Source organism: Lissotriton vulgaris, unplaced genomic scaffold (genome assembly GCF_964263255.1).
Source record: "Lissotriton vulgaris unplaced genomic scaffold, aLisVul1.2 SCAFFOLD_555, whole genome shotgun sequence".
Lineage (NCBI taxonomy): Eukaryota > Metazoa > Chordata > Amphibia > Caudata > Salamandridae > Lissotriton > Lissotriton vulgaris.
Window position 1 is genome coordinate 744,804 of NW_028243517.1, and position 72,089 is coordinate 816,892.

Genomic DNA, 72,089 nt, shown 5'->3' on the forward strand with positions numbered 1-72,089 from the left:
TGACAAGACAAAATGGTCGCCCTACAGGTGTTCTATTTATACCCTTAGCTCCCAAGGTCCAGAACTAGCCAGAAGGTTCTGGATGCTTCCTATTCTATCCTATGGGCCCAGTCCCTGAGTTGGCAGTTGTGGCAGTTACTAGCCACCATTTTACATGGCCCAACCTTTCTAGTCAGAAAAGGGTACCTAGGCCTCAGGAAAAAAAACTATGAGGGCGAAAGAGCACCTATCCCCCAGGACAACACCATAAAAGTCCAGTGGACACAAAAAGATAAAAAGGGTATGAGGGGCGAAAAAGGGGACAAAATAATAATTAATAGGAGGGGCTACGCAAAAGGCCAGACAGGTCTAACACGCGTCCCCCCCAGCTGAAAGTGGGGAGAGCTACCCAACCCCTTGGGAGTCCTCATCACTAAGGCGGAAATACCACTCCAGGCCGATGTTCCACCCGGAAGTCCATTCCCTGTAGGGAGATGGACCATCTCAACAACTTGGGATTTTCCCCCTTCATTTGCATTAGCCAACGAAGGGGTTGGTGGTCAGTCTGAACCAGGAAGTGCGAGCCAAACAGTTATGGCCGCAACTTCTTCAGAGCCCACACCACCGCAAAAGTTTCCCTCTCAATTGCACTCCACTTCTGTTCCCGGGGAAGCAGTCTCCTGGACAGGAAGACTACAGGCTGATCCAGACCCTCTTTATTGAGTTGCGATAACACTGCCCCAATGCCATGTTCTGATGCGTCTGTCTGGACAATAAACTCCTTAGAGAAGTCTGGGGCCCTCAGGACCGGTGCCGCACACCTTGCCTGCTTCAATTTTTCAAAGGCTTGCTGACAAGCCTCTGTCCAAACTACCCGTTGAGGTTGTTTCTTGGATGTGAGCTCTGTGAGGGGCGCTACAATAGTGCCATACCTCTTCACAAAGCGACTGTAGTAACCTGTGAGGCCCAGGAAGGCTCGGACCTCAGTCTGGGTCTTGGGGGGTTCCCAGGCCATGATTGCCTCAATCTTTGCCTGGAGGGGCTGCACTGTTCCCCTACCCACCAAGTGGCCTATGCACACAACCGACCCCTGCCCAATCTGACATTTGCTGGCCTTGATTGTCAAGCCAGCTTGTTTCAGGGCCTGGAGAACTGCTTGCAAATGTTGCAAATGGTCCTCCCAACTGCTGCTGAAGACAGCAATGTCATCTAGGTAAGCAGCGGAGAAACCCTCCATTCCGGAGAGGACCTGATTCACCAGCCGCTGAAAAGTGGCAGGGGCATTCTTGAGCCCAAAGGGCATCACACAGAATTGGAAGTGTCCTTCAGGCGTGGAGAAGGTTGACCTTTCCTTTGCTCCATCTGTCAGGGAGATCTGCCAGTACCCTGAAGTGAGGTCAAAGGTACTCAAGTATTGGGCAGTTAATTAATTCATCCGCCCCAGGGATTGGATGAGCATCAGTTTTGGTAACTGAGTTCAGTCCCCGGTAATCCACACAGAACCTCAGTTCTGGAGTGGTGCCTGGTGGAGCTGCTTTTGGCACTAGAACCACCGGACTGGACCAGGGGCTACTGGAAGGTTCTATAACTCCTAGCTCCAGCATCTTGGTAACCTCACCATGGATGCTAGCCTTCACCTTGTCTGACAGCCGGTAGGTCTTTGACTTCACTGGTGGGCTGTCTCCTGTGTCCACATCATGGGTACACAGCTGGGTCCTACCCGGGACAAGGGAGAACAACGCAGAGTACTGCTCCAGGATCTGGCGGCAGTCCTCTCGCTGTTCAGGAGTTAGGGATGGGGAGAGAATCACTCCCTCCACCGACCCATCCTTTTCCTGAGACGAAAACAAGTCTGGGAGAGGTTCGCTTTCCGCTTCCTCTCCTCCATCAGTCACCATCATCAAGATGACCTCGGGCCTCTCATGGTGGGGTTTGAGGCAGTTAGCATGTAGCACCCGTAGGGGCTGTCGAGGGGTCTTAAGGTCCACCAGGTATGTAGCCTTACCCTTCTTCTCTAACACCTCAAAGGGGCCTGTCCAGGGATCCTGGAGGGCACTTAGCTCTTCAGGCTCCATCACCCACACTTTCTGGCCAGGCTCCAACTCCACCGGGTGAGCGTTGTGGTCATACCACTCCTTCATTACTGCCTGGCTGGCCTCCAAGTTGTCAGAAGCTTGCTTCCACAACTTCGCCATTTGGCTCCTGAAGGCCAGCATGTAGCTCACCACATCCTGGGGAGGTTTCCTGGGAGACTTTTCCCATCCATCCTTCACCAGGCTGAGAGGACCGCGTACAGGGTGCCCATACAGAAGCTCAAAGGGGCTGAAGCCCACTCCCTTCTGTGGCACTTCCCTGTAGGAGAATAGCAAACAGGGTAGGAGGACGTCCCATTTCCTCCGCAGGCTTTCAGGAAGACTTCTGATCATGCCCTTCAAGGTCTTGTTGAACCTTTCTACCAGTGCATTTGACTGGGGGTGATAAGGAGTGGTGAACCGGTAGGTCACTCCACACTCCTTCCACATTGCCCGCATTTATGCTGACATGAAGTTGGTCCCCCTGTCGGACACAACTTCTTTGGGGAAACCCACCCGGGTGAAGATCCCCATCAGGGCCCTAGCCACTACAGGTGCAGTAACAGTCCTCAGTGGAATGGCCTCTGGGTACCGTGTGGTGTGATCCACCAGTACCAGGATAAACCTGTGAACAGCCGTTGTTGGTGGATCCAATGGCCCTACAATGTCGATGCCCACCCTTTCAAAGGGGGTGCTAACGACAGGAAGTGGTTCCAGGGGAGCTTTCAGCTTCACCCCTGTTTTCCCACCGGCTTGGCAGGATACACACGTCCGACAGTAGGTATCAGAAGCCACTTTCATCTGAGGCCAGTAAAAGTGGGGGACAAGCCGAGCAAAGGTCTTGTCCTGACCTAAGTGTCCTGCCAAGGGTATTTCATGAGCCAATTCCAACAGAAAGGCTCTGTACCGTTGCGGGACTACCAAGGCCCTTGATGAACCAGGTAAGGGTACCTTGGGTTCACTTTAGAGGAGTCCGTCCTCCCAGTAAATGTGGTAGTGTCCCGCAACGTTCCCTGCTGCCTGGGCTTCGGCCTGTCGCCTCAGTCCCTCAAGGGTAGGGCACTCCTTCTGGCCCTTACAGAACTCCTCCCTGGTAGGCCCTCCCTCCACATGCCACTCAGCAGGGATGGGTAGGTTCTCCAGGGAGACTACTTCCCCCTCCATGGACTCCTGGTCCACCACCGCAGGTGGCCGATCTGTCACATGGGGTGTGGAAGCCGAAGCAGGCTTCTCCTGTCTTCGGGTCTGTCCCTTTTTGGCAGCGGGTTGGGCCATTGTTCCAGGCTCCAACCCAGGCAAACTCCCTCTCCGGGCAGTCGTAGACCTTGTGTACCCAGCATCTCTGAATGCGTCCGGTATTCCTCCTCTCTCCAAGCATTGTGCTCCATGTCATTCCCCAGCAGGCAATCGACTGGCACGGCAGGGCTTACGGCAACTCAAAGTGAACCTGCAACCCCTTCCCACTCAAAGGGAACCTCGGCCACAGGGTAGTGGCCCATTCTGCCGTCAGCCATCGCGGCGGGGTGGAGTACATTGGGAATCACCTGCTCTGGAGACACCAGTTGACTCCTCACCATAGTCATACTGGCTCCTGTATCTCTCAGAGCCTCCCCTCTCTGGCCATTGATGGTGATCCACTGCCCATACTTGGTAGTATTTGGGGGCACCTGGATCTTAGGAACCATCTCCCGATCTCCCAGGGACACTAAGGTGACACCCGCCCACTCACCCCCCTTATCTAAGGGCAACTCCTCCCCGAGCGCTACACTAGCTACTCCCGGGGCTTTCCTCCGGTGGGAGGGGGTGGTCTCTTTGGGCATTTGACATCTCCCTTATAATGTCCAACACCACCACACTCAAAGCAGTGGACAACCCTTGGCTGCTGGCTTTGGCCAGGATGAGGGTTTCTGGGCGGGTTAGCCTTAGGGGTGAAACCTGTTCCTTTTCCCTGGAAACTGTTTTGGGGACCTTTAGAGAACTCCCGCTTTTTATCACCCCCCTCCTTCTTCTGACGGGCGCCCTGTCTAGCCCTTTGGGAATCCCCTCCAGTCCCCTTTGAGGACACCCGGGTACTTGCCCAGATGTCCGCCTCCTCTGCAAGCTTCCGGGGGTTGGTCAGCTTGCTGTCCACCAGGTGTTGGCACAGCTCGGGAAAACATTTGTCGAGTAGATACTCTTTAAGAAAAAGGTCATATAACCCCTCATAGTCCTTCACCTCGCTGCCCTGAAACACAGCCCTCCAATGCCTTCCTCGCATAGTCCAGGAAATCCACCCAGTTCTGGGTGCTTAACTTGTGGCTCCCCCTGAACTTTTGGCGATACTTTTCCGGGGTTAGCCCAAACTTTTTGATTAATGCTAACTTCATGGTGGGGTAGTTGGTCTGCTCCTCCTGTTCCAAGGCTAACAAGGTGTCCCGACCAGTAGGAGGCATATATTTGTACAACCCACCCCCCCAGTGTTTCTCCTGGATTCCATGGGCTCTTAAGAAGACCTCATAGGCAGCCAACCATTTGGCTATATCGTCCCCCTGACTATAGCTGGCAACTATGTCTTTAGGCAGGTAGGGTCTGGACTCCCTAGTTGGTTTTCTGGTTTCGTTGCCACCATTTGGAGTAGGGGAGGGTCCTAATTGCAGGGCCTGGAGTTCTAGCTCTTTTAATTTAAACTCATGAGCCATCCTCCGTTCTTCCCTCTCCTGTTCTAACCTGGCTAACTCCCACTTCAGTTGCCTTTTCTCCATCTTGTCTGTGAGTTCCGCTTCGGTCAAGCTTCCTCCGGGGACACTACTGCCCCTCTTTGAGTAGGTCATTGGTCCTGGAAGTAGGTTTCCCATCCCGGGATGGAACATTCCCTCTACTCCTATGACTGTGTCCCGGTCCGTCCCCTCTTCCTCCTCCTTCCCTTCTCCATGTGCTTCCACCCAAGCCCTCAAACTGGTCTGGAGTTCCCCCTTCTTGGCCCCACACTTAAAGAACACTCCCATCTGTTGACAAAAGTCCTTAAGCTGGGCTACAGAATAAGTGTCCAGTTCTTCCAGAGCAAATTCCATTTTGCTAAAGAGCTATGTAGGGACAAGCACACAAAAAGAATAGATTCACAAGGGGCAATCTGAAGCTACCTCCACCCACCACCAGGAATGAATTTGGAAAAAGCAAAAGTAGAAATTAGGAAGTCCGCCAGGAGAAAACTCCTGGTGTAGGTCAGTGGATTACACTTAGTTACTGCAGAGTAGTCGCAACCACAGTTCTGATCCCACCGCTAGACACCAATATGTTGGACCTTTTGTTACCAGATCACATAGGGTAGCCTGGCCTAGGGTAAGGTAAGACAGTCAGTTCCTAGAAGCACAAGTGTAAAGGTTGCGCACCACCCTGTAATAACTTAATGCACTTCCACACAAAAACAACACTACACCAATGTTTTGGAAAAATATGGACTGGTTTATAAAAATATATTAGATTCACTTTTGTCTTTCTCACACTATCATTTCTCCTTATCCTCCTCATATTTTACACAGTTGGAATCACATTACAAAGACATGTTTTTACTTCCTCCATCAACTTACATATGAACTCCACACTTCTTTACCCACCGGAATATTAGCAGTAATACATAGCAAATACTGAGTGAGCAGTAGATTAAGCAAGTTAAGCTATTCCATTCCCTAAGAAATCCTAGGCATTCTAAACAGGCAGTTGCACAGTGTTAACAGAAATTTTCCTCAGTTGATCCCTTCAGTTCTGTAGCCTCCTAGCACTTCAACTTCTTACAGAGAGTTTCTCTGACACGCAACCCCGATTGGAATTTCTGTCACAGGTAACCCACATCCAGGTGTCAGTATCCCAGTTAGACTGAAGAGCCACACCCTATCTCTGCCTCATTAAAGTCCTGCAACAGAACTCCTCTAGGTGCCAGAAACGATCTCCTGCACCTTTTATCGGTGTTTCTAGTCAGTAGCTAGGCGAATTGAAGGAAAACCTAGGCACCCAACAGTTCCCACTTCCCTCCTTACTTGGGACGGCTGTTAGAGCCTTTCTCAGTTCACAGCTCCAGCCCCAGGGTTCAGCTCTCTTCGGGGGCCTCCTCCGGTCCCCAACAGCGCTTACCTCGGGGCCTGGTGAAAGTCTGCACACGCGTCAGCCCTGCAGAGAGGTCGCGCTAGGTCTGTCCCCAGCGCTTGGCTCCGATCCCGCCTCCGGCCGCCTCTGACGATCCTCTCACCGCGGCGCTACGGCGCAGGCGCGGGAGAGTAGCGGCCCTGAAACGGAGGCGGCTCCACTCGACGGCACTGGTAGTGGCTCACCTCTGGGCCTGCTCGGTCCTAGGCCCCTCCTGACAGGAAAGTGGTCACCGCCGAGAGTATGCGCAGAAGCGCGCTGCCCCAGGCTCGATCAGCCCTATGCTCCTCTCCACTTCACCTTCACGGCAGTGCCAGTGATTCTCCACCTGGCCCGTCCTCAATGGATTCAGGACTATTGGACCACCCACCGAAGCCCCGACTCTCCTTACTTCGGGCTGCACAGGTGGGGGGGTAAACTCCTGCTGCACTTCCTGATGCAGGTGAGAGGTCCCGATTTTACATAGGCAGCCAATGGCACCACCGTCACAGAGGAGGGGTGGGTCAGAGGTAAAGTCTCACGCTTTTGGCCCCAGTCCTCTATCTCCTGCAAGGATCAATCTAGCTCTTCATACTGGACAAAGGGAAGGGGGGGGTGCTTCTCACTTCTTGCCCTCCTCAGCTGGGATCCCCTAAGCTTCACCGCTAGCTGGGGGTCAATCCCTACACCCAATTTGAGGTGTCTCCCTGTCCAGGGTCAGCAGGTCGGGACTAACTGGGTCAGGTCTACAGGAGTGGGGGTGGTGATCCCTGTAAGGGGGCAACCCTTGAAAAATAGTCCACCCTATGAAGGCCCTACCCCTTCCAGACCCTTAGCCTATACTCCAGCTGCTCCTCACTGACAAGACAAAATGGTCGCCCTACAGGTGTTCTATTTATACCCTTAGCTCCCAAGGTCCAGAACTAGCCAGAAGGTTCTGGATGCTTCCTATTCTATCCTATGGGCCCAGTCCCTGAGTTGGCAGTTGTGGCAGTTACTAGCCACCATTTTACATGGCCCAACCTTTCTAGTCAGAAAAGGGTACCTAGGCCTCAGGAAAAAAAACTATGAGGGCGAAAGAGCACCTATCCCCCAGGACAACACCATAAAAGTCCAGTGGACACAAAAAGATAAAAAGGGTATGAGGGGCGAAAAAGGGGACAAAATAATAATTAATAGGAGGGGCTACGCAAAAGGCCAGACAGGTCTAACACGCGTCCCCCCCAGCTGAAAGTGGGGAGAGCTACCCAACCCCTTGGGAGTCCTCATCACTAAGGCGGAAATACCACTCCAGGCCGATGTTCCACCCGGAAGTCCATTCCCTGTAGGGAGATGGACCATCTCAACAACTTGGGATTTTCCCCCTTCATTTGCATTAGCCAACGAAGGGGTTGGTGGTCAGTCTGAACCAGGAAGTGCGAGCCAAACAGTTATGGCCGCAACTTCTTCAGAGCCCACACCACCGCAAAAGTTTCCCTCTCAATTGCACTCCACTTCTGTTCCCGGGGAAGCAGTCTCCTGGACAGGAAGACTACAGGCTGATCCAGACCCTCTTTATTGAGTTGCGATAACACTGCCCCAATGCCATGTTCTGATGCGTCTGTCTGGACAATAAACTCCTTAGAGAAGTCTGGGGCCCTCAGGACCGGTGCCGCACACCTTGCCTGCTTCAATTTTTCAAAGGCTTGCTGACAAGCCTCTGTCCAAACTACCCGTTGAGGTTGTTTCTTGGATGTGAGCTCTGTGAGGGGCACTACAATAGTGCCATACCTCTTCACAAAGCGACTGTAGTAACCTGTGAGGCCCAGGAAGGCTCGGACCTCAGTCTGGGTCTTGGGGGGTTCCCAGGCCATGATTGCCTCAATCTTTGCCTGGAGGGGCTGCACTGTTCCCCTACCCACCAAGTGGCCTATGCACACAACCGACCCCTGCCCAATCTGACATTTGCTGGCCTTGATTGTCAAGCCAGCTTGTTTCAGGGCCTGGAGAACTGCTTGCAAATGTTGCAAATGGTCCTCCCAACTGCTGCTGAAGACAGCAATGTCATCTAGGTAAGCAGCGGAGAAACCCTCCATTCCGGAGAGGACCTGATTCACCAGCCGCTGAAAAGTGGCAGGGGCATTCTTGAGCCCAAAGGGCATCACACAGAATTGGAAGTGTCCTTCAGGCGTGGAGAAGGTTGACCTTTCCTTTGCTCCATCTGTCAGGGAGATCTGCCAGTACCCTGAAGTGAGGTCAAAGGTACTCAAGTATTGGGCAGTTAATTAATTCATCCGCCCCAGGGATTGGATGAGCATCAGTTTTGGTAACTGAGTTCAGTCCCCGGTAATCCACACAGAACCTCAGTTCTGGAGTGGTGCCTGGTGGAGCTGCTTTTGGCACTAGAACCACCGGACTGGACCAGGGGCTACTGGAAGGTTCTATAACTCCTAGCTCCAGCATCTTGGTAACCTCACCATGGATGCTAGCCTTCACCTTGTCTGACAGCCGGTAGGTCTTTGACTTCACTGGTGGGCTGTCTCCTGTGTCCACATCATGGGTACACAGCTGGGTCCTACCCGGGACAAGGGAGAACAACGCAGAGTACTGCTCCAGGATCTGGCGGCAGTCCTCTCGCTGTTCAGGAGTTAGGGATGGGGAGAGAATCACTCCCTCCACCGACCCATCCTTTTCCTGAGACGAAAACAAGTCTGGGAGAGGTTCGCTTTCCGCTTCCTCTCCTCCATCAGTCACCATCATCAAGATGACCTCGGGCCTCTCATGGTGGGGTTTGAGGCGGTTAGCATGTAGCACCCGTAGGGGCTGTCGAGGGGTCTTAAGGTCCACCAGGTATGTAGCCTTACCCTTCTTCTCTAACACCTCAAAGGGGCCTGTCCGGGGATCCTGGAGGGCACTTAGCTCTTCAGGCTCCATCACCCACACTTTCTGGCCAGGCTCCAACTCCACCGGGTGAGCGTTGTGGTCATACCACTCCTTCATTACTGCCTGGCTGGCCTCCAAGTTGTCAGAAGCTTGCTTCCACAACTTCGCCATTTGGCTCCTGAAGGCCAGCATGTAGCTCACCACATCCTGGGGAGGTTTCCTGGGAGACTTTTCCCATCCATCCTTCACCAGGCTGAGAGGACCGCGTACAGGGTGCCCATACAGAAGCTCAAAGGGGCTGAAGCCCACTCCCTTCTGTGGCACTTCCCTGTAGGAGAATAGCAAACAGGGTAGGAGGACGTCCCATTTCCTCCGCAGGCTTTCAGGCAGACTTCTGATCATGCCCTTCAAGGTCTTGTTGAACCTTTCTACCAGTGCATTTGACTGGGGGTGATAAGGAGTGGTGAACCGGTAGGTCACTCCACACTCCTTCCACATTGCCCGCATTTATGCTGACATGAAGTTGGTCCCCCTGTCGGACACAACTTCTTTGGGGAAACCCACCCGGGTGAAGATCCCCATCAGGGCCCTAGCCACTACAGGTGCAGTAACAGTCCTCAGAGGAATGGCCTCTGGGTACCGTGTGGTGTGATCCACCAGTACCAGGATAAACCTGTGAACAGCCGTTGTTGGTGGATCCAATGGCCCTACAATGTCGATGCCCACCCTTTCAAAGGGGGTGCTAACGACAGGAAGTGGTTCCAGGGGAGCTTTCAGCTTCACCCCTGTTTTCCCACCGGCTTGGCAGGATACACACGTCCGACAGTAGGTATCAGAAGCCACTTTCATCTGAGGCCAGTAAAAGTGGGGGACAAGCCGAGCAAAGGTCTTGTCCTGACCTAAGTGTCCTGCCAAGGGTATTTCATGAGCCAATTCCAACAGAAAGGCTCTGTACCGTTGCGGGACTACCAAGGCCCTTGATGAACCAGGTAAGGGTACCTTGGGTTCACTGTAGAGGAGTTCGTCCTCCCAGTAAATGTGGTAGTGTCCCGCAACGTTCCCTGCTGCCTGGGCTTCGGCCTGTCGCCTCAGTCCCTCAAGGGTAGGGCACTCCTTCTGGCCCTTACAGAACTCCTCCCTGGTAGGCCCTCCCTCCACATGCCACTCAGCAGGGATGGGTAGGTTCTCCAGGGAGACTACTTCCCCCTCCACGGACTCCTGGTCCACCACCGCAGGTGGCCGATCTGTCACATGGGGTGTGGAAGCCGAAGCAGGCTTCTCCTGTCTTCGGGTCTGTCCCTTTTTGGCAGCGGGTTGGGCCATTGTTCCAGGCTCCAACCCAGGCAAACTCCCTCTCCGGGCAGTCGTAGACCTTGTGTACCCAGCATCTCTGAATGCGTCCGGTATTCCTCCTCTCTCCAAGCATTGTGCTCCATGTCATTCCCCAGCAGGCAATCGACTGGCACGGCAGGGCTTACGGCAACTCGAAGTGAACCTGCAACCCCTTCCCACTCAAAGGGAACCTCGGCCACAGGGTAGTGGCCCATTCTGCCGTCAGCCATCGCGGCGGGGTGGAGTACATTGGGAATCACCTGCTCTGGAGACACCAGTTGACTCCTCACCATAGTCATACTGGCTCCTGTATCTCTCAGAGCCTCCCCTCTCTGGCCATTGATGGTGATCCACTGCCCATACTTGGTAGTATTTGGGGGCACCTGGATCTTAGGAACCATCTCCCGATCTCCCAGGGACACTAAGGTGACACCCGCCCACTCACCCCCCTTATCTAAGGGCAACTCCTCCCCGAGCGCTACACTAGCTACTCCCGGGGCTTTCCTCCGGTGGGAGGGGGTGGTCTCTTTGGGCATTTGACATCTCCCTTATAATGTCCAACACCACCACACTCAAAGCAGTGGACAACCCTTGGCTGCTGGCTTTGGCCAGGATGAGGGTTTCTGGGCGGGTTAGCCTTAGGGGTGAAACCTGTTCCTTTTCCCTGGAAACTGTTTTGGGGACCTTTAGAGAACTCCCGCTTTTTATCACCCCCCTCCTTCTTCTGACGGGCGCCCTGTCCAGCCCTTTGGGAATCCCCTCCAGTCCCCTTTGAGGACACCCGGGTACTTGCCCAGATGTCCGCCTCCTCTGCAAGCTTCCGGGGGTTGGTCAGCTTGCTGTCCACCAGGTGTTGGCACAGCTCGGGAAAACATTTGTCGAGTAGATACTCTTTAAGAAAAAGGTCATATAACCCCTCATAGTCCTTCACCTCGCTGCCCTGAAACACAGCCCTCCAATGCCTTCCTCGCATAGTCCAGGAAATACACCCAGTTCTGGGTGCTTAACTTGTGGCTCCCCCTGAACTTTTGGCGATACTTTTCCGGGGTTAGCCCAAACTTTTTGATTAATGCTAACTTCATGGTGGGGTAGTTGGTCTGCTCCTCCTGTTCTAAGGCTAACAAGGTGTCCCGACCAGTAGGAGGCATATATTTGTACAACCCACCCCCCCAGTGTTTCTCCTGGATCCCATGGGCTCTTAAGGAGACCTCATAGGCAGCCAACCATTTGGCTATATCGTCCCCCTGACTATAGCTGGCAACTATGTCTTTAGGCAGGTAGGGTCTGGACTCCCTAGTTGGTTCTCTGGTTTCGTTGCCACCATTTGGAGTAGGGGAGGGTCCTAATTGCAGGGCCTGGAGTTCTAGCTCTTTTAATTTAAACTCATGAGCCATCCTCCGTTCTTCCCTCTCCTGTTCTAACCTGGCTAACTCCCACTTCAGTTGCCTTTTCTCCATCTTGTCTGTGAGTTCCGCTTCGGTCAAGCTTCCTCCGGGGACACTACTGCCCCTCTTTGAGTAGGTCATTGGTCCTGGAAGTAGGTTTCCCATCCCGGGATGGAACATTACCTCTACTCCTATGACTGTGTCCCGGTCCGTCCCCTCTTCCTCCTCCTTCCCTTCTCCATGTGCTTCCACCCAAGCCCTCAAACTGGTCTGGAGTTCCCCCTTCTTGGCCCCACGCTTAAAGAACACTCCCATCTGTTGACAAAAGTCCTTAAGCTGGGCTACAGAATAAGTGTCCAGTTCTTCCAGAGCAAATTCCATTTTGCTAAAGAGCTATGTAGGGACAAGCACACAAAAAGAATAGATTCACAAGGGGCAATCTGAAGCTACCTCCACCCACCACCAGGAATGAATTTGGAAAAAGCAAAAGTAGAAATTAGGAAGTCCGCCAGGAGAAAACTCCTGGTGTAGGTCAGTGGATTACATTTAGTTACTGCAGAGTAGTCGCAACCACAGTTCTGATCCCACCGCTAGACACCAATATGTTGGACCTTTTGTTACCAGATCACATAGGGTAGCCTGGCCTAGGGTAAGACAGTCAGTTCCTAGAAGCACAAGTGTAAAGGTTGCGCACCACCCTGTAATAACTTAATGCACTTCCACACAAAAACGACACTACACCAATGTTTTGGAAAAATATGGACTGGTTTATAAAAATATATTAGATTCACTTTTGTCTTTCTCACACTATCAGTTCTCCTTATCCTCCTCATATTTTACACAGTTGGAATCACATTACAAAGACATGTTTTTACTTCCTCCATCAACTTACATATGAACCCCACACTTCTTTACCCACCGGAATATTAGCAGTAATACATAGCAAATACTGAGTGAGCAGTAGATTAAGCAAGTTAAGCTATTCCATTCCCTAAGAAATCCTAGGCATTCTAAACAGGCAGTTGCACAGTGTTAACAGAAATTTTCCTCAGTTGATCCCTTCAGTTCTGTAGCCTCCTAGCACTTCAACTTCTTACAGAGAGTTTCTCTGACACGCAACCCCGATTGGAATTTCTGTCACAGGTAACCCACATCCAGGTGTCAGTATCCCAGTTAGACTGAAGAGCCAAACCCTATCTCTGCCTCATTAAAGTCCTGCAACAGAACTCCTCTAGGTGCCAGAAACGATCTCCTGCACCTTTTATCGGTGTTTCTAGTCAGTAGCTAGGCGAATTGAAGGAAAACCTAGGCACCCAACAGTTCCCACTTCCCTCCTTACTTGGGACGGCTGTTAGAGCCTTTCTCAGTTCACAGCTCCAGCCCCAGGGTTCAGCTCTCTTCGGGGGCCTCCTCCGGTCCCCAACAGCGCTTACCTCGGGGCCTGGTGAAAGTCTGCACACGCGTCAGCCCTGCAGAGAGGTCGCGCTAGGTCTGTCCCCAGCGCTTGGCTCCGATCCCGCCTCCGGCCGCCTCTGACGATCCTCTCACCGCGGCGCTACGGCGCAGGCGCGGGAGAGTAGCGGCCCTGAAACGGAGGCGGCTCCACTCGACGGCACTGGTAGTGGCTCACCTCTGGGCCTGCTCGGTCCTAGGCCCCTCCTGACAGGAAAGTGGTCACCGCCGAGAGTATGCGCAGAAGCGCGCTGCCCCAGGCTCGATCAGCCCTATGCTCCTCTCCACTTCACCTTCACGGCAGTGCCAGTGATTCTCCACCTGGCCCGTCCTCAATGGATTCAGGACTATTGGACCACCCACCGAAGCCCCGACTCTCCTTACTTCGGGCTCCACAGGTGGGGGGGTAAACTCCTGCTGCACTTCCTGATGCAGGTGAGAGGTCCCGATTTTACATAGGCAGTCAATGGCACCACCGTCACAGAGGAGGGGTGGGTCAGAGGTAAAGTCTCACGCTTTTGGCCCCAGTCCTCTATCTCCTGCAAGGATCAATCTAGCTCTTCATACTGGACAAAGGGAAGAGGGGGGGTGCTTCTCACTTCTTGCCCTCCTCAGCTGGGATCCCCTAAGCTTCACCGCTAGCTGGGGGTCAATCCCTACACCCAATTTGAGGTGTCTCCCTGTCCAGGGTCAGCAGGTCGGGACTAACTGGGTCAGGTCTACAGGAGTGGGGGTGGTGATCCCTGTAAGGGGGCAACCCTTGAAAAGTAGTCCACCCTATGAAGGCCCTACCCCTTCCAGACCCTTAGCCTATACTCCAGCTGCTCCTCACTGACAAGACAAAATGGTCGCCCTACAGGTGTTCTATTTATACCCTTAGCTCCCAAGGTCCAGAACTAGCCAGAAGGTTCTGGATGCTTCCTATTCTATCCTATGGGCCCAGTCCCTGAGTTGGCAGTTGTGGCAGTTACTAGCCACCATTTTACATGGCCCAACCTTTCTAGTCAGAAAAGGGTACCTAGGCCTCAGGAAAAAAAACTATGAGGGCGAAAGAGCACCTATCCCCCAGGACAACACCATAAAAGTCCAGTGGACACAAAAAGATAAAAAGGGTATGAGGGGCGAAAAAGGGGACAAAATAATAATTAATAGGAGGGGCTACGCAAAAGGCCAGACAGGTCTAACACGCGTCCCCCCCAGCTGAAAGTGGGGAGAGCTACCCAACCCCTTGGGAGTCCTCATCACTAAGGCGGAAATACCTAGAGAGACCGTCTTCATTGGCGTGGTCCACTCCAGGCCGATGTTCCACCCGGAAGTCCATTCCCTGTAGGGAGATGGACCATCTCAACAACTTGGGATTTTCCCCCTTCATTTGCATTAGCCAACGAAGGGGTTGGTGGTCAGTCTGAACCAGGAAGTGCGAGCCAAACAGTTATGGCCGCAACTTCTTCAGAGCCCACACCACCGCAAAAGTTTCCCTCTCAATTGCACTCCACTTCTGTTCCCGGGGAAGCAGTCTCCTGGACAGGAAGACTACAGGCTGATCCAGACCCTCTTTATTGAGTTGCGATAACACTGCCCCAATGCCATGTTCTGATGCGTCTGTCTGGACAATATACTCCTTAGAGAAGTCTGGGGCCCTCAGGACCGGTGCCGCACACCTTGCCTGCTTCAATTTTTCAAAGGCTTGCTGACAAGCCTCTGTCCAAACTACCCGTTGAGGTTGTTTCTTGGATGTGAGCTCTGTGAGGGGCGCTACAATAGTGCCATACCTCTTCACAAAGCGACTGTAGTAACCTGTGAGGCCCAGGAAGGCTCGGACCTCAGTCTGGGTCTTGGGGGGTTCCCAGGCCATGATTGCCTCAATCTTTGCCTGGAGGGGCTGCACTGTTCCCCTACCCACCAAGTGGCCTATGCACACAACCGACCCCTGCCCAATCTGACATTTGCTGGCCTTGATTGTCAAGCCAGCTTGTTTCAGGGCCTGGATAACTGCTTGCAAATGTTGCAAATGGTCCTCCCAACTGCTGCTGAAGACAGCAATGTCATCTAGGTAAGCAGCGGAGAAACCCTCCATTCCGGAGAGGACCTGATTCACCAGCCGCTGAAAAGTGGCAGGGGCATTCTTGAGCCCAAAGGGCATCACACAGAATTGGAAGTGTCCTTCAGGCGTGGAGAAGGTTGACCTTTCCTTTGCTCCATCTGTCAGGGAGATCTGCCAGTACCCTGAAGTGAGGTCAAAGGTACTCAAGTATTGGGCAGCTCCCAGCCGGTCAATTAATTCATCCGCCCCAGGGATTGGATGAGCATCAGTTTTGGTAACTGAGTTCAGTCCCCGGTAATCCACACAGAACCTCAGTTCTGGAGTGGTGCCTGGTGGAGCTGCTTTTGGCACTAGAACCACCGGACTGGACCAGGGGCTACTGGAAGGTTCTATAACTCCTAGCTCCAGCATCTTGGTAACCTCACCATGGATGCTAGCCTTCACCTTGTCTGACAGCCGGTAGGTCTTTGACATCACTGGTGGGCTGTCCCCTGTGTCCACATCATGGGTACACAGCTGGGTCCTACCCGGGACAAGGGAGAACAACGCAGAGTACTGCTCCAGGATCTGGCGGCAGTCCTCTCGCAGTTCAGGAGTTAGGGATGGGGAGAGAATCACTCCCTCCACCGACCCATCCTTTTCCTGAGACGAAAACAAGTCTGGGAGAGGTTCGCTTTCCGCTTCCTCTCCTCCATCAGTCACCATCATCAAGATGACCTCGGGCCTCTCATGGTGGGGTTTGAGGCGGTTAGCATGTAGCACCCGTAGGGGCTGTCGAGGGGTCTTAAGGTCCACCAGGTATGTAGCCTTACCCTTCTTCTCTAACACCTCAAAGGGGCCTGTCCAGGGATCCTGGAGGGCACTTAGCTCTTCAGGCTCCATCACCCACACTTTCTGGCCAGGCTCCAACTCCACCGGGTGAGCGTTGTGGTCATACCACTCCTTCATTACTGCCTGGCTGGCCTCCAAGTTGTCAGAAGCTTGCTTCCACAACTTCGCCATTTGGCTCCTGAAGACCAGCATGTAGCTCACCACATCCTGGGGAGGTTTCCTGGGTTGACTTTTCCCATCCATCCTTCACCAGGCTGAGAGGACCGCGTACAGGGTGCCCATACAGAAGCTCAAAGGGGCTGAAGCCCACTCCCTTCTGTGGCACTTCCCTGTAGGAGAATAGCAAACAGGGTAGGAGGATGTCCCATTTCCTCCGCAGGCTTTCAGGCAGACTTCTGATCATGCCCTTCAAGGTATTGTTGAACCTTTCTACCAGTGCATTTGACTGGGGGTGATAAGGAGTGGTGAACCGGTAGGTCACTCCACACTCCTTCCACATTGCCCGCATTTATGCTGACATGAAGTTGGTCCCTCTGTCGGACACAACTTCTTTGGGGAAACCCACCCGGGTGAAGATCCCCATCAGGGTCCTAGCCACTACAGGTGCAGTAACAGTCCTCAGAGGAATGGCCTCTGGGTACCGTGTGGTGTGATCCACCAGTACCAGGATAAACCTGTGAACAGCCGTTGTTGGTGGATCCAATGGCCCTACAATGTCGATGCCCACCCTTTCAAAGGGGGTGCTAACGACAGGAAGTGGTTCCAGGGGAGCTTTCAGCTTCACCCCTGTTTTCCCACCGGCTTGGCAGGATACACACGTCCGACAGTAGGTATCAGAAGCCACTTTCATCTGAGGCCAGTAAAAGTGGGGGACAAGCCGAGCAAAGGTCTTGTCCTGACCTAAGTGTCCTGCCAAGGGTATTTCATGAGCCAATTCCAACAGAAAGGCTCTGTACCGTTGCGGGACTACCAAGGCCCTTGATGAACCAGGTAAGGGTACCTTGGGTTCACTGTAGAGGAGTCCGTCCTCCCAGTAAATGTGGTAGTGTCCCGCAACGTTCCCTGCTGCCTGGGCTTCGGCCTGTCGCCTCAGTCCCTCAAGGGTAGGGCACTCCTTCTGGCCCTTACAGAACTCCTCCCTGGTAGGCCCTCCCTCCACATGCCACTCAGCAGGGATGGGTAGGTTCTCCAGGGAGACTACTTCCCCCTCCACGGACTCCTGGTCCACCACCGCAGGTGGCCGATCTGTCACATGGGGTGTCGAAGCCAAAGCAGGCTTCTCCTGTCTTCGGGTCTGTCCCTTTTGGCAGCGGGTTGGGCCATTGTTCCAGGCTCCAACCCAGGCAAACTCCCTCTCCGGGCAGTCGTAGACCTTGTGTACCCAGCATCTCTGAATGCGTCCGGTATTCCTCCTCTCTCCAAGCATTGTGCTCCATGTCATTCCTCAGCAGGCAATCGACTGGCACGGCAGGGCTTACGGCAACTCGAAGTGAACCTGCAACCCCTTCCCACTCAAAGGGAACCTCGGCCACAGGGTAGTGGCCCATTCTGCCGTCAGCCATCGCGGCGGGGTGGAGTACATTGGGAATCACCTGCTCTGGAGACACCAGTTGACTCCTCACCATAGTCATACTGGCTCCTGTATCTCTCAGAGCCTCCCCTCTCTGGCCATTGATGGTGATCCACTGCCCATACTTGGTAGTATTTGGGGGCACCTGGATCTTAGGAACCATCTCCCGATCTCCCAGGGACACTAAGGTGACACCCGCCCACTCACCCCCCTTATCTAAGGGCAACTCCTCCCCGAGCGCTACACTAGATACTCCCGGGGCTTTTCCTCCGGTGGGAGGGGGTGGTCTCTTTGGGCATTTGACATCTCCCTTATAATGTCCAACACCACCACACTCAAAGCAGTGGACAACCCTTGGCTGCTGGCTTTGGCCAGGATGAGGGTTTCTGGGCGGGTTAGCCTTAGGGGTGAAACCTGTTCCTTTTCCCTGGAAACTGTTTTGGGGACCTTTAGAGAACTCCCGCTTTTTATCTCCCCCCTCCTTCTTCTGACGGGCGCCCTGTCCAGCCCTTTGGGAATCCCCTCCAGTCCCCTTTGAGGACACCCGGGTACTTGCCCAGATGTCCGCCTCCTCTGCAAGCTTCCGGGGGTTGGTCAGCTTGCTGTCCACCAGGTGTTGGCGCAGCTCGGGAAAACATTTGTCGAGTAGATACTCTTTAAGAAAAAGGTCATATAACCCCTCATAGTCCTTCACCTCGCTGCCCTGAACACAGCCCTCCAATGCCTTCCTCGCATAGTCCAGGAAATCCACCCAGTTCTGGGTGCTTAACTTGTGGCTCCCCCTGAACTTTTGGCGATACTTTTCCGGGGTTAGCCCAAACTTTTTGATTAATGCTAACTTCATGGTGGGGTAGTTGGTCTGCTCCTCCTGTTCTGAGGCTAACAAGGTGTCCCGACCAGTAGGAGACATATATTTGTACAACCCACCCCCCCCAGTGTTTCTCCTGGATCCCATGGGCTCTTAAGGAGACCTCATAGGCAGCCAACCATTTGGCTATATCGTCCCCCTGACTATAGCTGGCAACTATGTCTTTAGGCAGGTAGGGTCTGGACTCCCTAGTTGGTTCTCTGGTTTCGTTGCCACCATTTGGAGTAGGGGAGGGTCCTAATTGCAGGGCCTGGAGTTCTAGCTCTTTTAATTTAAACTCATGAGCCATCCTCCATTCTTCCCTCTCCTGTTCTAACCTGGCTAACTCCCACTTCAGTTGCCTTTTCTCCATCTTGTCTGTGAGTTCCGCTTCGGTCAAGCTTCCTCCGGGGACACTACTGCCCCTCTTTGAGTAGGTCATTGGTCCTGGAAGTAGGTTTCCCATCCCGGGATGGAACATTCCCTCTACTCCTATGACTGTGTCCCGGTCCGTCCCCTCTTCCTCCTCCTTCCCTTCTCCATGTGCTTCCACCCAAGCCCTCAAACTGGTCTGGAGTTCCCCCTTCTTGGCCCCACGCTTAAAGAACACTCCCATCTGTTGACAAAAGTCCTTAAGCTGGGCTACAGAATAAGTGTCCAGTTCTTCCAGAGCAAATTCCATTTTGCTAAAGAGCTATGTAGGGACAAGCACACAAAAAGAATAGATTCACAAGGGGCAATCTGAAGCTACCTCCACCCACCACCAGGAATGAATTTGGAAAAAGCAAAAGTAGAAATTAGGAAGTCCGCCAGGAGAAAACTCCTGGTGTAGGTCAGTGGATTACACTTAGTTACTGCAGAGTAGTCGCAACCACAGTTCTGATCCCACCGCTAGACACCAATATGTTGGACCTTTTGTTACCAGATCACATAGGGTAGCCTGGCCTAGGGTAAGACAGTCAGTTCCTAGAAGCACAAGTGTAAAGGTTGCGCACCGCCCTGTAATAACTTAATGCACTTCCACACAAAAACGACACTACACCAATGTTTTGGAAAAATATGGACTGGTTTATAAAAATATATTAGATTCACTTTTGTCTTTCTCACACTATCAGTTCTCCTTATCCTCCTCATATTTTACACAGTTGGAATCACATTACAAAGACATGTTTTTACTTCCTCCATCAACTTACATATGAACTCCACACTTCTTTACCCACCGGAATATTAGCAGTAATACATAGCAAATACTGAGTGAGCAGTAGATTAAGCAAGTTAAGCTATTCCATTCCCTAAGAAATCCTAGGCATTCTAAACAGGCAGTTGCACAGTGTTAACAGAAATTTTCCTCAGTTGATCCCTTCAGTTCTGTAGCCTCCTAGCACTTCAACTTCTTACAGAGAGTTTCTCTGACACGCAACCCCGATTGGAATTTCTGTCACAGGTAACCCACATCCAGGTGTCAGTATCCCAGTTAGACTGAAGAGCCACACCCTATCTCTGCCTCATTAAAGTCCTGCAACAGAACTCCTCTAGGTGCCAGAAACGATCTCCTGCACCTTTTATCGGTGTTTCTAGTCAGTAGCTAGGCGAATTGAAGGAAAACCTAGGCACCCAACAGTTCCCACTTCCCTCCTTACTTGGGACGGCTGTTAGAGCCTTTCTCAGTTCACAGCTCCAGCCCCAGGGTTCAGCTCTCTTCGGGGGCCTCCTCCGGTCCCCAACAGCGCTTACCTCGGGGCCTGGTGAAAGTCTGCACACGCGTCAGCCCTGCAGAGAGGTCGGGCTAGGTCTGTCCCCAGCGCTTGGCTCCGATCCCGCCTCCGGCCGCCTCTGACGATCCTCTCACCGCGGCGCTACGGCGCAGGTGCGGGAGAGTAGCGGCCCTGAAACGGAGGCGGCTCCACTCGACGGCACTGGTAGTGGCTCACCTCTGGGCCTGCTCGGTCCTAGGCCCCTCCTGACAGGAAAGTGGTCACCGCCGAGAGTATGCGCAGAAGCGCGCTGCCCCAGGCTCGATCAGCCCTATGCTCCGCTCCACTTCACCTTCACGGCAGCACCAGTGATTCCCCGCCTGGCCCGTCCTCAATGGATTCAGGACTATTGGACCACCCACCGAAGCCCCGACTCTCCTTACTTCGGGCTCCACAGGTTGGGGGGTAAACTCCTGCTGCACTTCCTGATGCAGGTGAGAGGTCCCGATTTTACATAGGCAGCCAATGGCACCACCGTCACAGAGGAGGGGTGGGTCAGAGGTAAAGTCTCACGCTTTTGGGCCCCAGTCCTCTATCTCCTGCAAGGATCAATCTAGCTCTTCATACTGGACAAAGGGAAGAGGGGGGGGTGCTTCTCACTTCTCGCCCTCCTCAGTTGGGATTCTCTAAGCTTCACCGCTAGCTGGGGGTCAATCCCTACACCCAATTTAAGGTGTCTCCCTGTCCAGGGTCAGCAGGTCGGGACTAACTGGGTCAGGTCTACAGGAATGGGGGTGGTGATCCCTGTAAGGGGGCAACCCTTGAAAAGTAGTCCACCCTATGAAGGCCCTACCCCTTCCAGACCCTTAGCCTATACTCCAGCTGCTCCTCACTGACAAGACAAAATGGTCGCCCTACAGGTGTTCTATTTATACCCTTAGCTCCCAAGGTCCAGAACTAGCCTGAAGGTTCTGGATGCTTCCTATTCTATCCTATGGGCCCAGTCCCTGAGTTGGCAGTTGTGGCAGTTACTAGCCACCATTTTACATGGCCCAACCTTTCTAGTCAGAAAAGGGTACCTAGGTCTCAGGAAAAAAAACTATGAGGGCGAAAGAGCACCTATCCCCCAGGACAACACCATAAAAGTCCAGTGGACACAAAAAGATAAAAAGGGTATGAGGGGTGAAAAAGGGGATGAAATAATTAATTAATAGGAGGGGCTACGCAAAAGGCCAGACAGGTCTAACAAGACTTATAAATGTATTCGACCTGAACAAACCTTTATATTCTAAATGATGTACTTAATCATCCAGTTTTTTAATTCTGATTAATGTATTTTGAACTTTCATTTATTTTCATTTATTTTTATCATGCATTCAGTGATGTCATTACCTTCAGTAAATTTTTCTGAAAATTGGGCTACTGATACAGTGTATAATATGCTGTCTGTTTTAGGAATAATTGCTACATTTTCAGATCATCAAATGTTAGAGATTTAATCATATTGCAACGCTACATACCTGTTACCTTTATTAAGGTTATCAACTCCTACAGAATTGAAATACATCTAGAAATATGGTTGTTTAAACACCAGTAGGAATGTTGCCAAACACCACCATACATACATCAGCAGAGGCAAAATTAGATGCTATTTACAACACAACAGGACAGACCCAGTTAGGAAAGTATGGGTGGTTTGGCCTTTTGACACAAATACCTGTCACAGAAATGATTCCTGAACGTCACCAAGGGACTCAGTATTAATCATGAGCGGAAATCCATTCCGCTCGCGGATTTTGCGGATTTTCGGTAAATCCGCGATCCGCGAACTCCCGCTAATTTACTGAAAATCCGTGAGATCCGCGTGCGGCAGATTTCGGGGGCAAAAGTTCAAGCCTGTTGAACTTTTAACTATTTTAGGATGGCGCCGGCAAGCTGCCAGCGCCATCCTAAAATAGTTACTAAGTTAGTTCGAAAAAAGGAAGCACTAATAGATAAAATAAAGCAGGTGCTCGAGCACCTGCTTTATTTGATCTATTAGTGCTTCCTGATTAAGCTAATTTAGTAACTATTTTAGGATGGCGCTGGCAGCTTGCCGGCGCCATCCTAAAATAGTTAGTTAGGATGATGTGTGTTTTGTCGAGGCTGGGTAGGTGTGCGTTCTCCCCATATCTATAGTCGAAAATTAGCTATGATGCTTGATGGAGGCCTTTGCATAATTGACTTTCACTAGCTCAATCCCTGTGCAGTTCCTGTGACCACGAGCTTCTCTGATCCGTGCCTGTCATTTTATACACACAAGAGGCATGTGAACTCGCATATAAGCCCCGTCCGTTTGGCCCCTCCCTACACACTAGTGGTGTGTGCACCGTCTTCGCGCCCTTTACCCACTTGATGGACAGCTCACTCGAGGGACCCCGGCGCTCTTTGGAGTGATGGCAAAGTTAATCTGCCCCCCCAAAAATGTGAGTTTTCTCGAGGCTGGGCAGGTGTGCGTTCTCCCCATATCTATCGTCGAAAAATAGCTATGATGCTTGATGGAGGCCTTTGCATTATTGACTTTCACGAGCTCAATCCCTGTGCAGTTCCTGTGACCACGAGCTTCTCTGATCCGTGCCTGTCCTTTTATGCACACAAGAGGCATGTGAACTCGCATATAAGCCTCGCCCGTTTGGCCCTGCCCCTCACACTAGCGATGTGCACCGTTTTCCCACCCGGCCATTCCCCACACAATCCGCAAAATCCGCTAATCTGCAAATTCGCTGATTTTGCGGATTGCGAATTCGCAAAAATTGCAAATTCGCGAATTGCGAATTCGCAAAATTCGCACATGCCTACTCAGTATACATAGGCCAGACCTAAGTTATGTACAGATAACATCCAGAGGTAGTGAAATCCTACAGTGTAGGGAAGCTGTGCCATTTAAAAAAAAAAGCCCCAACACTGACAGTAGTAAAAACAAAAGTTTCCTTCATAAAATTCAATAATGCTTAAAGCAATCTGAAAACCATGCTTGTGCAGCAGCTTTTATTTTTTCATTTTACATCAGCTAAAGAAATATTTTTTTCTTTTTTGCATAATAGTACTCTTAAATACAGGCTGCCCCTTTTTTCCTTTTTGATAAATTTGGTCTTTCACATACAAGCAGTGTGGGACACCTTGGGAATAGCTCGAACAGGAACTATGCTTCTCATGGTTTCTAATATTTAAAAGAACAGTCTGAAAAGACTGCAACGTACCTCTTCCAAAGGAAAATGCCAGTGGCAATCACCACCATGCAGGGTCTGCTGAAGTCCTATGCTTGGCTGTGTCCCAAGCGTATTCACATCAAACCAAAGCATTCCTTGCAAATCCAATGGGTGCCTTGTACTTCATTTAGCAACACCAAGGTATGGATTGAGACCTCATCGGCGAATATGGCTGAAGGTGAGGTACGAGTAAATCCAGGCACACAGGTACAATCTTTAGCACCGGCTGCCTCAGAACAAGCAACTAGCAGCACTGTCTTTCTGTGCTTCCACAACGACTGTGCGAGGTATTAAAAAGGTCTGTTTACTGCAGCAAATGGCTACCAGAAATGTTGTGACTACCAGCACCTTTTATCTCTAGTTCTTCAAAACATGTCCTGAAACACATTTTTTCTGTTATTGTTTCAACTTTCACCGAGTGCTTGGAGCTTTCCCTCTAAATTGACTATTTTAAAGAAAGCATGGTCTTCTGAAAAAAGCATGAAAGAGTTTTCAATTTTATAAACAGAAACTTTTATAAGTAACTACTTACTCTAAAGAGTATATATATATTTTTTAATGACACTATAGATTTTTCCTGTCTCCACAGAGTCTACAGTAATTTTATATATTTTAACAGCTGCTATTTTTTTCAGCTCATAATACTCTCATGCAACTACCTGCCAATTATATGCAAATGCCTATTTTAGTCACGTAGTTTGCTTTTAATGGGTTATTAACTCTTGTCCATAGATTGGAGTGGGTGTTATGAAGGAAATTGAGGCCTTAACATAGGTACTGTCTCAGAGGCACAAATTCTTTGTGTCACAGAGACAAGCAGGCCCTTTCACAGAGACAGGCAGGCCCTTTGACCTAGATTAGCCCTCATTTCACAATAACGAGCAACAGAGAGGCTGTCCCCTTATCTGATCACTGTGTGCTCTGTGCACAGAAGACGGTCCATCCTAAATACGTAATCTCCATGTCCAACAGTGACTAACCTACGTCACAACCAATTCTTGGAAACAGACCAAGAACACATCTTCCTCTGACCAACATTACGTCAATCCAAGACACCTATCCAGTATAAGTATACCTCCCTTTGCCCAAGCAAACCAGAGGAGACAGAGACTTCCAGGCGGACACTCTGCCTGAGGCGCTGCAACCTGCGTCATGCCACAGCTCCAGCTGGCAGAGGTCCATCACCCATCTGTGGGTGTCCAGCTCAAGATCAGGATGAAGTCCCAATAAGGTAAAGGGGTTAGACTAACTCCTAGGGGGATTCTTGGCTCTCTAAGATCTACACACATGCTAGGTACACTTAGGTACATCTAGTTAGGCATCATAGGGGTATAGGCTTTATCTTAATGCATTCTGTATTTCATGTATGTGTTCATTACTGTTGCAAAATGGTAGAACTATACAAAGCCTTTTCATTTAACTGCACTGCTGGCCATAATTCTCTGCTACTGTCCAACAGTTGTCGGAGCACATATAACCAGTACTAGAATAACAACTGTGCAATAAATGTTATTGTAAACACACCGACTGTTTCTTCTATGTACTTCTCTGAGATGAGTGACTGAATGAAAAGTAGTATTTTGTTTCCATGATCCTGAGGGATGTGGGTTTTATGTTATGTGGTTGCCAGAAGCTATTCCCTTCTTGTCTTCAAGAAGTTTCTAGTGGCCTCTGAGCTAGATGGTACATAGTAATTAAGCTTAATATACATATTAGGGGCATACAGACCTCAGTCCTATGCCAAGCCTATCGTGTATGTTATTCCAATGCGCAGAACCTATAAGGGATATAGGAACTACACTACAATAAAAAGCACTGGGGTCTTTATATAACAAAGCTGGCCAATGCTGTGGCACTAGGGGCACCAGTACCAAAGTCTTGGCTAGGGGCCGTTACAATCCCGGTGTATAAGAAAGGCGACAAAACACAGCTTGGGAACTACAGGCCTATTAGCCTGTTAGACACGGTACAAAAGGTGATTGGAAAAATGACCCTAGAGAAAATATCGGCCTGGGTAGAAGAGAAAAATATTCTGACCCCCTTCCAGGCTGGATTTCGTAAATTAACTAGTACCACAGACCAGATATTCAGATTTACACTACTATACTGGAAGACGGTAGTACTAGGAAAAGGCAGCATCTATGCAGCGTTTATAGATTTACGTGCTGCCTTTGATTTAGTCCCTAGATCCCAGATGTGGAAAGTGCTAAGCAAGATGGGTATGCCGCTAGAGATCCTAACACTTGTGATGAGGTTGCATGAGTCAAATTATGCAAAAATACAGTGGGGGGGGGGGGGGTGTCACGGCCAAGTAACCTCTGAATTCCCGGTAGAGCGTGGGGTGCGCCAAGGCTGCGCTTTGGCCCCCACGCTCTTCTCATTGAGCATTGATGGGGTAGTTGAGCGTATGTTGCTGGGAAAAGTAGATGCTCCTAGCCTGGCTGGAGTGAAAACTCCAATTCTACTATTCGCTGATGACACGCTAATTTTATCTAAAACCCTTAGCGGGTTACAGCGAGCCCTGAAGATCTTTGAGGTTTTTTGTGTCAACCGGGGGTTGGAAGTTAATGTTACAAAGACAAAGCTTATGGTATTTAACCCCCACCACAGCTTTAGAGGGAAATTCTCTTATGGATGGACAAAAAGTGGAAATGGTATCGGACTTTGGTTACTTAGGTATCCACTTGTCAAACGGAGTAAAATGGGGGAAGCATATAGAAATGGCGGCATTAAAACTCCGCCAAAACACGGGAGTCATAAGCCCGGAGCACAGGAAGTCCTTGACCAAGCCGGTACAACCAGCACTGCAAGTATATGAGGCGCAAGCCCTAAGTTCGGCCCTTTATGGTGCTGAAATATGGGCTTATGATAAGTTAACGTCACTAACGCTTGTGGATTTTTTTTTTGCCGTAATCTTGTTGGCCTCCCTAAAAGTACCCCAATCCAACTGCAGCGCTATGATCTAGGCAGGAAAGCCCTCTCAGATATGGCTAGATTACGACCTATTCTATATTGGAGGGTTACTCCGGAACTTATAAATGTTAAATGTCGTATACTTGTAAAGCGCACAGCTGCCCCAGCAAAGGGGCGTCCCGGCGCTGTATACTGCTGGGGAACCCATCCTGGCTTTCCCTGTGAGATTGTCCCTCCTGGGCATCTCCAAGGTGAAGACAAGCATCCCCGGCGCTGATGGGGCCGTTAGTAGAGATTAAGCAAGCTATTGCCCAGAGTTGCTGAGTGAGACCCATGGTTGAAGTAGGCACCGAGGCGAGAATTATCGAGTCCGCTGACCATGGCCCAAGACCCTGCCGCGTCGGGAATCGAACCCTGGTCCCGGGTCGACCTCTGCTTCCAGGTCTGCCGCCTCTAACCAGTGAGCCACACCACTCTACTTATGCATTACGCTCTGGGATTTCTGTATGTGATTAAAACTGATATATTCCACAAGATAACTTGGCTCAAAGAACTTCATAAAGTATTGGGAATAATGGGTATGCAGGAGTTGTGGGAGAACCCTGAGACAGCCCAGTTCCCAACCAAAGGCGCCATAAAAGAAAGGTACTGGGAAATGGTCGCCTACGGGAACTGGAATGATGTTGATCCCTCTACTATGGATTGTCGCTTTTTGGAAACAAAAGTTTCTCCTAGCTTAGAGCCCTATTGGGACAACATCACAAAGCCGGAGGATAGGAAGCTCTACTTCCAGCTTAGAGCAGGGTCACTCCCTATAAGATCACTAACCGGTAGATGGGGTATAGGTAATTCTGAATTATGCCCGGCGTGTAAAAGTGAAAGCGAGACCATTGCCCACCTTCTTTTTGTTTTTAGGGCCTACTTAACCCCCCGACGTGTTTGGCTAAAGGCGATGTGCAAATTGCTAGGCACAAGGGACAGTAAGGTGGCCTTAAGAATAATTTCCACTAACACCTTGCCGGTTATTACAGTTGCGGTCGCCAAATACTTTGGGTGGGCATGGGCCATTAGAAGAAAACTTGTGGTGGGCTTGACCCCCTCGAAGTGATTGATCTGTTTTCCTTAATTTGTCTGTCTCTATAGTAAAAGCATAAAATGTTTAAACTGTGTTCTCGGGGGCATCTAACATAACGATTGTCTATTTTAACTTGTTTTTTAAACTGCAGTCAGTATGTTTTCTCTTAATGGTTTTTAATTGTATTAATATATATGATGAATTTTGTGATTTGTAAATAGTTTTAGTAACTAATACATCTGTTTTTATGCTGTATGCTTTTATGAGTTTTATCTGTCCCTCTTCCTATTGGTTTATGTGCACGTGCTACCCCTGGAATGTTAAGGTGTATTTAAGTGACGTCACTACCCAGCTCGATGAGAAAGACCTGGCGACGCTGCATGGTCATCTTTCCTCTCACAAGCTCTTTCTTCTGGTAAATAATTACCAATTACATATATTCTTCTCGTGTGTCATTATTTGATAACACAACAGCTACCACTAGGTGGCGCCACAACCACTCCTCATTGCAGGCAGCGCCTCTATGGTGTCCATTTAGGGTAGGAAGCAGCCTTGCCATCTCCAACCAACTGCTACCAACCGGCCGTGCTGGTGATCGTAGTTTTCTCTCCCTCTGCGAGCTGTTTTCTCATTGTGTGGACAGTCTTTCTCCCCTTGATGCCTGGTCGTCCCTTAGTAGGCAACAAATAGCCACTCTGGGGCCGTCTTCCCTCGCTGTGGCCTCTCGTCCAACCTGCAGTCACATCACTGCCAAGGAAGGCAGGTAAACGGCCTCTACCGCAGAAGGTAGCGGGTTGGGTGATTTTACCTCCGGGTGCAGTTCAGCATTGTCGTGCCACATCAGTAAGGCGCTCCACTCCCTCCCCTCCTCACTGAGACATACAGTGGCAGGCGGTGCAGCTGACGGGCACTCCAGCAAGAAGGGGAGGCGCTATGATTTCAGTTTGGGCCTCCTGCCTGGTCACCTTTTTGATTTCTTCCATTGTTTGATCTCTCCTTGTTTCTTGTTCCAATTCTGCGTTTGTTATGGATGCTGGTGTGTTGTGCTTCAGGATGAAATTCAAGTATTCTTTCGCCATTGTTGTTGTTTCTGTGTTGCGTGGCAATGGATGTCTGGACATATAGTCAGCTGGGTTATGTTCCTTTCCAGGCTTGTGTATTATTTTGAAGTTGTAATCCATCAGCCGTATTCCCCACCTCTCTATTCTTGGTGGTATCTTTGCGTTTGGGTTTCTGTAAATTGTTACTAGAGCTTGGTGATCTGTTACAATTGTGAAAGGCTTCCCGTAGATGAACATGTGGTAGTGTTCACACGCGCACACAACGGCCAGACTTTCCTTCTCCGGTTGAGAGTAAGCTCTCTCAACGTCGGACAAGCTCTTACTTCCGTAAGCAACTATGCATCTCGGCGAGTCTTTTCCTGGTTTGTGTTGCTCCAGTATTGTCCTCAGTCCTACTGGGCTGGCGTCCACCGTTAGTTCTGTACACAGTAGTGGGTCAAAGTATGCTAGATGATCTACCGCTGTTAGCCTCTCTTATTTCTTCGAATGCCGTGCTGCACTCTTTTGTCCATGCAAAAGTTTGTCCCTGTTTCGTCAGCTCCCGCAGTGGTGCGCTCACTGTTGCAAAGTCTTTGATATATCTTGCACAGTAACTGGCAAGTCCAAGAAATGACAGTACTTCTGCTACATCACTTGGTGGTTTCGCTTCTTTCAGAGTGTCGCCCTAGCTCACATTTGTCTTCATTTAATGTGAGGCCAGCCTGTTCTAGTTGGGCACACACCTCTCGCAACGCCTTGTCGTGTTCTTCGTCTGTCTTGCCAAACACTAGGATGTCATCGCTGTAATTGAGACTAATTTTCACTGGCCTTATCACCTGTCTGATCGTTTCCTGAAATATTTCTGCTGCTGACGATATCCCAAAGCTTAGGCGCTTGTATCAGAATAGACCTAGATGTGTCGAGAAGGTTGTGATATATCTCGACTGTGGATCCAGCTCCAGCTGGTGATATCCCTTACACAAGTCCAACTTTGAGAATCGTCTTGCTCCTGTCAGGCAACTGATCATGTCGTCGAGGTGTGGTCCAGGGTGTCTTTCTCTTTCGATCGCCATGTTTGGTATCCTCATGTCGACACAGATTCTTATTTTCGATGTGTTTTTCTTTGGCACGGCTACTATCGGCGATACCCACGGCGTTGGTCCTTCTGCCGGCTCGATGATGTCTTGTTTCAACAGCGCATTTATTTCTTCCTCTACTTGAGGTTGCAGGTGTATTGGTACTCGCCGGTGATGCTGAGCTACTGGTTTCTTTGTTTCGTCGATGTGCAACGTTATTTGTCGCCCTTTTAGCTTCCACAGGCCTTTCAGTAGCTTTGGATATTCTTTCAAGATGTTTCCTTTTTCTGACATGTTATATGTCATTGCTATCAGGCCCATTATTTGTGCTGTTACATTGCTCAGTAGGCAGGGTGCTGGAATATCTCCTTTCAGTACATGAATCTCTTCTCTGAGTGTTTGGTTTTTATATGTTATATCTTCAGTGAATTTCCCCAAAATTGTTACTGGTTTCCTTGAGCCCCAAGTGAACACTTCAACCCTTGATGGTCTCAGCACCGGTTTTATTTCCATTCTCTCATATTCTGACGCACACATGATGTTGCATGTGGCGCCACTGTCAAGCACGAACTGTGCTTTATGTGGTCTGACTTCTATTGTCACTGATTCCATTTTTTTGATTGCTTTCTTGTCTACCAGACGAATGCTTTCTTCTCCTGTGTCTTCTTGAGTGGACATGAGGTACAGTCGCTCCACTTTTTCTTCTTCTTCCTCGCCTCCTGATTCTATTGACGAGCCCCTGTTTGCTGTTTCGATGTGTCTGACGTGCCTGCTTGTCGTCATCCACTGCCTGTTTGGTCTTCCTCTGTCATTTCTGAATTATGTCCCTTGACACACACTGGCAAAATGATTGCTTCTGTTACATTTTTTTACACATCTGTCCAAATACTGGGCAGGCGCCCTTGTGAGGAAATTCTAAACCACATCGGTAGCATTGTGGCCCTTGTTGTTTCTTCGTTGTGTTGTCGCGTTGTCCCTTTTTCCAGGTGCTGGTGCGACTGTTATCTGTCATGCGGTGTGCTTGTTCGATCCTCCGTTCCATCTGCTTTGATTGTATCTTTGCTCTTGCTTTTGCCCTTGCTAGCGACAGGATGTTTTCCAGCGATGTTGGTTCTTTCAATATTCTGGTGCGGAATTCAGTGTCGCGACATCCTTCAATTATCAGCAGGCGAATTGCTTGCTCGTTGTCATACTTGTCAAATTCGCAGTGCGTTACCAATTTTCTCAGTCGTGTCGCAAAGTCATCCAATGATTCATCGTCATGTTGGAAAGCTGTGGTGAACGTGTATCTTTCAAAGTCTATGTTCCTTTGAGGGTCGAATTTGCTTGTTAGGCACTTGATGAGCTTTTTGTATGTTGATGTCTCTCCTGCCGGTAGTGTCACTAGCAGTTCATCCACGTCGTCACCCACGAGGTTTAGGAACAGTCCTAGCTTCTTTTCTTCTAGTACGTCAGTGGCCTCCATGTATCCCTCGAACCTAGCGATCCATCGCTCCCATCTTATTCCTACTTGTGGTTCTGATAGATTGAACGGTAGTGGTCTGCGATATTGGGCGCTTGGCCGTGGTTCTGCCATCTTTTTCTTACAGTTCTTTTGTTATTACTTTGTAAATGCTCTTTGTGGCGCTTATTTCTTTATTGTGGCTCTTTCTGGTCTTTTCTTTTATTTATTTTCTTATTTGAGCCTCTCTTTGCTTTTTATTTTGTTATTCAGCTTCTTTTGCCACCTTTCCTGATCTTTTTGTGGTTCTTTTTGGCTCTTTTCGACCTTTTTTCCCTTCGCCTGACCTTAAAATGGCCGCTGACGTTTCCTGTGCTCCCATTGGCTCCCTCGCCTGACTTCAAGATGGCCGCTGATGGTCTCGTGAGACTTCGCAGCCAATCAGTGCTTCGCCTGATTTCAAAATGGCCGCCAGCAATTCCTGTGCTCCTATTGGCTCTCTCGCCTGACTTGCAAATGGCCGCCGAGACTCTCGCGAGAGCTCGCGCCAATTTGTATTCCTTAGCGCTTCTTTCTCTGGCGCTTACCCAATGCAGGCGATTTCATCGTCGCAGCAGCCGGGGTGGGCTCCCGCGTCGCTGCTGTCCTTAATTTCGTTCTTTGGCCACTATGTTCTTCTTCTCGGCACCAGTCCAGGGTGGGCTCCTGGCTTGTTCACGACGTGGTCGATCCGGCACGCGTGGTTTCTTTATTTCTTCCTTCGTCGCCAGTTGTGGTATCGTGCAGGGTCCCCCCACAGATGACAGGACACGGTGCAGGCGATTTCAGGTATCTTTATTTCGTATCTCACATGAGCTTGTATTGGTGCTTCCTTCCCTGCCTCTTGCTTCCTGTGGTCTGTGCTTTGTCCCCCTGACCGGATGTGGTGTCCGGTGTCTGTCCCCCCAAGTCTGTGGCCCTGTGGGTCCTAGAGCCCATGTTCTCTGGTCACGACACTTACTGGACACAACGGATCAGCACCAGCCTTCGCATGCACGTGTTATCTTGCGAACCCTTCTTCCCTGCTTGCTAACGTCACCAGGCGGATGAGCGATTTCCTCATGCCTCACTTTCATTCCACCAATGTTTTACAGGCACTGAATCAGGCATGCTAGTGCCTGGAGAAGCTGCAGTATGGAGACATTTCACCTTGGCACGGAACAAGGCCTACACCCTCACAGGCGGGTACCACAGTCCCTGACCTACTGCTGACATGCAGCGCAGTGTCCTCCACGATATTGTGGGCTGTGTCGTGCTCTTTTCACTTTTGAGGCAGCTCTGTGGATTGAAGCTTCTCCCTTGGTTACGGGGTTCTGCCGGCGCTGTGGGGTTTCGCTTTATGCGCTCCTTTTACACATCCCCTCCACTCATTGCTGCCCACTGCCAACTTCTGAGCTCAGTCAGCTCACCTTCTTCCCAGTGGTCCTATGTTGCCTTTTAGGGGTCATGGCAGGCAGGCAACTGCATTACATGGAGGCTGGATGCTGTCCTCTTCACTCATAGTGTGGCCGTTGCGCTGGCAACCGCTGCAGGGGTGCCGTGGGCATCGGCTGCACTTCCCCTCATGATTTAGTACCAAACTGGTGACAGCTCACAAGGGGCTCATCGCAATTGTAATGGTTAGAGCCCTAGGCCCTCATGCAGCTACAATAATGACGCAGACACATAGTCATATGGTCTGGAACTGGCCCATGGCACGTGCTCCCGGCCCCTTTTATTAGCAGGGTCACCTGACCAGTGACACCTGTGATAGATGGATGTGCGGTGAGTGTGGAAGCTAGCCCTCAAGGAGTGGCTGGTGGAAATGCATATTGTAGAAACACTAGATCGTGACCAGCCGGTTACTAGAACCTCCTGGCCTTTTACTTCAGATTTAATTTCTGCGGCTCACCATTGAAATCACAATTGGTGTCTATACCAATAAGATCACAATAAATAGGAATAACTTCCTCTTTCGAGGACTACGTTACTCAGATATTCTATTTCATATTACTATTAGACGTCATACCTTTCCAGCCCTCTCTAAAGCCAACAGCTATGCAATTAAGATGCCACACATTACCATCACTTAACAACGCATAATTATGCATGACTTTAACAACCTCTTATGGTTTAAAAGAAAAATGAGTCTCTTCCTTAAACACTTTCCCCGTTTTTTTTTTCTCTGACCAATTTTAATTCTACATGCCTTGGTATTGTTCCTTTCATCATATCTTGTGTAACCCTCACAAGCTTTCTTAATTCTATTCCTATTGTCTTCAGTAGGCTAGTAATTGATTTATGATTTATATTTTCACTTTGGATTACATTTTGTCCTAGGATTACGTAATTTTATAATCTCAAATGGTGTTAACCCTGTGCCCTAGTTAACAGTTATTCTATGGATCCACATGGTCTTTGCAACCTTTGCCTTCCAATTAAAAGTACACTTAATGACCACCTGGACAGCACCTTTCAATTTGAGATGATTAAATCTTTCAAGCATCCCATTGCCACAAGGATTATGTAAAGATTTGGTCCTATGCTTAATTCATGTACTTTCCAAATATTACATAGTTTGTGCAAAGAAAATAAAATACCATTATCACACAGCAGGCATACCTTATTCCATGTACACACTCTCCCAAAAACTCAACACTTAATCAATGTTGCTCTAGCTACAATCTGAATAACTGGGTAATTTGAGAAGTATTAGTCAAAGGAAAAACCTACCTTTGAGTAACGGCAACAGGTCCCTTGTCTTCTGCAATGCATACTCAAGGATTATTGAGATAAATATTTTCATACATGAGCAGTTTCAAGGCTTTCCAAGTTTATCAGCCATCAAACACTATGTACACTCTCTCACATAGGTGCTGGAAGTAGGGGTGTTGGAGGTGCTTTAGCACCCCCAAAATAACAATTCTGGAGTTCGGAAGGTGACTGAACAATAAAGATGGCTTTAATTTTGTTTTTATCTTTATGCATTTGTAGTGCAATTCAAAGACAGAGGTCAAAAGTCTGGCTTTGTCGTCTGAAAAATTGCTACTTATTCTTTTACTATGGAGACTGGTGTTTATTTTTTCTTTTTCTAGCTGTAAAGTTAGGGCATTTTGTAAGGTAAACCATCTTTGAAAATATTGCTGGGTTTCAGAGTGAAAGGAAAGGCTGTAGAATGTAATTTATTTTTAACACACAACATTTAAATACTTTCAAAAGACAAAGGAGACCGTGGAAACTTCTTAATTATAGCACCTAACCCAAATCACCCCCAGAATTCTAAATCGCCCTGGGTAGTTTGTATGGGCGAAGTGTGTGCACACTGGTTAACATCCACTGTCACAGTGATAGTTCATCCAAGAACTCAGTAAATTAATAAATAAACGCAAAGGTGCACCACACAATTCCAGAAATATAGTGTCAATGATCACAGACGTAGGTTTTCTTAGTTGTGATTTTCTTTATTCCAAAAAAAGGGTGTTCAATCAAAACACGGGTATTCGCAGCCGACGCGTTTCGTCCTCAAGGGACTTCTTCAGGGCAAATTCTTTTGAGTATATATAGTCATTGTAATCGGTGGGAAATTTCTTTGTGGATGAGCGTTTCCGAATTATCTCTTAATTGGTAGTATTAGGAAGCCACAAAATCGTATGTGCATGCAAACAAGTAGTCAGAATGTGAATCGTCTTCAAGAATTTCGCAAGATTTCTATGAATAGTCCTCTTTGGTTATAATATAGATTAGTGTTCAGAGGAGGATGGGCAGAAAAATAATTGTTCCATCAGGGATGACTCTTGATAAAGTTTTAGATTCCCCGCATCCTCCTTCTTCGTACCGCACCACGCGAAGAACGGCTTCCTTCCCGGAATAGGGCGCAAAAGGCTTATATATATATATATAAATACTTGTAAATGAACTGTACAAATACTTCAAAATATATCAGCGGGTAGGAAGCCAGACATTATTCTGTAGTTTTTTTAAACTCTGAAGTGTAATGAAAAAAAGATGGGAATTGGACTAAAACCATCAAGACACTTAGGCCCTCATTACGATTTTGGTCGGAGTTGCTTCCGACTGACACTGTTTTGTGGAAGGAACCACCCGAACATAGGTCGACAGATCCGACAGCACAATTAGGCATGTGTAGTCGCAAACTTCCATTTTTCGATGGCTACTTGTGCAGCTGGATGAAACCGCACTCAGCACAAGCCCCCATCAAAAATGGAAGTTTTAAAACATCTCGGCACCATGTGGCCAAATGCAGAGGACCAGGGGGAAGGGGGCCCTGCTAACCCTCAAAGTCAGTTTCTGACAGGGGGAAGGGGCCCTGCTAGCCCCCAAAGTCAGTTTCCGACAGCCGATCCATGTTGGAAAGGCTGGCATGGATTGGCATAAAAGTTCCTGCGCTGTTCTCTTTTGGCTTTATACCTATTATTCATTTCGACCATTCATTTTCTGTATTTCATCATAAGGCCCAAAACTTCTTGCGCAGTTCCTTTTTTTTTTGGCTTTATACCTGTGATTCATTTAGAGTCTTCATACACCGTTACAGTAGCCATGTAGTTTTATTATATCTCTAGAAGTAACATGACGGGTTCAGACTATTTAGACAAGACTGCGCAATTGTTGCTTTGCTGGTCCTGAATAGGAAGTAGAACATCAATAACTCTGCTCTAGGTCTATACCACAATTATCTGCAAACATACATCTGTACATTTGGTCTTTATTGGTCTTTATTTGGTTTTATGTCACCCACTGCTGGTTTTACCTTGGTAAACCTACACTTACATCATGGCCGCCACGTAAACCAACCAGCTTTGGAATCAAACATGTGATTTGTCACATGACTGCCATCTGACTATTTCTAAACCATTTCCAAGCGTTGCGGTGGGATCAAATTATCCGTCTTCCTATACCATGCATGTTGCATCTACCAACATTCGACGTGGTTGACTCGAGGCGTATCGATTACCTCATTGTAGGAGCCCAAGTCAGAGACCTTAATTATCAGGATAGACACAATGGTAAGTCCTGGTTTATACTCATACATAGCCTTTATCGCACCGCATAGTATTCCATCTCATTGCCACGCTGGATTCCATTTTATGCATCGTGATTTTGTTTGTCATTTCTAGCTGTTGTAATTCAGTAGCTTTAACCCGTGTTCCTCTTCGACTTAATGGTATTTTTGCGTTAATTGTTCAGTTGTCACCTCACATTAGCTCTAATCTCCTTTACCTTAAAGAGTCCGCTTTTTCTATCTAAATGATGGTGCCTATCACAGTTTGAACTGCCTTTGGCTGTTAGCTTTTAAAAGTCTTTGGGCTCTACTGTTAAACGAGAAATATTGACATCTTATTGAGAAATGGATACCTGAATTTTTGGCAAATAACCTGGGGAGCGCACCCCTAGACGTAGTGTGGGACACATTAAAAGCTGGTATCAGGGGTGAAACGCTGCGCTTCTCAATAAGGAATAACAAAGCTGCCAAACAAAAGATAGCCGAATTACAGGGGAAACTGACAGAGGCCGAGGGGGATCTTGTAAGAGCTACTGAAGGGGGTATAAACATAGAAACGGCATCACAAAAGATTGCCATCGCAAAAAAATAGATTAACGGAGATATTTGCAGAAAAAGCAATTTGTAAAGCCACGATCCAAAAAGAAAAAGTATACGAACTAAGCGAGCAAATAGGGCACACCTCGCCACTCGCATGAGACAAGAAAACATGGCTAACATAATTAAAGAGATTAAAGACTGTAACAACGTTCTCAAGCAAGACCCGTAGGAGATCAGATCAGAATTTCAAAAATATTACCAAGCTCTATATAAAGAAACCAATAAAGACCAAGAACTTATTGACATATATTTAGAGGCACAACGGGGTCTGCCACTGCACCCTAGTACAACGCCTCAGCAACATCGGGATCCAAGAGAAGGCACTCGAGTGGATCATCTCCTTCCTCGCCGGAAGAACCCAGAGCGTCCGCCTCTCCCCGTTCAGATCCGAGGCCACGGAAGTCATCTGCGGCGTACCCCAAGGATCCTCACTCAGCCCCACGCTGTTCAACATCTACATGAGCCCCCTTGCGGCCATCGCACGCCAACACAACCTCAACATCATCTCCTACGCCGACGACACCCAGCTGATCCTCTCCCTCACCAACGACCCCAGCACTGCCAGAACCAACCTACAACAAGGGATGAAAGACGTAGCTGAGTGGATGATGAACAGCCGCCTGAAACTGAACTCAGACAAGACGGAAGTCCTCATCCTGGGATCTTCGCCCTCCGCCCGGGACGCCTCCTGGTGGCCCCCTGCCCTAGGCAACGCACCCAAACCGACAGACCACGCACGCAACCTGGGCTTCATCCTGGACTCCTCCCTCTCCATGACCAGACAAGTCAACGCCGTCTCCTCGTCATGCTTCAACATCCTCCGCATGCTACGTAAGATCTTCCGGTGGATCCCCACAGAAACCAAGAAGACGGTCACCCAGGCGCTCGTCACCAGCCGCCTGGACTATGGCAACGCCCTCTATGCCGGAACCACAGCCAAACTTCAGAAGAGACTCCAACGCATCCAGAATGCCTTTGCACGCCTCATCCTGGACATCCCCCGACACAGCCACATCTCCGAACACCTGAGAAACCTGCACTGGTTCCCCGTCAACAAGAGAATCACGTTCCGACTCCTCACCCACGCACACAAAGCTCTCCACAACTAAGGCCCAAGATACCTCAACAACCGCCTGACCTTCTACACTCCCACCCGCCAGCTACGATCGACCATCCACGCCCTCGCCGCCGTCCCCCGCATCTGAAGAGTCACAACGGGAGGAAGATCCTTCTCCTACCTGGCTGCCAAGACGTGGAACTCCCTCCCCATCCACCTCCGCCTGACCCAAGCCCACCTCTCCTTCAGGAAGCAACTCAAGACCTGGCTGTTCGAGCGGTAGCGGACCCCCTTCCCCCAGCGCCTTGAGACCCTACGGGTGAGTAGCGCGCTATACACATGCTTTGATTGATTGATTGAGAGCAGGTAACGGCACCTCAATTGTCATACACCAACCAAGCTAATTTAGCGACCACACCGCAGTGGTTGGAAATTCTGCTGTCCATCAACAGGGAAGGCAGCTGGACTGGATGGAATACCCGCCGAATTCTATATCAGATTTTATAAGTCACTAAAGAATGTGCTAACTGACTTAATGACCGAAGTATTCCAAGGGGGGAACCACCAAAATCATGGGCACGGGCTAAAATTGTAGTGTTTCAAAAAAAAAACAAAGATCCAACTAAACTGGGATCCTATCGCCCAATCACCCTAATCAATTGTGACTCAAAAATGTACGCTAAATTGTTAGCCTGTCGACTTGCTCCGATTATTCACAAGATCATATCAGCCCGACAACATGGATTCATCCCCGGCAGATCCACGACGGATCACGTACAAAGGGTCATCACACTCTTTGACATAGAGGAAGTCGCAGGAGACCCTACTGCGCTTATACTCTTGGACGCAGAGAAGGCGTGCGATAGGGTCTCCTGGCAATATCTATGGACGGCCATGTCAAAGAGTGGGATCGGAGATCGATTCATTAACGCTGCACGTAGATTGTACCATAACCCAGAAGCAGTCGTTATGATAAATGGCGGACTGTCAAATAAGATAGATGTGACTAGAGGGACAAGGCAGGGGTGCCCGTGCTCCCCGTTATTGTTCGCGATATTTATCGATCCGTTCATCCGCAAACTGGAGACTAATCAGGATATATTGCCTATTAAGACATCAAATGGATTAACAAAGACTCTAGCATATGCGGATGATATCGCGATCGTTACCAGTGATCCTCATGTGGCCATCAAAATGATGGAAAAAGAGGCTTCCCTCTTTGGCGCGATCTCAGGATATAAACTAAATCAGGGTAAAACGCAGATAATTATCAATAAAAAAATTAATTACAGAAATGAAAGGATCTTCAGGAACGCTGTATATCTAGGCGTTAAAATCACATTGAATCTAGACGAATTAGTCAAGATCAATATAGACCCACTCTTGAAAGAAACAACACGAAATCTTAGCAAATTAGACAACCTCCATCTAACCCTAATAGGCAGATGCAATGTGATCAAAATGATTTATCTCCCGAAATTTTTGTATTTTTTCCGCACTATCTGCCTAAACTTTGATCAACACATATTCAAGGCAATAGACAACACATTTTTTTCTTTCTTTTTTTTTGGAAAACCTTTATTGTAGCATTCAATAAAAATACAAGCATGGGCCTACAACCGCAGGGGCCGGCCGCTAAACAAAATTAAGACCCACTATATCACGGTACGACACAGCTCATCAGCTGACAACCCTGAGGTCCGGCAGCAATCCAGGATAGAACTTGTATTAGAACGAACAACTAAGTCACAGGATGAGACAGAGGTTTTATTTTATATTATCTAAAGAAACGGATCAGGTGCCATACAATCAAACCGAAGAATACGGGGGACAGGTCAAGAGACATGATATGCACGTAGAAACAGCTATAATGGAACTTTGGCGCCAAAGCATATGGATCGGTGTAAACAACAATACAATATACATTCTATGTTAAGAGCCAGTTCTCAGGGCCTGCCCACCCGGGAATCAGGATAACGTAAGAAGCATGAGCACTAAATACAAGTACACGATAAAAATCAGAATGATTCCCAATCTATACTGATCCTGTAAGGAAGAAAAAGGGAAGGAAGAAAAAGCCCATAGAAATAAAAAAAAGGCAAAATAAACCCCCCCACCAAACCCTACCCTGCACCCCTGTGGATGGCTGCAGCCTAACCCCACTAGCAGCGGGCCTGTCGCCCCAAATAACTAAAACCCTAAAAGTAGGAAAAAGAATGGAGGAGGGCTTATCCGTATGGGCTCCCAGCCCCCTTAGTCCCCCCGCCAGAAACAGCCACCCCCCATCGCAAAAAGACCAATGTATGACAACCCTTATAGGAGAAATTTGGGGGCACCGTGATACACCGCCCAGCCTCGTAAATCAAACAGTTGCAGGTCGAACACCCGTAAAAGCCACTCCAAACCGTCTCAATCTAATTGATATTAACCTTGACCCTTCCGAACGAGCACACAAACCCCCCCTAGCAAGACCGAAAGGCACACAAAGGAGTCATAGAGGAGAAGGAAGTCATCAAGAATCAATCCGTGGCAACTCGTAGACAGTGAGTCCACAAGAACTTCAGACGCAGAAAAACTCTCTCTCCTAGGTGGACAGTCCCAATGTATCTTGCCCCGGAGTCGTAAAGTCACCTAGAAAGGAGAAGACGAACATAAGATTAAAGAAAAGTCCACAACAAAAGTCTCCGGGAGGGGAACGCCTTTCGATACCCCCAAAGTCGATAGTGATGGAAGGTTCGGCGGTACAATCACGACCTCGGGAACACCGTCCTCCAGGGCACCATCCAATGGTTTCAATACTTGCTTCCTCACGGGGTCCTCGCACGGAGTCAAAATGGCCGCGGCTTGAATGGCTGCAGATTGCTGGTCCAACAGTAGCGTGGAAGGGTATACTCAGATGTGAGTCCCTAGCTCATTGCACCATCAGGATTCAAGCAAGCCGGGCCGAAGACGGCTGAAATGCCAGAAACTGGTCCCCGGTAGCTTGTTTCCTTCCCAGTATAAGAATTGGCTTGGTAGTTTGGTCTGCCCTGTTCCCATGATGCACTGGGCCAGGGTCAGACTAATTTGCATATAGCCAAGTTCTGAGCTGGGATGGTGCAGTGAGCTAAAAAACGGTGATGGATCAAGCCCTGATCTTTGGACTGGGTAAGAGTGGTCTGCTTAATTCAGACACTCTGTTCATCACCACCCCCTTTTCTGAATCATTTTTGTCCACCATAAGCGTGGAAGGGTATACTCAGATGTGAGTCCCTATCTCATTGCACCATCAGGATTCAAGCAAGCCGGGCCGAAGACGGCTGAAATGCCAGAAACCGGTCCCCGGTAGCTTGTTTCCTTCCCAGTATAAGAATTGTCTTGGTAGTTTGGTCTGCCCTGTTCCCATGATGCACTGGGCCAGGGTCAGACTAATTTGCATATAGCCAAGTTATGAGCTGGGATGGTGCAGTGAGCTAAAAAACGGTGATGGATCAAGCCCTGATATTTGGACTGGGTACGAGTGGTCTGCTTAATTCAGACACTCTGTTCATCACCACCCCCTTTTCTGAATCATTTTTGTCCACCATAAGCGTGGAAGGGTATACTCAGATGTGAGTCCCTAGCTCATTGCACCATCAGGATTCAAGCAAGCCAGGCCGAAGACGGCTGAAATGCCAGAAACCGGTCCCCGGTAGCTTGTTTCCTTCCCAGTATAAGAATTGGCTTGGTAGTTTGGTCTGCCCTGTTCCCATGATGCACTGGGCCAGGGTCAGACTAATTTGCATATAGCCAAGTTATGAGCTGGGATGGTGCAGTGAGCTTAAAAATGGTGATGGATCAAGCCCTGATCTTTGGACTGGGTAAGAGTGGCCTGCTTAATTCAGACACTCTGTTCATCACCACCCCCTTTTCTGAATCATTTTTGTACACCATAAGCGTGGAAGGGTATTCTCAGATGTGAGTCCCTAGCTCATTGCACCATCAGGATTCGAGCAAGCCGGGCCGAAGATGGCTGAAATGCCAGAAACCGGTCCCCGGTAGCTTGTTTCCTTCCCAGTATAAGAATTGGCTTGGTAGTTTGGTCTGCCCTGTTCCCATGATGCACTGGGCCAGGGTCAGACTAATTTGCATATAGCCAAGTTCTGAGCTGGGATGGTGCAGTGAGCTAAAAAACGGTGATGGATCAAGCCCTGATCTTTTGACTGGGTAAGAGTGGTCTGCTTAATTCAGACACTCTGTTCATCACCACCCCTTTTTCTGAATCATTTTTGTCCACCATAAGCGTGGAAGGGTATACTCAGATGTGAGTCCCTATCTCATTGCACCATCAGGATTCAAGCAAGCCGGGCCGAAGACGGCTGAAATGCCAGAAACCGGTCCCCGGTAGCTTGTTTCCTTCCCAGTATAAGAATTGGCTTGGTAGTTTGGTCTGCCCTGTTCCCATGATGCACTGGGCCAGGGTCAGACTAATTTGCATATAGCCAAGTTATGAGCTGGGATGGTGCAGTGAGCTAAAAAACGGTGATGGATCAAGCCCTGATCTTTGGACTGGGTACGAGTGGTCTGCTTAATTCAGACACTCTGTTCATCACCACCCCCTTTTCTGAATCATTTTTGTCCACCATAAGCGTGGAAGGGTATACTCAGATGTGAGTCCCTAGCTCATTGCACAATCAGGATTCATGCAAGCCAGGCCGAAGACGGCTGAAATGCCAGAAACCGGTCCCCGGTAGCTTGTTTCCTTCCCAGTATAAGAATTGGCTTGGTAGTTTGGTCTGCCCTGTTCCCATGATGCACTGGGCCAGGGTCAGACTAATTTGCATATAGCCAAGTTCTGAGCTGGGATGGTGCAGTGAGCTTAAAAAAGGTGATGGATCAAGCCCTGATCTTTGGACTGGGTAAGAGTGGCCTGCTTAATTCAGACACTCTGTTCATAACCACCCCCTTTTCTGAATCATTTTTGTCCACCATAAGCGTGGAAGGGTATACTCAGATGTGAGTCCCTAGCTCATTGCACCATCAGGATTCAAGCAAGCCGGGCCGAAGACGGCTGAAATGCCAGAAACCGGTCCCCGGTAGCTTGTTTCCTTCCCAGTATAAGAATTGGCTTGGTAGTTTGGTCTGCCCTGTTCCCATGATGCACTGGGCCAGGGTCAGACTAATTTGCATATAGCCAAGTTCTGAGCTGGGATGGTGCAGTGAGCTAAAAAAAAAGGGTGATGGATCAAGCCCTGATCTTTGGACTGGGTAAGAGAGGTCTGCTTAATTCAGACACTCTGTTCATCACCACCCCCTTTTCTGAATCATTTTTTTACACCATAAGCGTGGAAGGGTATTCTCAGATGTGAGTCCCTAGCTCATTGCACCATCAGGATTCGAGCAAGCCGGGCCGAAGACGGCTGAAATGCCAGAAACCGGTCCCCGGTAGCTTGTTTCCTTCCCAGTATAAGAATTGGCTTGGTAGTTTGGTCTGCCCTGTTCCCATGATGCACTGGGCCAGGGTCAGACTAATTTGCATATAGCCAAGTTCTGAGCTGGGATGGTGCAGTGAGCTAAAAAACGGTGATGGATCAAGCCCTGATCTTTGGACTGGGTAAGAGTGGTCTGCTTAATTCAGAGACTCTGTTCATCACCACTCCCTTTTCTGAATCATTTTTGTCCACCATAAGCGTGGAAGGGTATACTCAGATGTGAGTCCCTAGCTCATTGCACCATCAGGATTCAAGCAAGCCGGGCCGAAGACGGCTGAAATGCCAGAAACCGGTCCCCGGTAGCTTGTTATCTTCCCAGTATAAGAATTGGCTTGGTAGTTTGGTCTACCCTGTTCCCATGATGCACTGGGCCAGGGTCAGACTAATTTGCATATAGCCAAGTTCTGAGCTGGGATGGTGCAGTGAGCTAAAAAACGGTGATGGATCAAGCCCTGATCTTTGGACTGGGTAAGAGTTGTCTGCTTAATTCAGACACTCTGTTCATCACCACCCCCTTTTCTGAATCATTTTTGTCCACCATAAGCGTGGAAGGGAATACTCAGATGTGAGTCCCTAGCTCATTGCACCATCAGGATTCAAGCAAGCCGGGCCGAAGACGGCTGAAATGCCAGAAACCGGTCCCCGGTAGCTTGTTTCCTTCCCAGTATAAGAATTGGCTTGGTAGTTTGGTCTGCCCTGTTCCCATGATGCACTGGGCCAGGGTCAGACTAATTTGCATATAGCCAAGTTCTGAGCTGGGATGGTGCAGTGAGCTAAAAAACGGTGATGGATCAAGCCCTGATCTTTGGACTGGGTAAGAGTGGTCTGCTTAATTCAGACACTCTGTTCATCACCACCCCCTTTTCTGAATCATTTTGGTCCAACAGTGAGGCAGGGTCCGATTCCACAAGGAGCATCTCAGATAGGCGTGTATCCAATTTGTTCAATAAGACAACCACATGTGAATGAAACGCCCAAATCTCTGCCAATATTGACCTCAGTGATGGCTCAAGCACCGTTCGATCCATAGTCTCACGCCCGACACCAGTCACAATCACCTCCCCCGGTGAATCTGGCATCCCCGAGGGGGACAAACAGGATCACGAACGGGCAGATGCGGAGGGTGACCAGTCCTTGTCTGCGCCCGCGGTCAACCCGGTTAACGCCACAGGCCAGGGACCCCGACCCACCGAACTCCGGCGGGGACCAATACCGGGTCTGCGGGACAGGCACCCCCACCCACAGTCAATAGCAAGCGAAGTCACTACTCCATCAATGCTGAGCAATAGAAACGATTGCCGATGAAATTCGGGCATAAAAGAACCCTCCACTCCGATTGACCGGACCCTGCCTGGGTCTCCCGGACGATGTTTTTGCACTGCAGCCCGGTTGTGAAAGTACTCGAGGCCCCGGCTTCCCCGCTGGAGTAGGCCACAATCTTCAACTCGAAGCAACTTCGTCAAAGCAGCCGATAAAATTTTCCGGATTTCACCATTGGAGTGCGGAACAGTTCATTCATACAGAGGCTTGGCGTAAAATCAGGATAATGTACAGGATCTTGTGGCGGGATACGGAGGTCGGCGGAGCCGGGAGCCTTAGCAGCCATCTTGTTTGCCAGCGTAGCTCCTCCTCCACAACACATTTTCTCGATTTATATGGGGCCATACAAAATCACACAGAGGTTACCGATATATATCGCTCTCGCAAGAAAGAGATGGACTCGCTGTCCCTAACCCCAAGGTCTACTGGTGGGCCACACTCCTGAAATATATCAAGATCTTATTGACCCCAAATCTGAATCCTACGCAAGAAGGAGAAGTTCCGACCCCACAAGAACTCATCCTTGGTATAGAAACGGGTGAACATCTATGGCGACTTACCTTTGACTGTCACTACAAAAAGGTCCATTTCAAAACATTAATCGGTGTATATATAACGCATGGACAGATATACGCAAGCTTCTCGGGGTCGGTTGAAACTTTTATTGTACGAGCCTTCATCAGAACTATAATCTACCTGATATCTTCTTTGATAACTATATGAAAAGATGGGTGAATATGAGGATCACACGATGTGGATGTTTCTATACATCAACAGACTTCAAATCATTCGAAGAATTAAAGAATGAGTTCGGCTTAAAACTGAGATTTCTTTAAATTCCTTCTAATAAGAGATTTTTTAATAAAGAAAGGTGGTGGAAGCGCGGAGTTCCACAGGATTCAAATAACAGAAATCCTCAATAGAAACATCACCGCAAAAATAGGAGAAATATATCTCAACCTAGTCTCCTTGTTACCAGATGACATGTATAAACATATAAATAAATGGCAAAATAAGCTAGATATGAATGAGGAGTCAGTTCAGAAGGCATTCCAACTCTATCAATCACTCTTAATGTCACCCAAACTACAAGTCCAATACTATAAAACCTTCTTCCAATTATATCACACACCCTACAAGATAGCCAAATGGAGCACAAGTAAAGGTACCCAATGCCCTAGATGCTCGACACCAGCGCCCGATATAGTCCACTTATTTGCCACATGTGATAAAGACAGACCCCTTACATGCGAAATATCAGCATTCTTATCCGAAATCTTGAACACAAACATAGAAATCACAGTAGCCAAAATTATGCTAGGAAGGGACGGGGATATCAGGCCAAAAATAATGCAGGGGTTCATATATGTCTCCCTGGCTGTCTATAGAATATGCTTAGCATCCAGTTGGTTAGATCTAAATCCCCCGACTTTTTCACAGTGGCGGGCAAGACTCTTAGCCACATACACTCTAGAGATTGCGATATATCGGAGGAAGGGAGTTCAAGGGAAAAAAAAGGGTCTAGAAATATGGGATCACCTAACACAGTGGATACGACATCAAGAACTATAAAACAGAATATTATACTTATTATATAAAGTTAATGCCATTATAATCTAATGTTTTTTTTATGTCAATGACTCCCGAATATGTCTGAATTTGATGTTTCTCTGTTCTCTTGATTTGAGTTATTCATCATCATTCTTTTCTTTTTTCTCCTTCTTCATTTTCTTTCACTTTTTTTCTGTTCTTACTTTCTGTAAATCTGTGACAAGTAAACAGATGACCGGATCGGGGGGGGTGGCTCATGGGTGGGAGGTACATGTTGCAAAAAATATTAAAATAAAGAAAAGTTAAAAAAAAAAAGTCTTTGTGCTGTTCTTTTGTGGAATCTCTTTGTAGAAGCCTGTTTAGGTCATTAGGCTACATATGTACCAGGACTCAGATGTATGTTTTCTTGTTCCATGTAGGAAGGTTTCAAGAAACTGGCTACCGAATTTGCTTTAAAAAAATACTACAAAGACAGCCTTTAAGTGGACCCTCTCCACTTTAATCATAAACATACTACTATACATCAAATATGCCTACAGCATGGAAACATTACAATATCAGGCATCTTAATGTCATTCTTTCTTTTGTTTCACATAGAAGACCAGGGCATATTTCCCTTTCAAGTAGGACATTGCATATTTTTTAAGTGTACTGGCGGACAGTTTCCACAGTATATGGTAATGATGTTTTTAATGAACATCGCATGACGCAAGGGCACATATATAGGGATATTTTAACCATTTGTGTGGGTCTTCTCTTGGCACTTTTCGTATTTGTAGCATGCAATCACACCTCTGTGATTTTCACATTCAATTCTGCATGCTCCTTTACCACTGCACCATGGGGCTATTTATTTAAGTGATATGCTCTTCCTTTTGCTTTTCTCTGAGGTGATGGTCTACCAAATACAAAGCAATAATTATATGTGTAGATATTTCATGTACAATGTGATTTCAGGAAGGACAGCATACTTATGTTCTTTGTATTTACAGATATTGCCTGAATCTGCTGTGACTTTTCCTGACGAAGGCATTTTCATGCCGAAACGCTTGTAGGAAATTATCTGGAGCTACAGCCACTCAGTGAAACAGATATGAATTTAGGAACTAAAAGCCTGCATCTCAGGCTCACCGAGTAAAAGTGTTGAAATCAATATCATAATGGCAATGTTCAACTTCTGGCTATGTACATAATGTTTTGAATCACAACCATTTCAGGTGTTTATAGTGCCAGTGATGTATGCATTATGACTGCTTCGTATGAATGATGACATGGATGTGGTGTGCTTGTGGTCTGTTTTAAGATTGCATTTTTTGAATATATATTAAATATAACATTTTCAATAAAGAACTATTTTTGTATTTTTCAAATATTTTTTTTGCCTGTGTCTCTCCATATAATAGAAATGTTATAATTAAGTGTTGTTTTTATCCTGAGTTGCCCTAGGAATTTACACTGTGTATTATTTCCCTGCCTAGAGGAACTCCCTATTAGTAGAAGGGGGCTCTTTTCATTAACGCTTGGCTGTCCGAAACCAACATCATAATCCCGAGGGCGGAAACGCCATCCTTAAGAGATTATGAGGGCTTTCCAACAGGCTCCTTGAGTCAGATTCCCCAGCCAGTTTAAACTCTGACTGCCGTCATCATAATACAGCGGTCTTACTTTAAACCTACAGGCTTTTCGACTAACATCGTAATCAGGCCCTTAGTGATGTACGAATGATAAATATTTTCTGAAACCCAATTTTGAGACATTTCTCGTTTGTACACTGTGTTTTATCAGTGAAACTGCATGTTATTACGAATATTTTGGCCATTTCAATGGAAAATGTTTTTCGGTTAAAGTGATAGATTTGCGACAGTAAACTTCAGCACCGGCTACATACCACACCCTTACCACTCTCCTGCTGAATGTGCATGATGCATTGCTATACTTATTCTTGTGTGTGACACTTACATTTTTCACAATTCCTATGAATTCAATGATGTAACATTGATGGCAGCAACCCTACTCTGAAAATTGTTCCAGCACCACTGCCCCCTCACTACTTTTTCAAAACAACGTCTGAACTAAGACACAAAGTGAAATTCTTCACCACCTGTTTTGTTATAACAATGTCTAGGTGTCCTTCATGGCCTTGTTTCACAATTCTTTCAATGGTTTAAGACTAGAGTGTCTTTAAAAATAAAGTGACAAAATAAAATATAAAGGCACAGTTTGGGATTTGCAGTCATAAAGGTGTTAGTACATAAAGTGTACAGTGGCTGCATAGATGGGGAATTTTAAAGTGATTTTTCACAGTAGCTGAGATTCAAAGTACTTCCAAGACCATAGTGACTTTTATTGAATAAGTATTGTCACAACAATATCCGTGCAGTAGTTGCATTGAAGGACAATGTTTGATTCCTGAAAGGAATTCTAACCAGGCGAGTGTCAAGTATTTCTACCTAAGTCAGTACATCAATTTAATTGTATGTGCTAGCGTACAGCAGCCTGTTTAAAGAAAAGCGTTTTAAGAAACATGAGACCTGCCCTGGTTTTTCAACCTATGGATTTCTATTCTAGAGGCGAAGTGCCTGATTGGTGTCTCTTGGCACTTTGGTGTGTCTGCATGTTGGTTCCCATCTGCATTGAAGCAGAGAACCACACGGATCGTTTCTTGCATAATTTCTGCATGTGTAGGATTGCCAGCGTTTCGCAGTTGGTGCACTCTTTTGGTGATCCTGGAGTCTACACACGACGCTGCTTTCTGCTTAATTCAGAGACTCTGTCCCTCACCACCCCTTGTTGTAAATATTTTTGTCCACCCTAAGCGTGGAAGGGTATTCTCAGATGTGAGACCCTTGCTCATTGCACCATCAGGATTCAAGCAAACCGGGCCGAAGACGGCTGTAATGCCAGAAACCGGTCCCCGGGAGCTTGTTTCCTTCCCAGTGTAAGAATTGGCTTTTGTAGTTTGGTTTGCCCTGTTCCCATCATGCACTGGGACAGGAACAGACTAATTTGCATACAGCCAGGTTCTGAAACTGGGATGGTACAGTGAGCTAAAAAACGGTGTTGGATCTAGCCCTGATCCCTTGACTGGGTCAGAGCGTTCTGCTTAATTCAGAGACTCTGTCCCTCACCACCCCTTGTTGTAAATATTTTGTCCACCCTAAGCGTGGAAGGGTATTCTCAGATGTGAGACCCTTGCTCATTGCACCATCAGGATTCAAGCAAACCGGGCCGAAGACGGCTGTAATGCCAGAAACCGGTCCCCGGGAGCTTGTTTCCTTCCCAGTGTAAGAATTGGCTTTTGTAGTTTGGTTTGCCCTGTTCCCATCATGCACTGGGACAGGAACAGACTAATTTGCATACAGCCAGGTTCTGAAACTGGGATGGTGCAGTGAGCTAAAAAACGGTGTTGGATCTAGCCCTGATCTCTTGACTGGGTGAGAGCTTTCTGCTTAATTCAGAGACTCTGTCCCTCACCACCCCTTGTTGTAAATATAGCACTACTTTTGGCATTTTATAGCCGAAGTGGTGTTTGAGTACTGAATCTGTCATTAGTTTATTTCATTTTTATTTTCTATTGGTTATGCAGCACATTACTGAGGAAATTGCTCTATTGTACGATTACAGCGCTTTTGAGGTGAGCTTTCCTGCACCGTTCAACCTTTTTTTTTATAACCGCTGTTTGGTACATTCAAAATCTGAGGCGCGCGCTACATTCAGCTCATGGAATCTTACCTGCATTGTAGAGACTCATGTGGCATTCCAAGCTCGTCCTTTTGAGAAGCTGTGACGAAGTTTCAGATGATGGACGCTTCCGCTTGTGATAGGATGTTTAACTGTAAAGGCGTGCTGGGAGCCACCCGGCGCTACGAAAAAAACGTGCCGCCATCTTGAGGTTTCTGGGTGTCTGAGTGGGATGAATGTTGCAGTTAGAGATGGGCTGAGCAGCTAGGCAGGCTGCTCCTAGTGGGGCTGGTGCCACACTAGGCTGGCTGGAGTCAAGACAGATGTAACCTACAATTGAAGACTGAATAAAGAAGACCTAAATATACATTCTGGCTCCTGGTGTCTTTCTACTTAGGACACAACACACCACCTTAACTTTGACCAACCGGCAAGAAGGCTATTTTTTGCCTCCCTTTTACTTGCAGATACTCCCCACATCTACCAAAGCAGAAGTGGAGGACGCTCCTTCTCTGGTATTGCAGCAGAGACTGCCTAATGCAGCACACATAGAAGTTGCAAAACTGTATTTTAAAAAAATGATTGTTTTTGTGCAGGAGGGAGGATCTTCCTGACCATAAACTATCATTGGCCTTTTGCTGTTTTCATGTGTGCTGTACAACGCAGCACACATGAAAACAGCAAAATCGAGGAGAAACTAAACTCATTGCTGCAGGGTAAGACCAGGTTTTCCCTGGCCATCATTCTGGCAATGCCTCCTATTTACGTCTCCCTTGTAAATAGGGGCCAGCCTCAGAATCAATGGGTGTTGCAGTGGAATGCCCACAGCAACACCCATTGCCCCCCCCCCGCTTCACGCTAAGCGTAGCATGAAATGGGGCCTTATTTACAAGGCAGCGTTAAGCCACGCTAAGTGGCTTGACGCTGCCTTGTAAATAAGTGGAAGCCCCTATGGCCACAGGAACATCGTAAAAGATTACATCCCTGTGGCAAAAGGGGCTCGAAATTTTATACCCCATTATATGCTTTTGGGCACAGGGGGATTAAGGGATTTGCCCAGATTCACAGGACGTTTGAGCCTCCCAATAGACTCGAACATGGTTTCCCAGTTTAAAAGTCGGCCGCCCTAGCCCTCAAGCCACACCCTAGTATCTATTACGAGGTCCAGTCTTTTAGCAATCTCATGCTGGCAAGGTGGCATTACAAACATCATATTACAGCGAGTTCATATGGAGACCCAGGGCAACAGCCTTTAGCGGATCATTAGGACTGTTTGTGAACAGACCATAGGTGTGTATACAGTCCTCTGTAAAAAAACGTAGCACTATCATATTGTTCTACAAATTGCACACAATCAAATCTCCTTAGGCCTTAAAAATTGGTTCCCCAAGAGGCAGTTAGTATTGCCCTTTAGTGAGGCACTATACGCTATAACATGAGTTTTCATATATCAAGTAAAGACAAAGTAACAAGGTGCATCATTAGGATAGAAATCCTTCCCGAGAGTGATGAATTAATAAGCCTGCCATAAAAAGTACCAAACCCTCATCTTGCTCATCTGTTCTCATCCCTCCCACTTTTATAAAAAAAACAAGAACATTCTCTATAACAAAGGACATTTTGAGACACACAGCCATTGTCTCTGACTTGTGCCAGAGAAGCCATGTGATCCTCAGTTGCATCTCTTCCTTCTTAGAATGAGTCAGGAGTCAAAAAAATAATTTGGGGTAAAAATCGAACGTTCTCCTGCGAGTTAGGGGCTTAGATACTCTCACTTTTTTTAACTTTGTTATTTGCTTCCTCAAGAAAAATGTATGTGACTGTTACCCTGCTCAAGGACACTACAATATAATTGAAACAGTGAGATTCTTTTTATCCATTGAAACATCCCAAATAACGAAGACGGTTAAGAATAGTTGAAGAAGATTCATAAATTTGATCAGCATGGATTTGTTTTTTATGGTGATTTGTGTAAATGTAGTTTCCTAGATTCTTCATGGCTTTTTAATGGCTGGCATAAGCGGTTCCGTAAACAAGGGACAAATTAGTAGGCTTGAGTGACAAAAAACTCCACAGCACTCCGCGGAGGTCCACAAGCAGCAGAGTGAGATAAGTCACACTGCTGATTTTTAGCACCAGAAGTAAAACAGGGTGAACAGCACCACAAGCAACGCAAGAGCAAGCTTCTTTCTGCCGATTGAGCAGATGTTTAACTTGATTAGCAGCTTCCTCAATGCAAGTGGCCAGTTTCTCAATGTGAGCGGTAACGATCTGCTGTGACAGCCCATGTTGAGGATTCTCGCAGGGAGATAGTCTAGCCTTGGTGAGCCGGGAGAGAGGAAATACTCCTTTCCATGCCACTATGCGGAGTTTTTCGGATCTCTGTGCTCTGTATGTAAAGCGCAGAGTGAGAAAAACTCGGTAAGTGCAGCAGAGGTTACTGCCCAGCTAATAAATAGAATTCTTTTAATCATGTTGCTTCTCTTGCACATGTCTGAACCAAGCAAATTCATAGACAAAGACCAGTGTGTCCCTGTGTTTCAAACTTGTGAATGTGATTTAAGAAACATGTTCCATCCAAATCTTAAATTCTGCATATAAATACCTTGCTGAGAGTGATTTTTCAAGAGTGATGCATTGTGTTGCAATATGCCCCACACCAACTTAGTTTTGAAACTCTATCTTGAAGGATTATGCCAGTCATGTAGCCAAGAATATATGAGAGCTCTTATTAAAGGCAAGAGTATTTATTTTCTTCTTTTTTCTTTATTTAGTGCCAAGGCCCCTTAAAATGCATAACAAACAGCACATTTACAATGTTTACATTCAGTAAAGTCTGGGAAAGAACATTCACATTACACATATTTTAAAAAGTCAGATTTACTTTACAAATAGTAAGCAATTTCAAATTCATCATAGCTGTACAATAACTATTTAACAACTGCCTAATATTGCTCAAGTTGTGATGAACCAACATGTCATGGCTGATATTGGGGAATGATTTGATGTAGGAGCCCCAGACTAGAGAAAGCAGTACTTCCTTGGAGTCATTGTAGGTCAAAGGAGGTTATCCTAAGCCGTACTCCTGAGTTGCTGTCGTCATTCTTCGCCAAATCACAAAAGTCGAACCTTCATGTTTCTCTATGGCCGGTGAAGCTTTACTATTAAATGATGTCTAATGGTTCTCTGCATGTCATCTGGTGGGATATGGCTTTTCAGCACTGAATGTTTCTCAGAAAGGAAATGGTGAGGGATCCTCCATAAATCTTGCTAGTGATATCAGTCAGTGGTCAGAATCAAAAGCCAGAGAGATTGCATTTAGGCTGGAACCTGAAAGTTGAAAGGTACAAGGTCAGATTGGTCAAGTAGGCAATTGCCCATCCTCAGTCTAGCAAGCAACGTGGAGGCACCATGAGCTCATAAAGTATCTTTTGCCTTGTTTTAAATGTTGGCTTGCAAAGAATGTGAATAACTTTAACCAAGGTAAAGGGGGATTTATCTGGGAAGAGACTGTGCCTCTTTAAATACAACAAGAGGTAAGACAGTTCATAAAAATGTGCTGCCATACAATATTGTACTCCAGTAGCTGCCACGTATCTTCTCCAGTGTCACAACCTCTTCCACACAGGAGCTACTCCACAGAATTCTAGCACTCTTGGAAGTCTCAGTCAGTAGGTATTTTGTAATCATACAGATTTATATGACCGCAAACTGATAAACACCAGTCTAACACTCTAGGGGGCACATAATGTCACTTACCCATTGGGCCCCCCCTTGCAAATGAATTAGATTTGCAGAACTATTTTGCTTTTCTGTGGCAATCCCAAAGCATCCATTGTGGGATGACAGCCAAGCTCTTGGGGGCTCTGTTCCCACATGATGCAGATAATGAATTCATATAAACAAAGTGAAGACAAGTTACTTAATTATTCCCTGTCATCAAGACGGGAGTCTCCGGTACATAAAAAAGCAATGCTTAGTAGTATAGCAAATAAAAAAGAGGCTTAGGCTTATTCCCCTTTTGCAACCCATAACCTTTGTTATGTAAAAGAGACCAAACTTTTCCCTGAACCAATCAGAGTTCCTCACCCTCTAGAACCCTCCTGAGAGAACCTTTTGCCCCTCAGATTTTCACGTACTTGTGCCATAAAGCCTCACATCCTATGCGGACGATACTCAGTTGGTCCTGGCCATAAAAAACAATGGACAGAAAGTAGCGGCCAATTTCCAGCTAGGCATGAACGCCATCAGCAACTGGATGGCTATAAACTGTTTAAAACTGAATTCCGAGAAGACGGAAGTTATGATCTTTGGCAAGCTCAGCCCGACCTGGTCCACTTCCTGGTGGCCCATTGAGCTAGGTCTCCCGCCTAACCCAGTCACCAAGGTTAGAAACCTAGGTATACTACTTGACGACAAACTCACCTTTGCCGCTCAGGCAAACACCATTGTTTCATCCTCCTTTTACAAATTAAAATCCATTAAAAAAATCCTCCCTTACATCCCCTCCAACTCAGGAAAAACTCTGGTCACCGCATTTGTAATGTCCTCCTTGGACTACTGCAACGGACTCTTCATGAATGCCCAACAACAAGTCATCCGTAAAGTACAGTCGGTGCAGAACGCGGCTGCAACAATGCTATCAGGTACTCCCAAGTTTAAACCTATAGCCCACGTCATCAAAGGCTACCATTTGCTAGCCGTTAAAAACCGTATCAAATTCAAGGCGCTTTGTATTGTCTACAGAGCCTCACGCAAGCAAGGACCCCGATTCCTCCTTAACTCCTTAGCTTTTTATGTTCCCAACCGATCTCTACGATCAACTAACGCCCTCCTGATGTCAGTGCCACGCACTAAAACGGCCTCCTGGGGCGATTGTCGCTTTACGGTTTCCACAGCCAAACTCTGGAACTCCCTCGACCTGGACATCAGGTCCAGCCCCACTCTGCTAGCTTTCAGGAGAAAAATCAAAACCTTGCTGTTCAATCAATAACCTTCCCCCCTTTTCTGCCACGTTCACAGCGCCGAGACTCCCTAGGGCATTTGTTTCGCTTTACAAATGTCATAAATAAATAAATAAATACCTTCTGTACTAAATCAGAGGTGAGCCACTCAGGGGAGGAGGGTGGTTCGCATGTGAAGCTATGAAAGCTTCCAATACTGGAGAACTACTGTTACAGGTAAGTAACTTGTTTTCTTACTCCAGTATTGGAGCTTTCATAGATTCACATGCCTGAAACAGAATAGCGATCAGTAGTATAAAGCACATTTACATTTTTTTTTTAATGCAGATCCAGTATAGTTACTTAAGACATCATCTTTTATACATATTGAACTTAGAATTCTGCATATTAGTATTGCAACCACTCTTACCAAACATAATAATGAAAAATGTGCATTTGTAACCAATAAAAAAAGGACGGAGGGATATAAAAGATGGCTCACCATTTTTGAATAATGTTTCTCAGCACCGCTTCTCCCACCGCCACATCTCTCTCTCTCTGCGGCTGTATCCAAGCAGTAATGCCTGGTGAAGGTATGCGTATTTCTCCAGGTCGCTGCCCTGCAGATATCCTGCATCGGCACTCCCACAAACAAAGCAGCGGAGGTGGACACTGCTCTTGTCGAATGGGCACAAACTCGTGCATTCAAAGGTTTTGCAGCTGCTTGTTGACAGTATTCTATCGCACTGGAAATCTATCTACAAATCTACGTTTTGGCAAAGGGAAAGACTTCCTTGGTGCGCTGAAGGTGACAAAAAGTTGAGAAGACTTGCAAAAGGGTTTAGTCTTGTGTAAATAGAATTGGAGCTAGGAATTTTGTAAATATTCTTGGGGCTGATTTGAGGCCGAATGGCAGTACCATGAATTGGTAATGTTCTCCGGCTACCACGAACCGAAGGTACTGCCTGTGGGAAGGATGGATGGGGATGTGAAAGTACGCATCCTGTTGGTCTAATGTGGTCATATGATTTCCTGGGTTTAAAAGCAGAAGGATGTTTTGAAGGGAAACCATCATGAAAGATTGTTTTTTGAGATAGGTGTTTAGGGATCTGAGGTCTAGAATAGGACACCATTGGAGAATGTTTTTCTTGACTAGAAAAAAACAGTAATAAAATCCTCTTCCCTTCTGGGAATTCGTACCGGTTCTATTGCTCCCTTTTGGAGCATGTCCGAATTTCCAAACGCGTCTGATGTAAGTGCTTGACCTCTTGATGCTTTGGCGGTGTACAGGGGGGCGTTTGTAAAAGTTCTAGAGTGTGTCCGAATTGTATAATGTTGAGGACCTATTGGTTTGATGTTATTTGCTGCCAATTTTCGAGATATTGAGCAATTTTTCTACCCAGGGGACCATGTGACGTAAGAGGGATAAGTGTAGCCGGATCTTGTAGGTTGTCATTGTCGTCGGGTGTTGTCCTTCCCCTGACGACCTCTTCTACCTTAAGGAGTACATTTTGTGTACCCTCCTGACTGACGTTGCATATACTGCTGACGGTAGGTCTGAGACGAGGTGGAGTAAGAAGAGTATCTTCTTTGCTGGTACCCTCCTCTATAAGATGATTGGCCTCTACCTTTAGAGCCTCAAAAAAGAACTTTCCGATATTGCAGTGTCCCTAATGATTTTACGGTTTCAGTATCCTTTTTGATACTTTGCAGTGCCTCGTCTTCATGTTTTCCGAATAAATCCTCTCCATTGAAAGGAAGGTCATAGATTTTATTTTGGACTTTAGGCCTAAACGCTGTTGCTCTTAGCTATCCTTGTCGACGTAGGACTGCTGCTCCACCCAACGATCTGAAGGCCATTGTCACGATGGCCATCATTCAATCAATGACCAGCCGAAGTCCTTTCCCCTTCTTGGAGAATCTTCTTGGCCTCCTGTCTATCAGCTTCTGGAATGCAGTCTTTGTAAGGCAAGAGGTCACACCACATCTGCCTATCATACCTGCCCAGAATGGCCAGGGCATTCGCCGCTCTAACCAGAAGGGCAGACATGGAGTAAAACCTCTTCCCCGCATTGTCCAAAAGCCTACCCTCTCTATCAGGAGGTGTCATAATAGGAGCTGACGGATTTTGTGACTTCTGCAGAGCCGCCTGGGTTATAACTGAATTCGGCTTGGGGTGTCTTAGAAGACAAGCTGGAGCATCCGAAGGCGCTTTATATTTTTTGTCTAGTCTTTCGTGTCCTGGAGTCACAGTTGCCGGTGTCTCCATGACCTTCAGGCCTTCCTCCCATAGATGATTGACAATCGGGAGAAACCAAACTGCTTTACGATATGGCTTACTGAAGTCGTACAAGAAGATTCTACCTTGTTAGATGACATGGTGAGCGCAAATCTGTAGTTCTCTCCATTAAATTATGAAACCCACTGATGTCTTCCGGTGTGGAGAAGTGTGGCTCAGGGGTTAGAGGCAGCAGACCCGGAAGCTGAGATCGGTCCTGGACCAGGGTTCAATTCCCTGCCTCGGCGGGTCTTGGGCTCAAAAATTCCACGGACTCGATAATTCTCGTTCCGGTGCCTACTCGACTCATGGGTTCACACTCTGCGACTCTGGGCAATAGCTTGCTTAATCTCCACTATGGCCCCTCGCGGCGGGATGCCTGGCTTTCACCTTGTGGATACCCTGCTGGGGTAATCTCACAGGGGAATACCAGGACGGGTTCCCAAGGCAAGCGCCTTGATGCCTTCGGGTGATACGTGCGCTATATAAATCGCGATACATTTACATTTACATGGTGAGTCGACAGGCTTCAGTGAAGGAGAAGAAGGAGATGGAATGAGATAATCATACCACTCTCTGCTAGGATCCGTTATCTGTCCCTCTTCCTGATCATCATCTGTGGTCACTGGTTCTTGTTGAGACTTTGGTAGTGGAGATCTAGGCAAGGGCTCTGGTAAAATCTCTCGCCTTCTCACCGGTGTGCTTGGCCTAGGTCGTAGTTGAGGCATATCCACCTGTAACTCTTGAGAGGTATGAGGTACAGGATGTCTTTTCTTATAATCTTCCAGCATAAATTGCAAATCTTTTCGCAATGAAGATGGAACGCTCACCATCTCTTCTTAAACTCCTGGCGATAATGTTGCTGGGACGTTCTTGATAGTCCTCATATTCATCCTGCGAGTAATCTCCCTGGCACTTCACATGCAACTGCGAAAGGACGACCGCCATCCTCCTCCTCGCCTGACTCCTCTTCCTCCAAAAGGTGAGATGGTACCAGAGGTGTCACCTTACTTGGAGAGGTAAGTTCCGGGGTAATTGTCATTTTCCTGGTAAATACTCTTTTTTCTGGGGGTTTTCTCTCGTCGACGAGATCGCCACAGTCATCGTCGTCGTCCCTGATCTCGGCGTCGACACTGTCGCCGACAGTGCCACCTTTGACGGGAATAAGCAAGTTTTACCTCACTTTTCACCGATGACGACAATTTCTTCGTCTACGATTTAGTTTTTTCCAATCTTCCCTCAGGAGTTGTAGAAGCCGGCTTCTTGGCTGAATGCTTGACTTTAGGAGGTGATTTTGAGGGCTCTGAGCTTGTCCTCTTGGCATTTTTAACCCCTGATGCATGACCCTTGCTCTCCTTTTCCTTGCTTGGAGGAGATTTTGAGGGACTGCGCCCAGAAGAACCTTTGGTTGTCTTTTTAAGGGCCTTCTCAGGTCTTTCCCTTGAGGTATGAGCCTGAGGAGATCTGCTTCTTTTCTGAGATTTCCTAGAAGTAGAAGATTTCTCATCACTGTCACTAGACATGACTTTCCACGCTTTTAGCTTTTAAAGCCATAGTAAAAGACTTCTTTCACTATCCCTCAAAGTTTTATTTGAAAAGGTATGACCTACCTTACAATCCTTTCCCTGATGGTCTGGATAAAGGCAGTAGATGCAATCCTTATGAGGATCATCTGTATATAGTCTTTTCTTCCAACTGGTGGCACAGGCTCTAAATAAACCCCTTTTTTCCTTGTCAGCCATTCTCAGAAGATGTAGAATTAGTAGGTAGTGATCCAAATTATTAATTGAGAAGAAGAAAACTCTCAAATCCAATCCAGATTGAGTAGAGACAGTAGAATTTGAGCAGAGCTCAAAAGAAATCACATAGCAGAACCTGTGGTAGAAAATCTGAAAGGCAAAATGTTCTCTCAGGAGGGTTCTAGAGGGTAAGGAGAATATTGTAGCACAGTAAAACAGTAGACAAAATATTGAATGGTAAATGTACAGAGTGACGTATATAGGTGCCATTCTTAACTCCACATAAATGAAGATATATGTGTATGTTTTTTTGGTACACAGATGTGGAATTCGGTACAGAAAATCTATACACATACCTTTTGCTATTTTGTCTCTCGATTTTTTGTCAATGATATTAGTGCGTCACAATATTGATATTCAGCAACCACAGCACTGAGCCTGCCCTCATCGCCGCCATCGCAGACATCAGGACCCTGCTGGACAATGGCGAGACCGCAGCACTCATCCTCCTAGACCTCTCTGCCGCCTTCGACACTGTCTACCACCGTACACTACGTGCACGCCTCCACGCCGCAGGGATCCGAGACAAGGCTCTGGATTGGACCACCTCCTTCCTCTCTGGCAGAACCCAGAGCGTCCTCCTCCCCCCAGTCCATTCCATAGCCTACGAGATCATCTGCGGCGTACCCCAGGGATCCTCCCTCAGCCCGATGCTGTTCAACATTTACATGGCTCCACTCACACACGTAGCCCGACAGCATGACCTCAACATAATCTTCTCCTCCAACGACACTCAGCTGATCCTCTCCCTCACCAAGGACCCCATCACCGCCAAAGCCAACCTCCACGAAAGAATGAAGGCCGTCACCAACTGGATGAAGACCAGCCGTCTGAAGCTGAACTCGGACAAGACGGAGGTCCTGATCCTCGGCTCCAACCCTTCAGCCTGGGACGACTCCTGGTGGCCGGCAGCACTGGGGGCAGCCCCAACACCCACCGACCACGCACGCAACCTGGGAATCATCCTCGACTCAACGCTCTCAATGACCAAGCAAGTCAACGCCATCTCATCATCCTGCTTCAACACCCTCTGCATGCTCTGCAAGATATACAGATGGATCCCGACAGATACATGAAAGACAGTCACCCAGGCCCTCGTCAGCAGCAGACTCGACTAAAGAAACGCCCTCTACGTGGGAGCCCTGACCAAGCTCATCAAACAACTACAACGCATCCAAAACTCCTCGGCACGACTGATCCTCGAAGTACCACGCCACAACCACATCACCCCCCCACCTGAGAAACCTGCACTGTCTCCCAGTCAACAAGAGGATATCCTTCAAGTTCCTCACCCACGCCCACAAAGCACTCCACAAGACTGGCCCAGCCTACCTCAACAGACGGCTCTTCTTCTACATTACATCCCCAACCGCCAGCTATGCTCCACCGACCTCTCACTCGCCACCATCCCGCGCATCCGAAGAACAACCACCGGTAGGAGATCCTTCTCCCACCTCGACGCAAAGACATATCCAGGACCTGATTTATTGATTGATTGATTGAGAGACATTTGGAAGGCCAAATTAGGGAACACAGTGAAAGTGATGCAGCAAATGTAGTGCATTCTGTGACAATACTATTTTGCTGTTTCATCACACATTAATGCTGTTCTCACAAGACGCTCTTCCTCTCTAGCACCAATGTAACACTTGGGTGAAACAATCAGGTGAGTAGTTAACATTTGCCACGGCGCAGCACCATGTGTGATTTTTGTTCCTTCTGAACTAGCAAAACATTTATTTGTGGAAAAATGCAAAGTGTGTATCATAGGGTGGAATATTTGGCAAGTTTAGAAGATCTTCACTTAATGTGATTCCAGTGTTTATAGCGGTATTCATTTACTATTAAAATATAGTATTTATTTAGTATGCATGAAGACTGTAGTATGCCCACAAGCCGAAATATGCAAATGAGGGAATACTAGTTCTATTCAACTACCCTTCAAATACATAATGAACACTTCAATTGATTGCTAAAAGAAGACTAGTCGTATTCTAGAAGAATAGTATTTGAAGCTTAGTGGTATTCTGTTAGGGTTTATTTGCAGCTCCGAGCCATTTCAAGAAAAATTTCTAATTTATTGTGACAACTTCTTAGTGAGCAATATCTGAATACTAACGGCAATGATTGTGAAGACTCAAGTAAGACTAGCAGAATTTAAAGTGAATGTTAATTGAACACTAGTCACATTCACTCAGATTAATTTATAGTGATTGATTTGATTGCTTGCACAGGGCTTCTCTTAATGTTGCCTTATGGGCCTTTCAGACTAAATTTTATTTTTTACATGCTTCTGAGTCAATTATTATAATCTGCCTGTTACAAACTCATTAGTGATGCATTCAGCAAAAAGTTTATGATGTTTACCTGGACATGTGTTTGTTTTCAAATAACCCAGAAGGAACAATTGTGCAAAATTGAATTAGTCGCCAAATAAAAGCTGTCCTCCTGTGTTGCTTTTCCACCAGACTATGAATGTTAGAATTTAGAAAAACAATTTGCTAAACACATTGTACAAGACTTTTGTGGAATTAACTTGTGAAATGTTCTTAACGAGATGCAGGTGGACTGTGAGATGACATTTTATTGATAGAAGAAACTTGCCGAATGGTTGAACTTATGTAACAATTGTAGACCACATTATTAGTAAACATGTCTACATCAGATGTTTGAATGCTGTTATAGTCTATCAAATTATCAGAACAGATTTTAAAAAACATGACAAATATAACCAGTCCATCTCTTGGCATCTGCACTTTTAGATATATTGCTATCTAAATCAAAGTTTATAATCACATTAGTAGTAAAAGTGTCTGCATCACACATTTGAGTGGAGTAATTGTCTATCAAATTATTAGAACTGATTTAGAAAAACGTGACAAATATTACCAGTCCATCTCATGCATCTGAACCTGCAATTGCTATCAAAATCAACAAAGCTTCTAAAGTTTGATGTGGTGAAAATTTCGGTCTTGTATTTGTGCACTTGTTAAAGATCCATTGGTCACTATTTGGAACTTTACAGTGGTGCTCCTTGCAAAGAGCCCAAACAAATTCTGTAGAATAAATATAAAAGTGGTTATATTAAAAATATATTAACAGGTGAGCACAGTCAGGTCAACTGATTTCTGTAATGAGCATATCCTTTAGTCAGTGTCATCACAGTTCCATTTACCGCCTGCACCCCACTGACTCAAGATACTACAGCAACAACTTTGATTTCCCCTCAATCCCCCTCAGCGGTGGTGGTTCTTGTGGAGTACACACAGGACTTTGCTATTGGAAAGTATTGAATAGTTTCTTAGCTGTCGGTGTAGTTTTGCAGCTTGAAGACTTTCTGGATTCACTATGCTGTGCAATACTCCACGGTCCAGTGGTTGGGTCCAGAATCGTAGTCTTTTTTCTCTTTTTTCGTGGCCCAGGTGGGGGTCGACGTTCCACCATTTGGTGTCCTCCTGTGACGTCGGCTCGCTTCTTCCGGAAGCTCCCACCTCTGGGCGCCATCTTTTTTTATCTTTCTGTTTGTTTGGATTGTATTATTATTTATCCTTTTTCCATTTATCCTTCCCTCCTGCCTCATATTTCTGGCAGAGGTGGTTCTTTTCGCTAGTGAATCCAGAAAGTCTTCAAGCTGCAAAACTACACTGACAGGTAAGAAACTATTTATTTTGCAGCGTGAATCTTTCTGGATTTACTATGCTGTGCATAGACTTTGTAGCGGTTTGCTATTTTTGCGGCCGCTGGGTGGAATATGAGTGTTGGTTGTTGAATATATGTTGAAGCACTTTTTGTCCTACTTGTGCCTTCCTGTTTATCTGTATATCTGTGCAGTAGGGTTTAGTGAACGTGTGCACTGAAGCCCATGTTGCTGCCATGCAGATGTCTCGGATGGGCGTGTTTGTTAGGAACGCTATCGTTGCTCCCTTCTGTCTTGTAGAGTGAGCTTGTGCTGCTCCTTTTAATTCTTGACCTGCCTGCTTGTGGCAGATTTGGATTGTTTGTGCGTTCCATCGCACAATGGTGTTCTTAGTTACTGGTCTTCCCATGAAAATGCTGACGAAAGACACAAAAAATTGTTTTGTTTTCCTGTAATCTTTGGTCCCTTCAATGTAATGCATCATTACTTTTCCAGCGTCGTTTGCAGTGCTCTTTCTGAGCTTGTGGATGGTCTATTGAAGAAACTTGGTATCTGTATTGTTTGGCTGATGTGGAACTTTGACACCATCTTTGGCATGAAATGTGGGTCTGTTCTCAGGACCACCCTGTCATTGTGAATTTGAATGTAGGCTTCTTGTACTGTTAGCGCTTGCAACTCGCTCACTCTGCATAGCGAGGTGATTGCCACCAGAAAAGACGTCTTTATGGTGAGCATATGTAGAGAAGCCTTGTGAATGGGTTCGAACGGTGCCTTCATGAGTTGTGTTAAAATTACATTGAGGTTCCATGCCGGCGGTGGCATCCTTTTTTGGAGGGGTGATACGTTTGGTCCCTTCCAGAAATCTATTCACCACCTGGGATGTAATGAAAGTTTTCCCTGTTTCTCCTCTAGTATAGGCTACTATTGTTGCCAGATGTACTCTTAGCGAAGTGTAGCTGAGGTTACTCTTTAGCAAGTGTGTTAAGTATTTTAGCACTGTTGATTCCCTGGTGGTTTTATTTTGGAGCTTTTCCCTGATGCACCATTGTGTGAACCTTTTCCATTTTGCCACATAAAACTTTCATGTGGTGGACCTTCTTGCTTCCTGCAGTACCCCCAGTGTGCTTTCTGGGAGTTTCAGGTGCGCGACCTCCAAGTCTTCAGGAGCCAGGCTGCTAGGCTGAGGCTCTCTCGTTCTGGATAAAGCACCCTTCCATTTTGCGTAGAGTGTAGTTCTCTTCTTTTTGGGAACTTGTGTGGTGGCTCCTGTGCAATCTCCACTATTTGTGAGAACCAGGACTGCCTGGCCCACTGAAGTGCTACCAGTATTAGTGTCATGTTGCTGCTTTTGCACTTGCTGAGCATCCTGTGCATCAGTGGTATTGGGGGAAAAGCGTAGGCAAATGTCTTCGACCAGCTGATCCATAGGCCATTCCCTTGGGATTGTTGACTTGGTTGTCTGGATGCGACGTATTGGCATTTTGCATTCTGGTGTGCTGCAAACAGGTCTATTTGTGGGGTCCCCCACTTCTTGAACAGCTTTTGCATTTCCTGTGGATTGACTTCCCACTCATGGGATGCTGATGTCTGTATGCGGAGTCTGTCCGCTTTCACGTTGTCCTTTCCTGGGAGATGTATCGCCAGGAGGTCTACTTGTAGTGGGATGGCCCATCTCCATATCTCCTGCGCTAGTTCTGATAGCGCCACTGATTGTGTTCCTCCCTGCTTGTTGATGTAGAACATTGTTGTGGTGTTGTCTGTTTGTATCAACACCCTGTGCTCGTACAGCTGCTTCTGGAAAGCTTTTAAGGCTAGGAACACGGTCTTCAGTTCCAGGTAGTTGATGTGTTGGACCGCATCTGTTTGCGTACACAAACCCATCACCTTGAGCTAGTTCATATGCGCTCCCCACCCCATCTGGGATGCGTCTGTTGTGATGGTCACTGTTGGAGTTGGTGGTGTAAATGGCTTCCCCTTTGTTATGTTCTCCTTTGTCCACCATGTCTTTGCCTCTTGCACTGCTTGTATAACAACCACTAGATCCTCCCAACTCCCAGTTGCCTGTGACCATTGCTGTTGGAGCCATTCCTGGAATGTTCTTATGTGGAGTCGAATATTGGTCGATCTGGTGTATGCAGGATGCCATCATACCCATGAACTTACTCACTGTCCTCACTGTCAGAGCTTACCATTCCAGTATGGACGTGTCTCCTTCAGTATGGCGGAGGTTCTCTTCTCGATGGGGAACACTTTGCCTTGGATGGTATTGATCTGTGCGCCCAGAAAGATCTTCACCTGTTCTGGTTCTATGGAGGACTTTCCCCAATGTACTGAAAACCCTAGCTCTGATAGCGTGTGCATGACCCGCTGAGCATGTAGTTTGGGTGTAGAAATTCGCCAGTACCAGCCAGTCGTCTAGGTAGGGATATACATGTATTCCTTGCCTTCGTACGTGCGCTGCTACTGCTGCTAGGCTTTTTGTGAAGACCCTTGGTGCGGATTTTAGTCCAAAGGCTAGGGCTGTGAACTGGTAGTGCACTTTGTTGATGGCAAATCTCAGTAGATGTTTGTGCTTTCGGTTCATGGGAATGTGTAGGTAGGCATCTTTGAGGTCTATTTGTGGGATAACCTTCTGTAGGGACGTCATTTTTAATTTTTATGTATTGGTTTGAGACCCTTAGATCTAAGATGGGTCTTAACGTTTCGTCCACTTTTGGTACTAGGAAGTAGTCTGAGTACACTCCCTTGTTTCTTTCTTTGTATGGCACTTTCTATAGCGCGAGCTCTCTGTGTGCATGTTTTGTTGGTTGGCCTCCTGTTTGGTGGTGTTTTTTCCAGCTCTATACAGTACCCAAACTGTATGATGTTGAGTATCCATTTGTCCGTTGTTATCTTCTTCCATTCCTGGAAGAAATTCTTTAGTCTGCCTTCTACCGGTGTTACATGGTCGAGGATCCTTTCTTTGTTTAATTGTTTTTTGAGTCTTTTGCTGTGCCGTCCCTTTACAGATGCTGTTTGGGGGGGGCTATATTTGGTACAGTGGAGTCACTTTGAGGAGGGTTGCTGGGCCCCCCTGCTTGTCTGTCCCTGTCTGTTGGGATGCCCCTGAAAGGACTAGCCTCATGGTTGCTACTGCCAAGTTTGCCGCTGCAGACCCTGCTGTTGAGCCTGGTTGCTTCCTTGATATGTCTGCTAGAAGGCTTGGTGCGATGTTCCAGGGTTGGCTTCCTCCTCTGTGACCCGATCTCTTTGAGGGTGTGCCCCTCCTCATCCCTCTGTACTGCAGTGCTCCCATGGATCTTGCAGTTTCATTATACTTTTTGAGTTGTGACAGTTTCTCGTCAACTGGGGTCCCAAACAATTGTTTCCCGTTGAAGGGCATGTTGAGAATATTGTTTTGTACCTCTGGTTTGAAACCAGAGATCCTGAGCCAGGCGTGCCGTCTCTCCGTCACTCTAATCATCATAAGCCTGCTGGATGTGTCTGCTGCATCCAGGGCCGACTTTAGGCAGGTGTTGGCCATGTTTTTTCCTTCCTCCACCAGGTGTGTAGCCCTTTGTTGATATTGTTCAGGGAGATGCTTGAGCAGCTGCCCGATCTCCTCCCATTGCTGATAGGCATGCCTGTTTATTAGGGCACTGGAGTTTGCAATGCGCCAGTGAATCACCGCATTCCTCTCTACTTTTCTTCTCATGAGGTCTATCCTCTTACTTTCCTTGTCTGGAGGTGGCCCTGAGTTTGTGAGGTTGTTGGCCCTCTTCCTGGGTGTTGACGTTATAATTGAGTCAGCTGGTACTGATCCCTGGATATATGCTGGGTCCTTCAAGGAATGCTTATTTTTTTCCAGTGTTCTAGGGGCGACAGATCTGCAGGCTGCTGGTTTCTTGAAGGCTTCCCTGCCCTGCTCCAGCACACTTGAGACAAGGGTAGGAACTGTCTCCTAGTTTGAGCGGTAAGCAGAGTCTCCAAGAGAAAGCAGGCTTTTGGTTTCTCTTCCTCTAACTTTACCCCATATGTTACTGCCGCATTTTTAATGATCATATTGTAGATGCCAATGTCGTCCAGCGGCAAAGACCTCGACTGATATGACTCTACGCCCTCCTCCGGGATTTCGGCGTCGAAGTCCTGCCATACCAGGTCTTGCGCCTCCGAGGATATCGAGCCCAAGTATGTCCGCTGATCATCCTCGCCTTCCCCTTTGTCATAGTACAGGCCTTCTTCGTCCTGTTGCTCTGCCGGTTCAGGAGTTTTTGGCATCTCTCCAGCGTCGAACTCCTCTTCGACTTCTGTTTCGGCTTCAGTGGTGGGCTTCGAAGGGATGGTGTATCTGCTCATCCGTTCGTCAAAATCTTTTTTCCTCTGGAGGATGCTGTTCATTTTGGCCTTGAGCCTTCTCTTTCTCTCCATTTCAGCCGCTTGTTCGGCATCGAGAGTTTCAGCGCTTCTCTTCTCTTTGATGTCAAAGTCGCCTTTAGCTCTTTTTTCTTCGGCGTTGAGCGTGCCTTTTCGGGGCTGGGCTTCAACGACCTTGGTTTTTCTAGTTCTTTTGCCATCTGGGAGTCCTTTTCGAAGGATCCTCTGGACTGTTTGTCCGTGGATGCAGCTGTGATCGTCAAAGGTTTTGACACCAGTGCTCCTTTCGAGGACTTTGACTCAGTTTTTCGAGAGTCCGTCGGGGCTTTTGGGGTGGACGTCTCTTACCTCCTTTGTTGACTTCTTATCTGTCTCTGCGACAGTGTAGTCCTCTGGTCCCTCGCCGATGTTATCCTCTTCTCCGCTGGAGAGGCCCAAGTCCCGGAGCAATGGAGGTTGCACTTGCCTCTGAATGTTGTGGCTTGATATCCTCTGTCTCTCCCTCACTCTGAGTGTCTTGGGTGCGAATGCCGAGCAGGCGTTGCAATCCTTGCTTTGATGGTAGAGAGGCAAGCAAAGGATGCAGACCGAGTGCTGGTCCTTCTGCGTGTACTTGTGGTGGCAGTTCCGGAAAAATTTGAAAAGGGTTTAGTCCATTCCTGTGCTCAGGGGGCCCCCTGTATGCGCATTCTCCGTTGGACATCGAAGTTCTTAATCTTCCTCACCATCTTTGTCGTCCCAGCTCTGTGCTTTTTTTCGGTGTGCTGAAAACTCCAACCTTTGGTGTTTTTTGCTCGATTTTCTTCTTCTCTGTGAGAAGTTGGCCTGGCATATGATGTTGACTATTCTAGTGGGCACCTTGCACCAATCCAAATGACCCTTATTGATGGTAGGTTTAACAACAACCTATATAGAAAGCTATCCTAGTGGGGGCTATGGAGAGCAGCCTTCACGCTAAGTCTTGAAGGAATGTTAAGCAGCTTGTTTTACCAGTCTATAATCACATGAATGATCAAATGAAAGGAGAACCACACCAGGTATATATATATAAAATATATATGTATGTATTCTAACCACACCCCTCTAGTCTTTTTTTGAGGCTAGAGGCAAAAGTACTTACAGAGAACTTAATAAGCACACAGTAAATTAGCACAGTATACCTTTGCCCTAGGGGCTTCACAAACCATATACTAAAAAAGTGGTATAAGTACCACTACAATCATAGAGACAAGGCCTCGGGCCTGTAGAACCGCTGCGGAAAACAGGAACCACCCAAGGTAGGGACGCAGGAGACCCACAAGGGTATGCAGTGTCTGAACACAGCCATGAATAACCATTGACTTCTATGGAGAAAGTTGCAGTTAGATTTTTAAAGATTAAGGACACTTAGGAGTGGACTAGGAACAAACCCCTGCAGTACTGGGAGCACTGAAGTACTCGTGTTACCTCACCCAGGGAAACCAGGTCCATAGGTTTCTTTTCGTTTCGGGTTTCGTCAAAGAAGTGTTGCAGGCGACCAGATGAAAAGTGTCCGGATGGATCCAAGGGTGGATCGGAGATCTGAAGAACCTGAAAGCAGAGGGGACAGAGTCTGCGTCACTTGTGACCAGGGAGGCAACAGGAAGGTACCAGCCGATGTTGGGTGATTTCAGGTGAAGCTTGACTCTTCAGCGACAAGGACCAGGAAGTGTCGACGACAACCAGGAGCTGGATTTGAGCTGTCCCACGTCAGATGACGAGTGCTGCAGCATCGGTATCCGGATTGGACCCAACAATCCTTGGCAACAGCAAACCACGCAGAATGAAAAGATTGGCTTCGGAGCAGACCAGCAAGGTCTGAGGGACTCGCCCTTTGGAGGCGAGTCAGGGCACATCTATGGAGCAACCAGGGTGGCCCAAGAAACAAAAGAGTTACCTTCGTGAGGACCCACCAGTCGACTGACCGGGGATCCCGAAGGGGCCCTCAAGCAGTAATACTAGAAGCCGGCACACGGAACACTCGTGGAGTGTAGGCCCACAATCTTCAGTGCAGATGGTGCTCAGGGCTTGGACTACGAGTAGCCCAATGCACAACTTCAGGAAAGCTTGGGAAGTAGGTGCACTTGCAAATATGCACGGTGTCCAGGAGTTCTGGTCCCACGTCTCTTGTGACGGCTGCAGGTCTCAGCTTTTCTGTGATCTCTTGTCGGCCTCGGAGATGTCCGGAAGTCCATTTCCTGTGTCGCAAATCCTTCGGGATATGGCGGGAGCCTTGGAAATGCAGATGGCAAGATGCTTCTTTGGTGCCGGTTTCAACAGGGGAGTCACTCCTTGACCCCAAGGGAGATTTCTTCTAGCTTCTAGTCGAAATAGAATGTCAAAGTTTCAGGATATATGTTGCAGAGTTTTGTCCAGGGTAATCAAAAGTCCTAGGGACTGAAGTCCTATACCTATACTAAGTTTAGGGGCTGGACTAACTCTAAGGTCCGACCTATGGGAGGACCTGGGGAGGGGGAGGTTAAACCCCTTCCTCTTTGTCCAGTTTCGCGCCAGAGCTGGGGCTGAGTGCGCCAGCAACCGGTTTGAACTGGGGTATCCACAGGAATACATTGTGTGCCCCAGGCACTGTCTGAAAAGCAGTCACTGAATGCAACCACCCTGCCCCAATACACTAAAGCCTGGCTGAGGAGATGGTTACACCTCCCTGGACATGAAACCTATTGTCCAGGCCTCCCCTGCCAAAGTTTCGTCCAGAAGAATGAGGTCAGACTTGTGTCTGTGGCAGCAGCATCCATTTTGTTTTGCTGGGGCTCTTTTAAACTATTACCGGTCAGGTAAGTGTGTACTTGTCTTCTCCCTCTGGAAGGGTGGAATTCGACTCCGCCGCCAGAACTGGTGCGGAGGGGGGTAGAATTCCAAAGTGTTTGACACCAAACACAACGTGTTTTGATGCAGCCATTCCAAAGTTAGCATTTACCTCAAGGTTATAATGCACTGAAGAGTATATGGTATGGCTGTGTCACATAACAGCTATAAGGAAGGGATTCTGAAAGCTGCAGAGGGGCTCAGCTCATGCTTGGACACCCTCTCACACAAAACCAAGCACTCTGCCTTCAGGATTGTCAAGGCCTGCCATAGGATTGACTTATAGGTTTATATGTGTCTGTATATATAGGTAGATATAGGTATACTATATCTTAGTAAGGGGTGCTTACACCACCTTACCCAGGCTGCAAGAGCAGACCTGTGGAGCCATTTTGGAAGGCTTCCTAGGGCTGGCATAATACATGCTTCAGCCCCTGGTAGGCCTCTGGTACCTAAGGTACCATATACTATGGTCTCACAAGGGTAACCCAGTAACCAATCAGGAGTGTACCTAATGTACATGCAATCAGTTTACAGAGGAAGCAGCTAGGCTGGGGTCCTGGTTTGCAGAGCCCCAGCAAGACTAAAGTCGATAAATCAGTGAAACACAGCAAAAAGTGGGGATAACCATAATAAGCAGAGCCTACTCTCATACATTCTCTTTTCCAAAAACTCTGGAACTCCTCGTTGATGATCCTGACCCAACGGCGGAAAGAAGAATCTGAAGATGGCGCCCAGAGGTGGGAGCTTCCGGAGGAGGCGAGCTGACATCACAGGAGGACACCAAATGGCGGGACGTCGGCCCCCACCTGGACCACGAAAAAAAAAAGGGGAAAAAAAGAATATGATTCCAGACCCAACCACTAGATAGTGGAATAATGCACTGCAATCCAGAAAGATTCACGCTGCAAAACCTTATAGCACTTTCAATGGATAAAAATGAAGAAATATACCAAGGTTAACTAGTTCAATATATAAAATATATCCAAACATACCTCTGCAAGCAGAAACTCTTCATTCAAGCCTCTATCCTTTGAATGCTTTCTTTGACCAGTTCCTTTACTGTTTGCCAATTCCAGATCATTGAACACCATTGATATGACTCGATTTAGTATGCTCTAGGATCACTTGAAGTATGTGCTCTTGCAATTAAACTATATAGTTGGCCAGTATCTACGAAGAGTATTTTTCGGGTCCTTAATAAGTTATATAAGTGCCCTTGTCTACATTCTCAAAATGCACTGCCCATCTCTTCCTGCATTGAAAGAATGGAGATGGATATTAGAGATACAAACATGAAATTGCCCTGGATATGAAATTAACATTAATAACAAGAGTCTTCTCAGTAGCGTGCAACAGCTCTTATTTAATGCCCCAAGTAACATTTAAAAAAACTATTATGAGATAAACAGAGAGAGAGAGAGAAAGAGACAGTTAGAGAAATTTAGTGCTAGAGTTAGCCAGATAGAGGGATAGAGAATGAGGGCCAGATGTATGACCCTGTTTTGCGTACGCAAACTGGTTTGTGACCAGTTTACGCATGCAAAATCTAATAGGCCGTGTAACAATCCCTATTAAGTGAGGGAGATTTTTTTTGTGATTCTCTAAATAGGAATTGCGAGTTGCTATTAGAAAGGGGCGTCCCTTCCTAATAGCTAGTCGGAGGCCTATGTGAGAATGTTTTGCGAGCGCAATATGTGCTGATAACAGTTTGAGCCCCATCCGAGTGCTGGGGCCACACCCATAGGAATCTCCAATTTCCAATTTCCAATTTAAAACATTTATAAAGCGCAACGTTCACCGTACGGTTTCTTGGCGCTAGTGAAGGGTCCGGCAACAGAGGCAAAATAAACCTGTCGTAGGGCAAGAATGGGCCAGTTACACGGAGAAGGCCTGTTTGAAAAGGAACGATTTTAGGTCTTTGCGGAAAGAAACATAATGAGTGGCAGAGCGAAGGTGGTCGGGGAGGGAGTTCCAGAATATAGGAGCCAAGGTAGAGAAATTGGCTCCACCCCACTTTTTGCGCTTGAAACGTGGAATTTGAAGGAGAGACTTAGAAGAGGAACGAAGCTCTCTGGTGGGGACGTATTCGTTTATCAGCGAGGAAATGAGGGCGGGGGCAGTGCCTTGACGGGCCTGGAAAACCATGCAGCGGGTTTTAAAAAGGGAGCGTTCCTTAACAGGAAGCCAATGGAGCTCCCTGAGGAGGGGTGTGGAGTGGTGGTAACGTGGGAGACCATAGACCAGCCGGGCCGCCTGGTTCTGGACCATTTGGAGCCTCCGCAGGCTGTATGCCGGGATGCCGTTGTATAGGGCATTGGCATATTCCAGCCGCGATATTACCAGTGCGGCCATGATCAATTTGAGTGCCTGGGGGGAAAAGAAGCGGGAGACGGTGCGGATGGTTCGGAGGGTGAGGAAGCAGGAGGAGACTACAGAGCTAATTTGTGAATGGAGGGTGAGATGGTTGTTCATTTTGACACCCAGTGTTTTGACCGTGGTTGAAGGAGTGGGGGCGGGACCAAGAGAGGAGGGCCAGAAGAGAGAGTTCCAGGGACTGGAAGAACCACCGGTGAGAA

At 47.5% G+C, this 72,089-nt stretch overlaps 1 long non-coding RNA gene across 1 annotated transcript; it reads left to right on the forward strand.

Annotated features, from left to right (window-relative positions):
* Window positions 1–24,063: 24,063 nt before the first annotated feature.
* Window positions 24,064–47,347, forward strand: LOC147668323 (uncharacterized). The gene is made up of 2 exons (XR_015304129.1): window positions 24,064–24,645; window positions 46,968–47,347. It is a non-coding gene; the product is annotated as an uncharacterized LOC147668323 (long non-coding RNA).
* Window positions 47,348–72,089: the final 24,742 nt, after the last annotated feature.